Genomic DNA, 72,089 nt, shown 5'->3' with positions numbered 1-72,089 from the left:
TATGCTCAACTATTGTACAGTTTTCCTCAGTTGTTTTCATGCATAAGTGCAATTTATCTCTTTAGTGTGTTCTCAATTCCAGCCAGGTCAAATTTTACCCACTGCATTATTATTTTGTATATTCTAAAGTTTGATCTCTCTCTCTCTCTCTCTCTCTCTCTCTCTCTCTCTCTCTCTCTCTGTGTGTGTGTGTGTGTGTGTGTGTGTGCATGAGAGAGAGAGAGAGAGAGAGAGAGAGAGAGAGAGAGAGAGAGAGAGAGAGAGAGAGAGAGTTTTATATGTTTTTACTTGCTATTTTGAACAGGTTGATTGCAAGTGCTATGCCTTTAGCATATGCCAATAATTCCATCACCTGTTTGGGTTTCACACTCCATTTTGTTGTTTGTCCTTTTCCTAACAGGGTTATATTCTTGGTTATTGGCAAGTCTAGTTATAGCTACAATATTTCAGATATGAATTTCACTTAACTGAATGCTACATGCTTCTTTACCTCTACACATATTCTTGGTTTTTGCTCTTGGAAAAGTGGTGAAACAATTTAGAAGTTATTGTTATCATTTCACGTCATGCTGTAAGGATCCATTAGGTAGCACTAGAGCAGAGTTAGAGGAAATAGTTTACCACTATCAAGCACAACTTAACATATCCTTTAGCCAGGGTATGTGGGCATCATAATATTTTGGAATCTGATTGATGAAACTGGGCATTGTTCCTAGTGCTTTTGAGTATTACATCTCTGGTAATTATCTCAACTATCCCTTCACATGATGTTTGATTGGTATTCAATAGAATGTTGCACAAGGGTTTCTTCAGCACCAGATTTCATTTTGTGCATGGCTTTCTCATCTGCATTTCTTTCTTCCATGACGGCTAGACACCTTACCCTGGATCAGTTCGAACTCCACAGATCACTGAACCCATCATGTGGCACTGGTGTTCCTCACCTTTTTTTTTGTTTTGTTTTGTTTTTTCCTCATGGTTTATTTTTTTATATTTAAAAAATTTCCATCTCCTTCCCTCCTCCTCCCTCCCCCCTCCCCCCCTCCTCCCCCTTCCCTCCCCTCCTTCTCCCCCTTCCCTCCCCTCCCCTCCACCCATACCTCCCCTCCCTCCCTCTCAGGGCCAAGGAGCCATCAGGGTTCCCCACTCTATGCTAAGACCAAGGTCCTCCCAACTCCCCCCAGGTCGAGGAAGGTGATCGACCAAGCTGAGAAGGCTCCCGCAGAGCCCGTCCATGAAGAACAATCAGAGCCCAGAGCCATTGTCCTTTGCTTCTCAGTCAGCCCCCACTGTTGGCCACATTCAGAGAGACGGGTTTGGTCGCATGATCCATCAGTCCCATTCCAACTGGAGTTGGTGATCTCCCATTAGTTCTGTCCCACCGTCTCCATGAGTGAACGCACCCCTCTCGTTCCTGACTTTCTCCCTCATGTTCTCGCTCCTTCTGCTCCTCATCAGGACCTTGGGAGCTCAGTCCAGTGCTCCAATGTGGGGCTCAGTCACCTTCCCCATCTGTCGCCAGCTGGAGGTTCCCTCACGGTCCTGACTTCCTTTCTCATGTTCTCTCTCCTTCTGCTCCTCATCAGGACCTTGGGAGCTCAGTCCGGTGCTCCAATGTGGGGCTCTGTCATTTTCTTCATCTATCGTCAGGTGGAGGTTCTTCTTATTATCTTCTCAAGGATCCCAAATTTATAGGCTCGATGTCCTTTAATTATGGCTAGAAACTGAATATGAGTGAGTACATTCCATGTTCATCTTTATGGGTCTGGGTTACCTCACTCAGAATAGTGTTTTCTATTTCCATCCATTTGCCTGCAAAATTCAAGATGTCATTGTTTTTTACCGCTGAGTAGTATTCTAGCATGTATATATTCCACAGTTTCTTCATCCATTCTTCCACTGAAGGGCATCTAGGTTGTTTCCAGGATCTGGCTATTACAAATAATGCTGCTATGAACATAGATGAGCATATGCTTTTGTTGTATGATTGGGCATCTCTTGGGTAGATTCCCAATAGTGGAATTGCTGGGTCCTGGGGTAGGTTGATCCCGAATTTCCTGAGAAACCTCCACACTGCTTTCCAAAGTGGTTGCACAAGTTTGCATTCCCACCAGCAATGGATGAGTGTACCACTTACCCCACAACCTCTCCAGCAAAGGTTATTATTGGTATTTTGGATTTTAGCCAATCTGACAGGTGTAAGATGATATCTCAAAGTTGTTTTGATTTGCATTTCCCTGATAGCTAGGGAGGTTGAGCATGACCTTAAGTGTCTTTTGGCCATTCGAACTTCTTCTGTTGAGAATTCTCTGTTCAGTTCAGCGCCCCATTTTTTAATTGGGTTAATTGGCATTTTACCGTGTAGTCTCTTGAGTTCCTTATATATTTTAGAGATCAGACCTTTGTCAGTTGCAGGGTTGGTGAAGATCTTTTCCCAGTCAGTAGGCTGCCTTTGTGTCTTAGTGACAATGTCCTTTGCTTTACAGAAGCTGCTCAACTTCAGGAGGTCCCATTTATTCAATGTTGCCCTTAATGTCTGTGCAGCTGGGGTTATGCGCAGGAAACGGTTCCCTGTGCCCATTTGTTGTAGAGTACTTCCCACTTTCTCCTCTATCAAGCTCAATGTGTTCAGATTAATATTGAAGTCTTTAATCCATTTCGACTTGAGTTTTGTGCATGGTGATAGATATGGATCTACTTTCATTCTTCTACAGGTTGACATCCAGTTATGCCAGCACCATTTGTTGAAGATGCCCTCTTTCTTCCATTGTGTACTTTTGGCTCCTTTATCAAAAATCAGGTGTTCGTAGGTTTCTGGTTTAAAATCCGGGTCTTCTATATGATTCCATTGGTCAACTTCTCTGTTTTTATGCCAATACCAAGCTGTTTTCAATACTGTAGCTTTGTAATAGAGTTTGAAGTCAGGGATGGTAATGCCTCCAGAAGTACCTTTATTGTATAAGATGTTTTTGGCTATCCTGGGTTTCTTGTTTTTCCATATAAAGTTGATTATTGTCCTCTCAATCTCTGTGAAGAATTTTAATCTCTTGATTGGGATTGCATTGAATCTATAGATTGCTTTTGGTAGAATTGCCATTTTTACTATGTTGATCCTCCCAATCCACGAGCAGGGGAGATCCTACCATTTTCTGGTATCCTCTTCAATTTCTTTCTTCAAAGACTTAAAGTTCTTGTCAAATAAATCCTTCACTTCCTTGGTTAGAGATACTCCCAGATATCTTATGCTATTTGTGGCTATTGTGAAAGGTGATACTTCTCTGATTTCCCTCTCTGCTTCCTTATCCTTTGTGTATAGGAGGGCGACTGATTTTTTGGAGTTGATCTTGTAACCTGCCACGTTACTGAAGGAGTTTATCAGCTGTAGGAGTTCTTTGGTGGAGTTTTTGGGGTCGCTTATGCATACTATCATATCATCTGCAAATAATGAAAGTTTAACTTCTTCCTTTCCAAATTGAATCCCCTTGATTCCCTTATGTTGTCTTATTGCTATTGCTAGAACTTCAAGCACTATATTGAAGAGATAAGGAGAGAGTGGACAGCCTTGTCGTGTTCCTGAATTTAGTGGGATAGCCTTGAGTTTCTCTCCGTTTAATTTGATGTTAGCTGTCGGCTTGCTGTAAATAGCTTTTATTATATTTAGGAATGACCCTTGTATCCCTAATCTCTCCAAAACTTTTATCATAAAAGGGTGCTGAATTTTGTCAAATGCTTTTTCAGCATCTAATGAGATGACCATATGGTTTTTTTCCTTCAGTTTATTTATATGATGGATTACATTGATAGATTTTCGTATGTTGAACCAGCCCTGCATCTCTGGGATGAAGCCTACTTGATTGTAATGGATAATTTTTCTAATGTGTTCTTGGATTCGGTTTGCCAGTATTTTATTGAGAATTTTTGCGTCAATGTTCATGAGTGAGATTGGCCTGTAATTCTCTTTCTTGGTTGAGTCTTTGTGTGGTTTAGGTATCAGGGTAACTGTAGCTTCATAGAAGGAATTTGGCAGTGACTCTTGTGTTTCTATATTATGAAATACCTTAAGGAGTATAGGTATTAGGTCTTCTTGGAAGTTCTGGTAGAATTCCGCATTGAAACCATCTGGTCCTGGGCTCTTTTTGGTAGGGAGGTTTCTGATAACGGTTTCTAATTCTTCGCGACTAACAGGACGATTTAGAGCATTTACCTGGTTCTGGTTTAACTTTGGTATATGGTATTTATCTAAAAAACTGTCCATTTCTTTTACATTTTCCAATTTTGTGGCATACAGGCTTTTGTAGTAAGATCTAATGATTCTCTGAATTTCCTCTGTGTCTGTGGTTATGTCCCCCTTTTCATTTCTGATTATTAATTTGTGTGTTCTCCCTCTGCCGTTTGATTAGTTTGGCTAAGGGTTTGTCAATCTTGTTGATTTTCTCCAAGAACCAGCTTCTTGTTTCATTGATTCTTTGGATTGTTTTCTGTGTTTCTATTTTGTTGATTTCTGCCCTCAGTTTGATTATTTCCAGTCTTCTACTTCTCCTAGGTGAGTCTGATTCTTTTTATCCAGAGCTTTCAGGTGTGCTGTTAAGTCACCAATGAGTGCTTTCTCCGTTTTCTTTAAGTGGGCACTTAGTGCTATGAACTTTCCTCTTAGCACTGCTTTCATTGTGTCCCATAGGTTTGAGTATGTTGTGTCTTTGTTTTCATTAAATTCAAGAAAGACTTTAATTTCTTTCTTTATTTCTTCCTTGACCCAGGTGTGGGTCAGTAGTTGACTGTTCGGTTTCCATGAGTTTGTGGGCTTTCTGGGGGTAGCATTGTTGTTGAATTCTAATTTTAATCCATGGTGATCCGATAAGACACAGGTGGTTACTAATATTTTTTTGTAACTGTGGAAGTTTGCTTTGTTACCAAGTATATGGTCAATTTTCGAAAAGGTTCCATGAGCCGCAGAGAAGAAGGTATATTCTTTCCTATTTGGGTGGAATGTTCTATAGATGTCTGTTAAGTCCATTTGGTTCATTACCTCCATTAAGTCTTTCAATTCTCTGTTAGGTTTCTGTCTGATTGACCTGTCCATTGGTGAGAGAGGAGTGTTGAAGTCTCCAACTATTAGTGTGTGTGGTTTGTTGGCTGCCTTGAGTTCTAGAAGTGTTTCTTTTACATAAGTGGGAGCTTTTATATTAGGGGCATAGATATTCAGGATTGAGACTTCATTCTGATGGATTTTTCCTGTTATGAGTATAAAGTGTCCCTTTCCATCTCTTCTGATTGATTTTAGTTTGAAGTCAACTTTGTTGGAAATTAGTATGGCCACACCCGCTTGTTTCTTAGGGCCATTTGCTTGATAAACCTTTTCCCAACCCTTTACTCTGAGTAGGTGTCTGTCTTTGTGGTTGAGGTGTGTTTCTTGTAAACAGCAAAATGTTGGATTCTGTTTTCGTATCCAGTCTCTTAGCCTGTGCCTTTTTATAGGTGAATTGAGTCCATTGATATTAAGTGATATTAATGACCAGTGGTTGTTAACTTCAGTCATTTTTAGTAGTAGAGTTTGTGTGTTTCCCTTCTTCTAGTTGTGCTGGTGAAGGGTCGCTAGATGCCTGAGTTATTGTGGGCGTTGTTGGACTCCTTGGTTTGTGATTTTCCTTCTATTACTTTCTGAAAGGCTGGATTTGTGGCTGCGTATTGTTTAAATCTGTTTTTGTCCTGGAATATCTTGTTTTCTCCATCAATGGTGAATGCAAGCTTTGCTGGGTATAGTAGTCTAGGCTTGCATCCATGTTCCCTTAGTGTCTGTAGCACATCTATCCAAGCTCTTCTGGCTTTCATGGTTTCCATTGAGAAATCAGGTGTAATTCTGATAGGTTTCCCTTTATATGTTATTTGACCTTTTTCCTTTGCAGCTCTTAATATCTGTTCTTTATTCTGTATGTTTTGTGTTTTGATTATTATATGGCGTGGGGATGCTTTCTTTTGATCCAGTCTATTTGGTGTTCTGTAGGCTTCTTGTACCTTCATAGGAACATCCTTCTTTAGGTTGGGGAAGTTTTCTGCTATAATTTTGTTGAATATGTTTTCTGGGCCTTTGAGTTGTAATTCTTCTCCTTCTTCTACCCCAATTATTCTTAGGTTTGGTCTTTTCATGGTGTCCCAGATTTCCTGAATGTTTTGTGTTAAGAATTTGTTAGATTTGTTTAGTTCTTTAATCTGTGAGTTTATTTCCTCTATAGTATCTTCAGAGTCCGAGATTCTTTCTTCCATCTCTTGTATCCGGTTGGAAATACTTGCCTCTGAAGTTTCTGTTCGTTTACTCAGAGTTTCCATTTCCAGTCTTCCCTCAGATTGTGTTTTCTTCAATACCTCCATTTCATTTATCAGGTCTTGTACTGTTTCCCTTACCTGTTTGATTGCTTTTTCTTGTTTTTCTTGGGTATCTTTGAGAGATTTATTTATTTCGTCTACCTTTTTGTTGTCATCTCCATTTCTTTATGGCAGTTTTTTACCTCCTGTTTAAGGTCCTCTATTATTTTCATAAAGTACTGTTTAATGTCGGTTTCTTCTATATCTTCTGGGGTAGGGTGTTCAATTCTTGTTGTTTCGGGATGTCTGGCTTGTGGTGATGTCATGTTGCCTTTCCTGTTGTTGGAGGAGCTCCTGCATTGGCGCCTGCCCATCTCTTCCTTCAAAAGGAGCTGGGAGGCGCTTGGTGTCCTAGACCAATCTTTGCTGTGACTGAAACTGGTTGGATCTCCCCAGTGCCAGAGGAGGACCTATTCTTTGCGTCACAATCTGAAGAAGCCCACACTCCCTTGCAGGAATTCTCAGACCTGCCTGGAGGCCAGGGTCTGACTCCTCTGGGTGTATGGCCTTAGAACAGGAGCAGGACACCTGAGAACACAGGGAAGGGAGAAACCGACACATGCCTGCAGAGGGAAGTGGGGGTAGGGGGTCTGTGCTCTCTTCCAGGGCAGGTTGCCCCCGGGTGCGCATTCACTCACCAGTTCAGATGGAATGTCAGGGCACAGGATCAGGGATTCCAGGCAGCCCAGACAAAAGGGCCAAGGTAGGGGCAGGGTGGGATGGAATACCACACAGCGAACCTGGTAGCACAATCTGAAGGAGCCCGCACCCCTCCACAGGAATCCTCAGACCTGCCTGGAGGCCAGAGTCTAACCCCTGTGGGTGGATGGCCTTAGAAGTGGAGCAGGACACCCCAAAGAATGATGGATCCTCTGGCAGACTGTCAGGTCCCCTTGCAGGCCAGGCAGCTCTCAGACAAAGGCCTACCTTGCCCCGGGCAGTCAAATGAAGGAGGGGACCTCCCACCGGCCTGGGTGCACTCAATTCCAGGTCCCCAGAGCCCAAACAGGCTGAGCTGTGGGATTTTGTGGCTCCAAAGACAGGAGGATGAGGCAGGGGGAGGGGGGGAGGATTCTGGGTGCAAGCTGGGAAGGGACAGGGAGAGAGAGGTGGTATCTGGGGAGAATAACCCCTGCAGGAAGAGCAGGAAGTGTGCTGGTGCCAGGGGGAGTTGTGGAGAGTCGGTGGTCCCTCTCCGGGCAGCTGCCTCGGTTCGGGCACTCACTCCTCACTCACCCCAAAGAATGATGGATCCTCCGGCAGACTGTCAGGTCCCCTTGCAGGCCAAGCAGCTCTCAGACAAAGGCCTACCTTGCTCTGGGCAGTCAAATGAAGGAGGGGACCTCCCACCGGCCTGTGTGCACTCAATTCCAGGTCCCCAGAGCCCAAACAGGGTGAGCTGTGGGATTTTGTGGCCCCAAAGACGGGAGGATGAGGCAGGGGGAGGGGGGGAGGATTCTGGGTGCAAGCTGGGAAGGGACAGGAAGAGAGAGGCAGTATCCCAGGATGGTGTTCCTCACCTTTATGTCACAGCAAGTAAGGTAAATGAGAATATTCCTGAAAGCCCCTTGATAATGATTATTTTCTATTGAATGATGCTTGGGATCTTAAAATATTTATGTTGCTTTGTTAGGGGGGGTTGCAAGGGGGAAGACAAACTGCTTGACCTATTACTTCATTTTGATGAGTAATACAATTTAGAACAAAGACACTCAAAAATGTTAATTGCTCCTCTATTCATAATAGACAGAAACTGTAAACAAACTTGGTGTCATTCAATACACGAATGTTTAAAGAAAATGTTATACATTTATACACTGGAGTATTACTCAGCTGTTAAAAATGATATCATAAAAATTTCAGGCAAATAGATGAAACTAGAAAAACAAAACAAAACATACCTAACCGTGCACTCCAGGCCCAGAAAGACAAATATGATATGTATTCACTTACATGTAGCTGTCGAGTCAATGATAACCATGTTAAAATCCATAGAACCAGAGAGTAGGCATAGAGAAAGTGGAGAAAGAGAGTACAGACAGGACTTTTTAGGAAAGAGAAACAGAAGAGATGTTATGGCCGAATATGGAAAATGAATAGGAATCAAGGAAGGGGAGGAAATGAGGGAGGGAATAAAGGGAGAGACAGCAAAAATTATGTCCATTTTAGGAATAGTATGCAAACATGAAAGAGTAGAAGTACTTATATACATGAAGGAAAACTGAAGCAAATGAACAGATAATGAGGGAAGCAATGTCCCAACTGGCCATCTCTTGTCACCAAATGAAGCTTTCTCTCCCAGAATAGTGTTACATCTAGTTGAGTTGTTGACAAAAGGGATCCAATGGGAATCACCAAACAACCAGATTATTGCCAAGACAATATGTTGCTCTCCACAAATGAACAACCGAAAACAACACCTACAGGACTCATTGAACATGGAGAAGTTGAGCTGGTGTGTATCTAGAGCCTTCACCCCTATATTCTGGTGTCCTTGGTACAGAAAGGTACTCAGCACACTATCAAAAGAAAAATGTAAAAACCAAGCCAGTCCCAAGCCTTTCAGTCTACATTCGTGTCTTACATGTAAGGTGAGTTAGGGCAACGATGGCACAAACCTTGTGAGAGTAACCAACTAATATCTGATTTGACATAAGACCCACTCTGTGAGATAGAATCCATACCTGACACTGCTTGGGTGACCAAGAACCGAAGACTGATAGCCCAGAGACCTAGGGTGGACCCATATAAGATAATTCTAAAAAATAACAGAAAGAAAAGTAGCAATAAAATGTCTCCTATGACATTCTGCTAAACCCCTAAATTAGGCCCTTGCTCAGGTATCATCAGACAAGCTTCCTACCACAGCAGATGGGAACAAATAGACAGACCACAGCCAGACATTATGTAGAGAGTGAGAGACCTTATAACACTCAGCCCTAAATGGGATGTTTCTATCAAACCCCTCCCCTCTCATCTCTGGGAACCTAACAGAAGAGGAGCTGGAACAAGTGTAAGAGCCATAGGGGATGGATAGCACCAAGGAAACAAGGTCTTCTAGACACAATACCAGCAACGTACATGTGAATCCCAGAATCTGAGGAAGACTTCATAGGGCCTGCAGGGATCTGTACCAGGTCCTCTGCTTATCTATTATGGTTTCCATTTTAATGTTTTAATGGGATTATTGAGTGTGTGAACTAGTGGATTTGATTCTTGTGCCTTCTCTTGGGCTCTCTTCCTCCTGTCCAACAACTGTGTGATAATTTCTGTTTTACTTTACTTTGTTATATTATATTATTAACCTTTAGAAGCTTGTTTTTTTTTCTTACTTAATGAGAGATAGAAAGGGAGAGGATATGGATGAGAGGGGAATAGTACAGTCAGAATATATCATCAGAAAACAATCTATTTTCAATATAAGGGAAAATAAAAGAAATGGATTTTAGAAGCAGGTAATTTAGTTAATAAAGAATTTTTGGAAACTTTCTGTGGTACTGTGTTATAAAAATCATCCGGTCTAATACATAAATTCTACAAGAAGGGAGAGAGGGAGGAAGAAAGAGAGAGAGGAGAGAGAAGATAGCAGATTCCTGGATTCTAGCACTTTGGTGAATTCCAAAGAATCTCAAATACATGGGGTGCTTGCCTTCAAAAATTGGGTGGCATGGAAAGGCAAAATAAGAGAACCATGAATAGTGGAAATCTGGATTTTAGAAGGTATCCAGACCAAAACAACTTTAAAAATACATTTTTATTTATTTGCACATATGTGTGCCTATATGTGTGTGTGTATGAAAGGTAGTAAGTGCCTGTAAAAAGCAGAAAAGATCTTCAGATTCATGTGGATCCAAATATACAGGAAATTAACCAAATGCCTGATGTTCGTGCTGGGAGCTGATCTTTGGTTCTCCGCAAAGGCAGCAAGTGATCTTAAGCAGTAAGCAACCTCTCCAGCCCCAACAGCTGTCTTTACATCTATGAAAGAAAGAACAGACTCAGACATGCATTAAGAGAAATGGAAGAGAAGGAGAAACTTCTGATCATGAATACAACAAAGAGAATAGGAAGTCTTAGAGAGGAGGATTGGGGAGGGGAGAAGGCAGCTTGAGAAATGGGGAGAAGGTGGGAATGGAGAAGAGAAGTGGCAGGAAAATTGGGGGAGTGAAGGAGGAGGGAGAGGAAGAGAGGGAGGAGAGCAAGCACAAGTTGGCCAAGTGGATTCTGCATATCCTAGCTCACACCACCAAGAGCCCTGTGACTTCTCTTATCAACTGCTTTATATTCACATGTGGAGAGCCAAGAAACTACTTGCAATGAAGTTACTATCAAAAGTATTACAGACTAAACCAACACAAGCAGAGGAAAAGAGGAAGTCTGATTGATGTGGATGTCAACTAAAGGTCCTCAGACTGAACTGGCAGAAGCAATTAGAAGTTCCCTCTTTGCATTCACAAATATGCACAGGGGAAATCTAGCAGAAATGAGAAGGGACCTAACCTTTTCAAACTTTGTACAGTTCTGTTTGAGAAAAATGGCTTAAGCCCACACCAAATATAGTGCAAAACATGCTAGGATGGGGGATAAAAAATATCATCTTCTTAGCAATGAAAAAATGTTGATATGGTTTTGACTATTTTGTGTTTCTCTGTGTTTGTTATATTCTCTCCTAATCTAATATCCCATATCTAGGCAGAAAGAATGATTCTAAAAGTATCACAATATCTGAATTAAATATATACTAATGGAGCTGGATAGATGGATGGCTTGCTTGTTGAGATCCCTGGTTGTTCAGTTCCCACCACCCACATGGCACCTACCAACTTTATATAACTCTAGTTTCAAGGGATCTAAAACTCATTTCTAGCATTTGTAAGGAACAGACATATAAACAGTGCCCAGACGTACTTGCCACCAAAATATTTAACCCCTAACCCATACACAAATAAAATAATAAAAATATCATACTCTAAAAACACAAGAAACAATAGTAGGAGAACAATGTGGTACTAGTACTAGTACAAAAGGATTCTGCAGATCAATGTAATATAACAGAGAACCCATAAATAAACTCAACGATGTCAAAAACATACTTTAAAAAATCAGTAAATATCACTGAAAAAAATACAGATTTGAAAATGTTGGAGAATGAAACTATAATCCATATCAGTAACTTTTGTAAGTCAATTTAAAATGAGTAAAAATCGTTGATATAATAGAAGGGTTAGCAAGTAGTTGAGGAAAACCCAGAGTGATTAATAAGAAACATTTGCCAGAGTAGAGTGATGGCTTATACCAAATATTTGCCTGCTATTCATCTGAACAGGGAGTAGCACCCATAACATACAAAAAGTCCAAACATAATTATCAAAAAACAAAAAACAAAAAAACAAATCAACCTATAAGCAAGTGGGTGAGCAAAAAAAATATTTCCCCAAAAGGATGGCAGGTGAAAATGTTCAACAACATCAGTCGTCAAGAGAGTATGAATTCAAACTACATCAAGATTCCATCTAATTTTAGTTAGAGGAGCTATCAGGAAATAGCCACCAGTGGATTCTGGGAGGGATGTACAGAGGAATATATACAACACTCTTACTACTCTTTAAGTACAAACTAGCAAAGTCACTACTGAAATCAGTATGGAGGGCTCATAAATACTAAAAATGCAATTATGTGGTGATAACATTTTGAATATATACCTGAAGGGTACCAGTCTTAAAAGAATCCAGATCATTATGCCGGGGAATGCTCACATTCATTTCTGTTGCAGTACTCCTAGCTATCGAACCAACCTAGGGGTCCATTGATAGATAAAGAGTGTCATACCACTATACTAGAGTTTTATTTAGAGTTTAAGAAGAATAAAAACATACCAGCCTTTTTTACTTTTCTGTGGTTGGGAAAACACACCATTAACAAAGTGTCCTTTAAAAGGAAGCTTTCAGTGGGAGGTTTGCTTACAGTTTCAGAGGGTGAGCCCATGACCTTTATGGCAGGGAGCATGATTGCAGGAAGGCAGGCATGGCATTTGAGAAAGACACTGAGAACTTACATCTGACCTACATGTAAGAAGCAGAGAGGGGGAGAGAGAACTGGAGAGAGAGTGAGAAAGAGAAGGAGAAAGAGTGGACAAGAGAGGGAAAAAGAGTAGACAAGAGAGGGAGAGAGGGAAAGAGAGTAGACAAGAGACGGAGAGAGAGAGAGAAAGAAAGAGAGGGAGGGAGGGAGAGAGAGAGAGGAGAACTGGGTATGCCACGGACTTTGGAAAGCTCTAAGCCTGTACCCTGTGCCATACCCCTCCAACAAGGTCATATCTTATAATCCTTCCCAAATAGTATCACCAACTGGGTACCAAGCATTCAAATATTTTAGCTCATAGGGGCCCTTCTTATTCAAACTACTACAATATCATTTCAAGAAAATTGTTACTGCAGATCATCATGTTAAGGACATTAAACCAGCTGTAGATAAATAAGTAACACATGTTATCTCTCAAATGTAGAATTTGGACTTATAAAGTATATGAAAGAGGAAGGACAGTTTTTGGAACATGTAGGGTCTGGGAAGTGAGACTTGAGAGATCAATCGGAGTTAAATAGAATCAAAGTACTTTATATACACATGTGACAATGTAATTAAATCTGTTTCTTACAACTACAAATTTACTCTTTAATTACTAGTTATTCTCCCATATTACAGGTGAAATAATTAAAGTGTTTTCAAGGTTAATTAAAAGATCAAGACTTCAAATCCAGCCAGAGTCCATTTACTTCACTTTTAGTTATTACCCAAGATACATATCATATCATAAGCCCATACATTGTCTAAACACAGAAAAACTGATGCAATGTAACAAAAATCTTCAACAAATTACCACAGAGGCACCTGTGAAAACACAGAAGGACCTACTATGAAAGTGGAGATGGTAATAACCCAGGCTCAGAAAGGCAGGTACTGCATTTTCTATGTCCTATGGATCCTAATTATCAGTGCTCATACAAATATTCACATTTTTTTAGTATGGGTGTGAATTCAGAACATGTGAGTAGAAAGAAGACCATGAGTCAAGAAAGGAGAACTGAATGGAGGATGTCATAGAACCATGTGACATATAAGCCATAGAAAGGGGAATGGACATCAAAGAGGACAGGGGTAAGGGATAAGACGAAAGGGTAGCAAAGGGGGTCAACTAAAATGTATTTGAACATGCTGTGGTAAAACCAAATGGTTTGTTGGTCAAAACAATATTCAAAAATAAAAATATGAAAAGTTCAAATGAAGTTAGGAATGGAATGGCAGGGTAGAGGAAGAAGTACCCTGAAAGATGAGTAACATCATAGGCCTTCTGAAGAAATCATCTGAAAGCCTACTACTATTGAATACGCATGCATGCGTACTTGTGTGCACACATTCATGTGCAAGGTGTGTGCATGTATGTGTGTATATAAAGGAGTTTATGGAATAATAATATTATGGGTTGCAATACCCCAACTGCACATAGTATAATACTAAATAATTACTCTCTAGTACCAAGAATGGATTTTATGTTTCTGGGTTTTTGCCTAGTAGAGTCCAAACATTACATGTTATTGACAATTTTATTAGTTACACCCTCGAATTAACAATAAGATTCTATCACTGAAGATACTACAGATTTATGTCATAGAAACTAGAATGGCATATAAGACAAGGAATTGTAAACCAATGGCCTAACATGAAGCAAAGCATCAGAGAGTTATAGAGTTTAATGGGGACAAAGCTTAGCTTTTGTTTTTGCTGTTGTCTATGTAGGTTTTTGTTTGTTTGTTTGTTTGTTTTTATTTTTTCTATGATCTAGTAAACCTAAGAAATACTAGGACTTCTTATACTACCAAATATGTGGATATGATTCAATATTTATTGTAGGGTATAACTTTCCTGTGGGTCAGCATCCCATTGCTGTGAGAAAGTACATCAGATAACCAACTTAAAAGGTGGAACTCTTTACTTTGCCTCATGGTATAAGAAATTTTGGTTCGTGGTCAGTTCACTCTACTGCTTTTGTGCTGTGTCAAATCAGAAAACATGGAGAAATCATGATTAAATAAAGCTATTAGGAATTTTCCTAATGCAAAAATCCCAATCAAGCCAAATCACAACAAGCCAAATTAAAAGTTTCCAGGTTTAATGGGATTCCTGTGCTCTTGGGTAGTCCCGAGAGGGAACCACTGATGGGATGGGGAGGAGGAAAGAGACCACGAGGAAACTTTCTGGGGAAGCAGTTTAAATAGACTGGGGGAGCAGTCAAGATTTTGGCAAGCTCTCTTGACCCTCCTCTGGGGAAAGGTCAAGGCTTGGTGGTCACAGGGATCAGTCCTCCAAAGATGGAGGTCAGAGACCTGGACTTAAAAAAAACTGCATGTCTTTGGTTTGCATGGGAAGCAAGGAGAATAATGGAGGCCTGGGACCCAAAATCTCATTCAAGGGAACACTCCAAATGAATAACATCCTTTAACTAAGTGCTACCTTGTAACATCCATCTTTTCCTTAGAGAGCAGCAAGCTGAGACTCAGTATTTACTCACAGATCATTGAAAGTGATCCAAACTGTAGCAATAATTAGTCTAGTCTAAGCATCTCACTAAATATTTTACTGAAGTCACTGAAGGACCAGGAAGAGTAGAGCCAAAAATCTGTTAGTGGTTCAGTGACTCTGTTCCAGGAACTAGCTGACCATAAAGTCAGATTATAATCTTGAGAATAATCTTGAGAAACGGGGAGTTACCCCCTTGTCATTATCACTGGTATTTTTGGAATTTTCCAATGAAACCCTCCCTAACCTCTTTGGGTTGTGGTTTCTTCCCCTAAATATCTCCTCTCCCAGCTACTGGGGTCGAACTCCTCTACCCCTGTGTGGGAAATGTGTTTTAGCCTAAGCGTGCTGCTTCCTGTCAATAAACGTCCTGTGATTGCAACAAGGACAGTTTCTCATGAGTTCCTGGGGAGTCATGTTATCCCGAGACTTGAGTGAGAGTCTCCCCACTCAGGGGGTCTTTCATCACCACACCTAAAAGTTCCTCTCTCAGTCAAGTAGCACAAATTAAATCCATAGAAGCAATTTTCAATATATGCAGTTTCTGAACTGTGGGTACATTTTGGAAATTGTTAAAAGAGTATTTTCCGTAGACATTTTAATAGGAGCTATTAAATTTTATGTGATAAAATCACTGTTATTGTTAAAAAGTCATTACATTGCTAATATTAAATGACATTTTGACGACATTTTATATTTATATTTTCATGTCATGATGATGTAAAATATTTGTTATAAGGACACCATTCAGTCTCAAAGCTTCAGCTAATCTGTGATTAAATTTTTAAATTAAGTTATTGTTATTTATAATTATTTTCTAGTATGTTTTTAAAAGATTTCTGTACTAGAAGAGAAACGAGGTGGTACTCTGAACTTTTGAAATACATTGAAGCTACTGTTTTTTCTGACTGCCATAGGCACAAGGAATTTCAGTCACCCAGAGGCACCCTTCCCTAGGCAAATGGCTGCCACTGGGTGACAGAATTCCACAGTGCACCTCAATTTCAACCTAAGCACTAACTCTTAGCTCTAGATCTGCCACTTGAAGAAGGAAATCTCCTAGCAAACCATTTCCCTGTTTACTTAGCAATTTGTGGCTGTGAGAATTTCAATTAGTTCCCTGGCCACTGTTTTTAAATTAGAGAATTGTCAACCTAAGCAAAGAAAAGTGCACTTTTACTTAATTGATAAAAGATTAGCACACTCCTCACTGTGAACTAACTCCAGGGGCCTGGAGCTGACCGTGGGCTAATAGCAGTTGTTAAAACACACGACTTTTCCAGAATTTTCAATTTCCTTCGTAGGTTTTGCTATTTCAGTGCTTATTTTGAATTCCCTTTAGAGCATCTGGATTCCAGAGTACCTTAACAAATATTCCAAAAATGATAAATTGTCAATATTTTAATATATAAAAACTTTGTATTAACATATGTAGGACCCAGTCATGACAAGCTCAATAGATGGCCTGAGTCTCAGTAACTTACCCTGAGTCAATACCTGATTTTGATAAAGAACACAAACTGAGACTACCCAGGCACCATCCTGGAACAGACCACCCAAAGGAAATTCCTAACGTTCCAACCCTTGTAGATAGAATCACCTGCCAGCACATACCCATCACTTCTCAACAGGATATGCCTAGACAAATGTTAGTCAATCAGGGGTCCTGAACCTTAGAAATCCCTCACCCCCAACTTTGCTACTACAAAAGCCCAAACTCAGCTGAGCTTCTGGCTCTCTGAACACTCCAATACATTGGACACACACGGAGAGACCAAGTTTGCAAACTTGTGTAAGAATAAAGGCTCTTTGATTTTACATACAGGAATCAGTCTCCTAGTTGGTTTTAGGGGGGACTCTGTGAGCTGGTTATAGCATATAGGCATATGTAGCCTCCTTGGAAAATCTCAGGCAGTCTGCACACTGTGTAATACTTCACAGGGAGGTGGTCATCTGAACTGAGGGCAGCCAGTCCTTTCACAGAGATACAGACTGTCCATCCCTTACCTGAGGCTCTTCCCTCATGCTGTCCTAACACTGAGAGGCCAGGGTTTATTTTCATATTTTACTCTTTTTAAGAGTTGTTTGCTTGTCACTGGAGAAGAAAATAGATCATATGTGTCCTGAAACATTTCCCTGTGAGTTCAAAGTACTCAAGGACTGGCTCTGTTCAGAAGATATTGTGATGCCCCTTTCTGAAAGGAGAAGATGGAGATGGAGTGTATATGGGGAGTAGATGGGAGGTGGGAGGAGGAAATTGAAGAGAGAGAGAAATGTGGTCAGTAGGTAAAACAAATGAAAAAAATCAGCTTAAGAGTGACTCTTCATATTTTTATGTTCTTGAATGAAATATTCTGATTCATCACCTTTGACCTCAGGGCTTCGATTCCACAGCTAGAAAAACACAACTTCCTTCCTTCCTCTCCTACCTCTGGAGAATTGTACTGACTTTAACAGCATAAATGTACCTTGTCCATACTACCTTAGGAATGCTTTGCTTGAGAAACAACTGCCTTTTCAAGATGGTTGTTCAGCATTGTCATCCATGGGATCAGTGACCTTGGAGGAGAAAAATATTTACCTGGCTGCTCTTCCAGCCATCATTTCTACTGACTGAGGTTCCTTTGTGACTTGGAGTAACTTGGTGTGGGACCATGGGGCAGAGGCTATTCTCAAGGCAGCCAGGAAATAGGAGCAATAAAGGAAGTCCTACTGTCATGCTTCCAGCAGTCAGGACAGTTTCCTACAAACAGCCTCTTATGCCCAGTTTCTGCATCTCTCAATATTCTCTTCAAAGTTTGAGTTCTTCAATGGCTATAGTGTAAAGTTTTTACAGCTCAATAAGCCTCTCCACTGATGCAATAATCCAAATCAGATCAAATAAAACCGAATTAGAAAATGCCCAGATATAATGGATGCCAGCACTCCCTGGTTGCCCTCCAGGAAAACACGGAGAAGACCTTGGGTTCGGTTGGTGGAGGGGGCAGTTTCAATAGCCTGTGGGAGTGGTCTTGATTCTCCCTGAGGAGGGGTCACAACTGGCAAGCTTTTTTGGAGGTGGAGTTGGATTGCTGCAACTCCCAGGAAAGGGGGACCCAGAATGGAAAGTTCCACTCAAACATTTTAGAGTGGTTGCCAGGGGCTGGGGCGAAGCCTCCAACCAAACATATGAACCCTGCAATTTAATTCTGTCTTAGAAAACACAGGTGCACCCTTCCTGCACTTTATTAATCCCCTAGACACTTAAGTAATGCATATAAAATTGACTATCAGGATCTTGCATATAAATTATATTTCCCCAAATCTCAGGAATGCAACCCCGTGCTTTGTAAGTATATAGAGGACTTGGCAAGTCTTTGATGTATATGATTACTTTATTATCATTGCTTTCATTAAAAAGAGTAAAAAAAACAATTCCAATAAACCTGAAAACTACATTTTCAGTGTTAATTGGAATTGTTTTTATTCTCCTTAGATTACTTTTCATTTTCTAGAGATAATAAGCATTTTACTAACTGTTATTGTAGGGGAGATAGCTTAGTAAATTTTAGTTTTGTAAACAAAACCTCAAAATAGATCTCATCTTTGCCCGATCCCTATATAATTCTAAAACTGTTCTTGAACATTCCCATTTTCATGACAACATTAATATTCACTTACTGAGGTGAGGAGCTGCGGGTAGGCCTTCTTTTTGTCCTGCTCGGCTTCCGCACAGCTAGCTTTGCACCCAAAATAACACAGAAATTGTATTCATTTAAACACTGCCTGGCCCATTGGCTCTAGCCTCTTACTGGCTAACTCTTACATCTTGACTAACCCATTTCTATTAATGAGTGTAGCACCACGAGGTGGTGGCTTACTGGAAAGATTCTAACCAACATCAATCTTGGGTCAGAGCTTCATGGCGACTGCCTGACTCTGCTTTCTTTCTACCAGCATTCTGTTCTGTCTACTCCACCCACCTATGTTCTGACCTATCAGGCCAAGCAGTTTCTTTATTAATTAACCAATGAAAGCAACACATAGAAAGAAGACCCACCTACATCAACTTACCAGCAACAGGAAAGAATAAGAACCATATTACCAATCATTTGACTAGAATATCCTGTTTGAGCATAGTTCACCAAATCAGATATGGCCCATGTTAAAGTTGGGAATCACAGAGTCAAAGTTTACAAAACCCTTTTGGAAAATCTTGCCTAAGTCCTGCTCACACAGTTTCAGGCCTATAAATGGGAGGCTGTAACTGGCAAGACAGCCATGAAACCATAAGGTATCTTGGTAAACTTAAGTAAAGAAGAATTCCTGAATTATGTAAGGACTTCAGAGGGCAGAGCTGGTAGCATAATTGGTGTGCGTATGAGTATATGAAATTTTTAAAGAGTGAGTCTGCAAAGTGAATGGTCTGATGCAATCTGAGACCTTTTCTAGTCTGAATGCCAAAAACCAAGAGCTTCCAAGCATGTGCTCTTTTGAACAAGTTAATTTCTGTTTATATAAATTTATATCACACATATTCAGTTATATCATATATATCAGTTTATATCAGGTATATCAGTTTTTATAATGTATATCAGTTTATATCATATATGTATTTTAGCAAGTATACCAGTTTATATCATGAATATTAGTTTATATTTAACCAGTTTATATCATTTATATCAGTTTTATCATGTTTATCATGTTTGTCAGTATATTTCATATGTAATTTATTTCCCCATCTACATTGAGATGTTTAGTTTTTTTTAATTTGTTTTATTGAAAATGATTTCTTTATGCAAAATACTTAGATTATAATTTTTCATCCCCTGACTCCTCTTCACCACCCATCCTGATCCATGCCCCCTTTGTCTCTCTCTCTAGCAAGCAGACATCTAAGAGATAATAATAGAATAAAATAAAATAAGGCAAAAGAAAATCAATCAGAATAATAAGCAAAGAAATAGAAGATAAAAGGCCCAATGAAATGATAAGGAACACATATAGATTCAGAGACATACATTAATACATATAGAAATCCTGTAAAAGCACAAAACAGGAAGTCATATACTCAAAGGACCTGTAAGGTTAAAAAAAATCCCAATACAACATTATTAGATAAAGACCTCCAAATATGCCACTGAGTTAATGTGCTGGTGGTCATGGGGCCTAACCTTAAGAGTAATTTGTTTCTAGAGTGAGACTCCATTGGAGAAAACTAGGTTTCACATTGCAAGTGGTTATCAATTGGAGATAGCTTCGGGGTTAGGGATGGGGGCAAGTGTCCACTCTTCGTTTCAGGTATAGGCCCCCATCTGATGTGCTTGTTGTGAGTTCATATGTGGGTACATCCTGTGTATTTAGAAGGCCTTGTTTCTTGGTATCCTTTATTCACTTTGGCCCTTAAACCCTTTCTTCTACTTCTTTCTCACAGTACCCCTGAAATCTGAGGGAAGAGATTTGATAGTGACATTATTTAGGGCTGAATGTTCCAAGGTCTCTCCTTCTCTCTCATTTGACTGTGGGTCCTGTCCGGTGTTGGAGAAAGCTTTACTGGTGAGGGCTGAGCCGGACACTGGTCTTTGAATACAGTGGAGTGACATGAGGAGTCATTTTCTGGCTACGTTAATAGAAGCACAATTCCTTATTATACTCTAGTTCTACAGAAGAAGATGACACATAAAGTTCAGTTTTATAAATCAAAGTAAAATGGGAAATAAAATGCAACAAAAAATGTCTAACTTTGAAGCCAGTGCCTTCCCAAAGTATCATTATCATTGTCCAAACTTACTGATATTTTTCTGGGACACAGAATGCATCTGAGACTAGATCTGAAGAGTAGTGTGAGGAAGATATTGTAAGGAAGTTCACAGACATGTGTCAATGATAGATCATAAAGTCTGACCATCTGTGAACTCTAGAAATCAGCAGAAAAATAACTAAGAAATTACCCAGCATCAAAAAATAAAATGCAGACTTACTTGAACATCTGTTCTTCTTTCTATCTACCCCCCCATACTTACTCTATAATCCTCTTTTCTCTGTTTTTCTTCTTTTTTTTTTAATTGTTAGTTTTTCTTTGCTTTGGACAGCTTCTTTGTACAGATCATGATGCTCCTATCACTTCCCATAGAAGTGAGAGGCAAGAAACTGACTCAGTATCGGTTTTTATCCCTGACCATAGAGATTAATTTATAAATTAACAAATAACAGATTTGAATCAGAGTTGATTGTCTTTCCTCTGTCTATTTTTGTTGTTGATAAAACCTTTTAGATTCGTTACTTTCTGTTCAGGAATCGTTATCGTGAACCACTCGACATCTGGCCTTTGAACCATGTTTTAACTACTTGGAATAAAGAAAGATAAAACAACTGAGAGAAAGAAACGGATAGGAGAATGAGAACCTTGAAGCCCTCATTCTCCTGGTACCAGCACCTCTCAAGTTGATTTTACTCATTCTTTTCATGTGCTCTGCTTTTTTTTTTTTTTTTTAAAAACAAATAAAGCCTATTTCTATCCACAACAATGTGATCAGATTGCATTATATTTTGGTCACCAATAATTTTGGAAAATTATGTCAAAGATTATCTAGTGGAAATAGAAGATGTTAGTTTAAGAATATGAAAGCTATTAAGACATTATTAAGACAAGATTTAAAATTCATTCAGGAAAAGAATATTCACTTAGCTTTATGACATTTATTAAAACAATAGTCCTGAGGCCAAGAGAGCTCTGCAATAGAAGGTTTATGAAGCTGCTCCAGGTACTGGTCAGGGAGATAATGACTTTTTCGGAGCAATTCCCTGCTGCCATTAATAGAAGAATAAACATCAGTTGGAAACAAAGAAGAAGTTCACTGGGCCAGAACTCAGAATATTATTATAATAAGAAACTTAAGAATTTAAGAAAGGAAGGCATAATTGTTTACATTAAACCTATGCTACCACTAGATAAGAGCACTGGAATTATATGAAAGGAAGAAGCTTTGGTTGAGATCGACAGCAGTCCAAAGTAAGAAGTGGTTGTTCCTGAATTGTTTGGGGTTTGTGAGCATGGTAGGCTAGCACCTGAAAATGGGTTTGAAATAAGGATTTCAAATACATTCAAAAATGTGAAAGGGTTTTACGGCTGATTCCCAGCTTATTGACTGTATATCCTCTGCCATTTCTCCTCATTGCCATCCTCTGACCCCAATAATTAAATTTAGGCTTTCTCACAGTTTTTTTTTCCTGTTATGTAGCAAAGATAGATTTTAGAGTTAGTGACTGGGTGAAAAATTGAAATAGATGTACAAAAGTAGCATTTTGAAACAAAAAATTAACCTCCTAGAAAATGAGATGTATTTTTTCAGGAGTTTAGAGATATAAAATGCATAAAATTTAATACTTATCACAAACGCTACCTACCACAATGATTTGAAAGGAAAAATACCTTAAGTTATGCACATACTTAAGATTGAAAAATATCTTCTGAATATATACAAAGGATATTTTTCTCATGCTTATCATAATTCTATTCCCACTCATTTGAATGCAATTTACCATGGTCATAACATTCCAAGAGGAACCTACAGAGATTGTGTTGTGATGTCAAATTGTGATATGAAAACAATTTTGATAAGCCCACGGACACCACATTATAATGACAAATTATAATGACAAAATGGTTTCATGTTTCCATGGAGACCAAATTACAATGTCAAATTGATGGCAAAATGAGGTCAATACAAATCTACATGGGCCAGATTGTGATGCTAAAGCAGTGTGAAGCAATGTCACCACAAGTATGGGGAGGCTGTGTTATGATGTCAGGACAATGGGAACGAATAGTTAGGATGATGTCAAAATTGTAAAAGAAAAAATCAGTGGAAATTCAAGCAGCATCTTTCACAATGACAACACTATTATTAATGCAGATTTCATCAGTGTGAACAGAAATATAGTAAAGCCAAGCAAATGGTTATCTCGTACATTGAATACTTTGATTTCAAACATTGCTAACATTTCAAGTTTTCAAGAGTGAATGCTTAGTCATGAAAGTTAGTTCCAAAATCCAAGCTGTGTTGTAAACTGGTGAAAAGGATCTGTTAAAGAATCTGTTTAGATGTAAATGACTCTCCTCATTTACAATAGGAGTGGGAAAGTACCCAGGGGGAGACAGTCTGATTAATTCAGTCCTTTCTAAAAGGCTTCTCTGGCAGCCTTTTCTCTTGAAATGTCTTGGGGCATGCATTTCCTGAATTTGGTATGGGTGTCACACCTTTTAATTCTTCCTTCCTAAAGATGTTAAAATATTTACAGTTAAAATTTGTATCGTATAAATTATATACTAAGTCATTTAACGCTTCCTTACACCCACCATTGTCAGGAGTCTTGTGAAGCACCATATTATTTTCAGTGATGGCAATGTTCCCACTTGTTTTTAAATAATAAATTATATTGATGCAATTTATCTTGAATAAGGGCAATAAATATTTTAACCTAATGCTAATGCCAATCAGTAGGATTGGTACTTGTGAGTAGAGTAGACTGCATTTATCATGGCGTCTAGGTGCTAATAGTTTTGCCTTCCTTCCAATGGTAGCTTCAACTGCTTTAGGGGCAATATCAACATACTCCGAACCACAAGAAAAATGTGTTCTGATTAGTTTAAAACTATGAATTTCATCAAGTTAAGAAAAGAAATCCCAACTGTTAGACACACTAAAAAGAAGAAAAAGGAAAAAAAAAATCCAAGTGTGAAACATTCCATGACTGGATATTGACATTTTGTGGTATGATTAAGCCTGTGGCTTCATATTCAAAATCGTTATCTATGTTGTTAAATAAAATAATACATGTCTCCAATAAACATATTTTAGTTGAAGTCAGTGTACCAGCCAGTGTGTTAGTAGTATTAACCAAATGGTATTAAAGGTTTGTTTTGTATTATCTAAAAATTCCTTTTAAATAATCAAGTTAACCATTCCATCTGGTTATTAGAATGGAAGTCCTAGTTCCTTATGATTTAGCTGCTTCTTCTTCTTTGTTGTGCTTTTAAAGAAAAATGTAGGCAAAATGATATATAGCAAAAAAAAGAAGCAACAAAAAACCAGCTCCTCAGAGTCCTTGATAGAAGACGCACAAATTGTAGATAATACAGATTGTATTTTAGAAAAAATGAAATTATATTGTTTTTAGTTATTTGGGAAAGAATGCAGAGCCATGGGTCCTGAGAATCGTAAGTATCCACCTGAAAGCAGTTAAAATTAAACATGTAGAAAACAAAAGAAAGGTGCTTAGAAAGAAAACGGAAGGAGGAAGATGGAAAGAGGAGGAAGTAAAGGAGGAGGAGAAGCAGGAGGAAATGGCAGCTCCAGTGTTCTTCCTGATGCAGTGGACTCTTAACTCTTGCTATGTTTTGAAGTTTGGCAAATATTTTCCATTTCTGAATCTTACTTTTTCTTTATATAAGATATAAGCAGGAATTTTATTTCTCCTTTAAGACATGTGAGGGGAAGCCTTTCCTCTAACAGATTGGCTTAGCAAGATGAACATAGATGGAATGGAAAAGTATTTAACTTTGTGGCACTTGAGCATTTGCTTGCTAAAGGCATTAGGGGATAGCATGACTTTACCCAATATTGAGTTTTAAGACATAATCTTTTTTCCCAAAACTCATCCCATCAGTTTGATAATTTTATCTCTTATTCAAAAAATGAAGGTGTTCTTTTGTTTTACTTTTATTATATACTTAATTACTAAAAAATTTCATAATTTATTTAAAATTATGTATAATAATTCTGCATGAGACAAATCTTGGCAGCGGGTGAGGAACAGACAAATATGCCATACAGACAGAGCTTATATGAGGAGTTTACTGAGAGAAAGGGAAAGGGGAAGAAAGAGAGAGGCCTTTGGGAACAGGACTGGCAGGAGAGAGAGAGAGAGAGAGAGAGAGAGAGAGAGAGAGAGAGAGAGAGAGAGAGAGAGAGAGAGAGAGAGAGAAACAGTGGAAAATTCCGGGACAAGCTTCATGCTCAGGCTTAGCTAAACAACATATATTGGATTCCACAGTTTTGTTTTTATGGGTTTTATTATTTGTTTGTTTCTACATGCTTTTGTTTAGATACAGATTGGTTGTTTGGGTTTATTTTTTGGTTTCTCTTTGGGTGCTGTTTAATTTTGTTTTTCTTGGTTTTCAGAGTTTTGTTGTTGCATTTGTTTGTTTGCTTACTTTGAGTGGGTAGGGAGGGGGAGACATTGTGGAAGGATTTGCAGAAAGAGAAGAATATTATCATGATATATTTAAATTTCAAAACACTTTTAAATAATAAATAATAATAAAATGAACAAACCAAGTAAATAACAACACCAAAAACAAATCAGGAACAACATACACCCTAGTATGGCTCAAGGTCCCAGGTAAGCAAAAACTCTGAGGAACCAAGACATACCAAATGTTAAAATGCAACAAAATACAATATAATAAAATAAAACAAGAACCATCACAGCTAAGTTAGATAAGGTAGACCAACAGAAAGAAAAGAACCTAAGAAAAGGTACCAGAACCAGAGACTCATTTGTTCACACACTGAGGAATCCCATGACAACATTAAACCAGGAGTCAAAATACAAATTGAAAGGACATGGTGCAGACCACTGCAGGCCAAGGGCATGCTGCTTTACTTATTGTTAGTCATATAAACTAAGGACAGATTGATTTAGGCAATGTTTCTCAACCTGTGGGTCACTACCCCCATAGGAGTCACATATCAAATATCCTGCATTGTTGGCAGAGGCCACTCGCTTGTTTCTGACTGCCCAGACACAAAATAATCACACAGAAACTTTACTATTTGCAATAGTGTTTGGTCAATAGATTAAGTGTGTTTCTAGTTTACTCTTATATCATAAATTAAGCCATTTCTATTAATCTGTATATTGCCATGTGGCTGTGGCTTACTGGTAAGTTTCCAAGTAGTCTGTCTCTGGTGGAGGCTAAGTGACCTCTCCCTCTCTGTGTATATTCCACCATTATATGGCTTATTTTGCTTTATTCTTATTACTTTTTTGTAAGTTTACTATATCTTTTTAAAGACTTTGTTTTATTTTTTAAAAAACCATTTACTTTTTTTTATAATTGTCTATATTCTTTTTCTGCTCTCTCTCAAGTACACGTGCTTTTAGAGGTATTGTTTATTTGTTATATGAATCTCTCTTTATTATATACTGTAATTATTTCTTACCAGAAGTGTTTTTTTCAAATGCTAAGTGGCCATGGCTAGGACCAATTCCATGGCGCTGCCTGTTGGTTCTGGCCAGTCCATCATAGTGGCAGAGGCATATTCACTACCTCCGAGAGCTATTGTCTCTGCCCCAGATCCCGAGTTGGGTCACTGCAGGTCTGTGTTGCCATTAAGCCAGTCATAGGACTCTGCTCACAAACCTCATTTAAATACTCCATGGCCAGACCTTCTGAAAGAACCAGAGCCATTTGTTTTTGCAAACCAGGAAGACTTATTAAAGGAGCCGCACAGTTTTTGCTGCTACCCTGAGTCAGAAAGCCTTCTCTTAAAAGAAATATGCCTCTGCTTGCTTCTAGTAAACAAAGCCTGAAATGCCATGCTTAACTCTGTTCTTTTGTATTTAGAATTCCTTTCCAAGCTTTCTTGGGTTTTATATGGATTTAGTGAGCCCTACGCTGGTGCACCAAATTGTTGGCAGAGGCCACGTGTTCATTTCCAGCTGCCTAGACATGAAATAATCACTCAGAAACTATATTATTTGCAATACTGTTTGGCCAATAGCTTATGTGTATATATAGCTTACTCTTATACATTATATTTAAATTAAACCATTTCTATTAATCTCTGTAGCTCCATGTGGCTATGTCTTACCAGTAAGGTTTCTAGGAGTGTCTCTGGCAGAGGCTGTATGACTTCTCCCTGATTTCACCTTTTTCCCCCAGCATTCAATTTAGCTTTCCTGCCTAGGTCTACTCTGTCCTATCATTGGTCAAAGCACTTTCTTTATTCATTAACCAATAAAAGCAACATATACAGATGGACTTCACACACCATTGCATATCAGCTATTTACATCACAGTTCATAACAGTAGCAAAATTACAGTTATTAAGAAGCAATTTTATGGTTGGGGTCAGCACATCCTGGGGGATTTTATTAAAGGATCAAAACATTTAGAAGCATGAGAACAACTGATTTAGCGAGTCTTATTTTCTTGGGGTTCTCCATCCCTCTTACTCTCTTACAGCTTCTCTTCTGTGGGGTTCCGAGAGTTCTGAGGGGTGGGATTTGATGGAGACATTCTGTTTAGAGCAAAGTGTTTCAAGGTCTCTTGTAATGTCTAGTTGTGGGTCTCTATGTTTGTTCCTATCTATTACAAGACAAAACTTCTCTGATGATGACTGAGCAAGGCATTGATCTATGAGGATAGCAGACTTTTATTAGAATTCGTTTTATGATTACATTTTTTTCTTCTTTTAGATCAGTATGATTTGATTGTACCCTAGGTCCTCGTGCTATCTAGTCTCAGGTTCTTAATCATCCAAGCAAGGTCAGGTATGGGTTCCCTCTAGTGGAATAGGCCTTAAGTCAAATAAGATATAAGACAACTATTTCCACAAACATAATACCACCACTACCCTAGCATGTCTCACAGGTAGTACACCATTGTTTATAAAGGATTTGTAGATGTCTTGATGTTTATGTTTCTTATTTGGTAACATGTAGAGTACCTCCCTATAAGAATGATACTAGAATATAGGAATGAAGATCCAATATAGACACCAGCTTGACATCTTCATGTTCAGTGAGTTGTGTAGATTTTGCCTTCAGCAATGCTTAGTTTGTGGAGAGCAATCTACAATATTGACAACAGCCTGGGTAGTTTTAGGATTCTCATGGAACTTCTTTGGTCAACAATTCAATTAAATATAAGCCAAATCCCAGTACTACAACCTCATTTGGTGGCAAAAGATTGCTATTTGAGACTCTGTCTCTTCACCATTAGTTGGTAATTTGCTTTATATTTCCTTCATATATATAAATTATATATATAGGAAGTTTCTTTTGTATTAGGTTTCTATGCTATCCATTAATATTCCCTCAACAAAACCCTCTTTCCTCCTCTTCTTCACTTTATCCTACTATTCCAGCACTGCCTTATCTATCCAATCTATCTATTCTATTTTTCTTGCCTAATTCTATTTTTCTTCCCTATAGTACCTTACTTTATATGTACTTTGTGTTATATGCTTTGTGTGATTCTATGGATTGTAGCTTGGTTAACATTGACTGATCAGCTAATATCCAAATGTAAGTGAATACTTACAATTTTTGTCTTTCTATGACTGTGATACTTCTTTCAGGATGAATTTTTCTAGTTCTAATTATTTTATTGCATATTTTATGATGCCTGTATTTTCATGCCTGAGTCTGTGTCTGACCACCTCTCTGCCTTTCCTCTTCTCAGAATTCTCCTAGTCTATTTACCCAACCTATACTTCTTGCCTGGTTACTGACCAATCACTGTTTTATTAAACCAATATGAATGACAAATCTTTTTGGTATAGAAGAGCATTATCCCACAGCAAATAGTGGTATAACTTGATCTTGAGGTATATAGATGGATTCCTGTCTTCTTAATTCTAATTTGTTAGGCACCATGTGACTTGCTATAGTTTAAACACTGAAGCTGCTGTAGCTGAGGGTCTTGCACGCCTGTCTGACTAGCAAAATCTCTTTGTACTGGTGCTCCTCTGAGCTTCTCTGGTTAGTAACACTCTTTGTCATACCACATGTTGTGTGGAGAAGAAAGTGAGGAGTCTCTCTTCAAAAGGATACAGTGTATGGTTTTCCTTGCCTGACACCAATCAAACAGTTTTAATCTAATCCTGTATGGAAATGTTGCCCTATCCAGTCCAGGCTGCTGTCCAACTATTGCTTGTAGCACCAGAAGGAAGCTGTGTTCCTTCGCATGTGCCTTTTCTGTGCCCTAAGGCATTATTTCTATGTCACTTAATCTGAAGATTCCTACCAAGTTCATTGCAGGAGCTTCTCTCTATGCCATCCTTTTGCAAAAAGGGAAAAATAAACCTGTAACACAGTTGACACAGTTTATAGTTTGAAGATATATGTATATAATATATATATGTGTGTGTGTGTGTGTATGCATATTTATAGTATATAGTTTAAAGCTTATGCTTCCACACTTGCCCCTTGTGCTTATCCTAACACAATAGATGATGAAAGAACTTTGACTTTGGCCTTGTTATGTTTCTTCATTTGTGTGGTTTTAACTGACATTATGGCACCTGGAAGCTTAGTACTATCATTTTCTTAGCTCACACGAGGTCATAGTGGCTCAACCACACAAATTTCCTGGAGACAAAAATTGAAAGTTCAGAATCTAGACTATCCTGGATCTGCTAACCTATGCCTTTTTCTAGTTTTTTTTTTTTAATGGTTTTCTACTCTCTATAGAGAATTGTTTTGGAGAAAAAGACCTTTGCTGAGTTCTGAGAGTCATTCTATAGAATTGGTAAACTCAAGTGTGATCTTGGCAAACAGATGAGCCTCTGTGCATTTAGAATTATATGACCAAGCCGCCCTGCCCCCACCTTGGCCCTTTTGTCTGGGCGGCATCCCTGGGCTGCCTGGAATCCCTGAAACTGTGCCCTGACATTCCATCTGAACTGGTGAGTGAATGCGAACCCTGGGGGAACCTGTCCTGGAAGAGAGCACAGACCCCCTTCCCCCAGCTCCCTCTGCAGGCTTGTCTCTGTTTCTCCCTTACCTGCCTCTCCCAAGCCTTCCCTAGTGTTCTCAGGTGTCCTGCTCCTGTCCTAAGGCCATCCACCCAAAGGGGTCAGACTCTAGCTTCCAGGCAGGCCTGAGGATTTCTGCAGAGGGGTGCAGCCTCCTTCAGATTGTGCTGCCAGGTTCGCTGTGTGATATTCCATCCTGCCCTGCCCCCACCTTGGCCCTTTTGTCCGGGCGGCATCCCTGGGCTGCCAGGAATCCCTGAAACTGTGCCCTGACCTTCCATCTGAACTGGTGAGGGAATGCACACCCGGGGGCAACCTGTCCTGGAAGAGAGCACAGACACCCTTCTCCCAGCTCCCTCTGCAGGCTTGTCTCTGTTTCTCAAGACCTTATCTCTCCCAAGCCTTCCCTAGTGTTTTCAGGTGTCCTGCTCCTGTCCTAAGAACATCCACCCAAAGGGGTCAGACTCTGGCCTCCAGGCAGTTCTGAGGATTCCTGCAAGGGAGTGCGGGCTTCTTCAGATTGTGACGCAAGGAATAGGTCCTCCTTTGGCACTGAGGAGATCCAACCAGTTTCAGTCACAGCAAAGATTGGTCTAGGACACCAAGCACCTCCAAGCTCCTTTTGAAGGAAGAGATGGGCAGGCACCAATGCAGGAGCTCCTCCAACAACAGGAAAGGCAACATGACATCACCACAATCCAGACATCCCGAAACAACAAGAATTGAATACCCTACCCCAGAAGATATAGAAGAAACCGACCTTAAACAGTACTTTATGAAAATAATAGAAGACCTTAAACAGGAGGTAAAAAACTGCCATAAAGAAATGGAGATGACAAACAAAAAGGTAGACGAAATAAATAAATCTCTCAAAGATACCCAAGAAAAACAAGAAAAACAAGAAAAAGCAATCAAACAGGTAAGGGAAACAGTACAAGACCTGATAAATGAAATGGAGGTATTGAAGAAAACACAATCTGAGGGAAGACTGGAAATGGAAACTCTGAGTAAACGAACAGAAACTTCAGAGACAAGTATTTCCAACTGAATACAAGAGATGGAAGAAAGAATCTCGGACTCTGAAGATACTATAGAGGAAATAAATTCACAGATTAAAGAACTAAACAAATCTAACAAATTCTTAACACAAAACATTCAGGAAATCTGGGACACCATGAAAAGACCAAACCTAAGAATAATTGGGGTAGAAGAAGGAGAAGAATTACAACTCAAAGGCCCAGAAAACATATTCAACAAAATTATAGCAGAAAACTTCCCCAACCTAAAGAAGGATGTTCCTATGAAGGTACAAGAAGCCTACAGAACACCAAATAGACTGGATCAAAAGAAAGCATCCCCACGCCATATATTAATCAAAACACAAAACATACAGAATAAAGAACAGATATTAAGAGCTGCAAAGGAAAAAGGTCAAGTAACATATAAAGAGAAACCTATCAGAATTACACCTGATTTCTCAATGGAAACCATGAAAGCCAGAAGAGCTTGGATAGATGTGCTACAGACACTAAGGGAACATGGATGCAAGCCTAGACTACTATACCCAACAAAGCTTGCATTCACCATTGATGGAGAAAACAAGATATTCCAGGACAAAAACAGATTTAAACAATACGTAGCCACAAATCCAGCCTTGCAGAAAGTAATAGAAGGAAAATCACAAACCAAGTAGCCTAACAACGCCCACAATAACTCAGGCATCTAGCGACCCTTCACCAGCACAACTTGAAGAAGGGAAACAAACAAACTCTACTACAAAAAATTACTGAAGTTAACAACCACTGGTCATTAATATCACTTAATATCAATGGACTCAATTCACCTATAAAAAGGCACAGGCTAAGAGACTGGATACGAAAACAGGATCCAACATTTTGCTGTTTACAAGAAACACACCTCAACCACAAAGACAGACACCTACTCAGAGTAAAGGGTTGGGAAAAGGTTTATCAAGCAAATGGCCCTAAGAAACAAGCGGGTGTGGCCATACAAATTTCCAACAAAGTTGACTTCAAACTAAAATCAATCAGAAGAGATGGAAAGGGACACTTTATACTCATAACAGGAAAAATCCATCAGAATGAAGTCTCAATCCTGAATATCAATGCCCCAAATATAAAAGATCCCACTTATGTAAAAGAAACACTTCTAGAACTCAAGGCAGCCATCAAACCACACACACTAATAGTTGGAGACTTCAACACTCCTCTCTCACCAATGGACAGGTCAATCAGACAGAAACCTAACAGAGAATTGAAAGACTTAATGGAGGTAATGAACCAAATGGACTTAGCAGACATCTATAGAACATTCCACCCAAATAGGAAAGAATATACCTTCTTCTCTGCGGCTCATGGAACCTTTTCGAAAATTGACCATATACTTGGTAACAAAGCAAACTTCCACAGTTACAAAAAAATATTAGTAACCACCTGTGTCTTATCGGATCATCATGGATTAAAATTAGAATTCAACAAAAATGCTACCCCCAGAAAGCCCACAAACTCATGGAAACTGAACAGTCAACTACTGACCCACACCTGGGTCAAGGAAGAAATAAAGAAAGAAATTAAAGTCTTTCTTGAATTTAATGAAAACAAAGACACAACATACTCAAACCTATGGGACACAATGAAAGCAGTGCTAAGAAGAAAGTTCATAGCACTAAGTGCCCACTTAAAGAAAACGGAGAAAGCACTCATTGGTGACTGAACAGCACACCTGAAAGCTCTGGAAAAAAAGAAGCAGACTCACCTAGGAGAAGTAGAAGACTGGAAATAATCAAACTGAGGGCAGAAATCAACAAAATAGAAACACAGAAAACAATCCAAAGAATCAATGAAACAAGAAGCTGGTTCTTGGAGAAAATCAACAAGATTGACAAACCCTTAGCCAAACTAATCAAACGGCAGAGGGAGAACACACAAATTAATAAGATCAGAAATGAAAAGGGGGACATAATCACAGACACAGAGGAAATTCAGAGAATCATTAGATCTTACTACAAAAGCCTGTATGCCACAAAATTGGAAAATGTAAAAGAAATGGACAGTTTTTTAGATAAATAACATATACCAAAGTTAAACCAGGACCAGATAAATGCTCTAAATTGTCCTGTTAGTCGCGAAGAATTAGAAACTGTTATCAGAAACCTCCCTACCAAAAAGAGCCCAGGACCAGATGGTTTCAATGCGGAAGTCTACCAGAACTTCCAAGAAGACCTAATACCTATACTCCTTAAGGTATTTCATAATATAGAAACACAAGAGTCACTGCCAAATTCCTTCTATGAAGCTACAGTTACCCTGATACCTAAACCACACAAAGACTCAACCAAGAAAGAGAATTACAGGCCAATCTCACTCATGAACATTGACTCAAAATTTCTCAATAAAATACTGGCAAACCGAATCCAAGAACACATTAGAAAAATTATCCATTACAATCAAGTAGGCTTCATCCCAGAGATGCAGGGCTGGTTCAACATACGAAAATCTATCAATGTAATCCATCATATAAATAAACTGAAGGAAAAAAACCATATGGTCATCTCATTAGATGCTGAAAAAGCATTTGACAAAATTCAGCACCCCTTTATGATAAAGGTCTTGGAGAGATTAGGGATACAAGGGTCATTCCTAAATATAATAAAAGCTATTTACAGCAAGCCGACAGCTAACATCAAATTAAACGGAGAGAAACTCAAGGCTATCCCACTAAATTCAGGAACACGACAAGGCTGTCCACTCTATCCTTATCTCTTCAATATAGTGCTTCAAGTTCTAGCACTAGCAATAAGACAACATAAGGGAATCAAGGGGATTTAATTTGGAAAGGAAGAAGTTAAACTTTCATTATTTGCAGATGATATGATAGTGTACATAAGCGACCCCAAAAACTCCACCAAAGAACTCCTACAGCTGATAAACTCCTTCAGTAACGTGGCAGGTTACAAGATCAACTCCAAAAAATCAGTCGCCCTCCTATACACAAAGGATAAGGAAGCAGAGAGGGATATCAGAGAAGTATCACCTTTCACAATAGCCACAAATAGCATAAGATATCTGGGAGTATCTCTAACCAAGGAAGTGAAGGATTTATTTGACAAGAACTTTAAGTCTTTGAAGAAAGAAATTGAAGAGGATACCAGAAAATGGAAGGATCTCCCCTGCTTGTGGATTGGGAGGATTAACATAGTAAAAATGGCAATTCTACCGAAAGCAATCTATAGATTCAATGCAATCCCAATCAAGGTCCCATTAAAATTCTTCACAGAGATTGAGAGGACAATAATCAACTTTATATGGAAAAACAAGAAACCCAGGATAGCCAAAAACATCTTATACAATAAAGGTACTTCTGGAGGCATTACCATCCCTGACTTCAAACTCTATTACAGAGCTACAGTATTGAAAACAGTTTGGTATTGGCATAAAAACAGAGAAGTTGACCAATGGAATTGTATAGAAGACCCGGATCTTAAACCACAAAACTACGAACACCTGATTTTTGATAAAGGAGCCAAAATTACACAATGGAAGAAAGAGGGCATCTTCAACAAATGGTGCTGGCATAACTGGATGTCAACCTGTAGAAGAATGAAAGTAGATCCATATCTATCACCATGCACAAAACTCAAGTCCAAATGGATTAAAGACCTCAATATTAATCTGAACACATTGAGCTTGATAGAGGAGAAAGTGGGAAGTACTCTACAACAAATGGGCACAGGTAACCGTTTCCTGCGCATAACCCCAGCTGCACAGACATTAAGGGCAACATTGAATAAATGGGACCTCCTGAAGTTGAGCAGCTTCTGTAAAGCAAGGGACATTGTCACTAAGACACAAAGGCAGCCTACTGACTGGGAAAAGATCTTCACCAACCCTGCAACTGACAAAGGTCTGATCTCTAAAATATATAAGGAACTCAAGAGACTAGACGGCAAAATGCCAATTAACCCAATTAAAAAATGGGGCGCTGAACTGAACAGAGAATTCTCAACAGAAGAAGTTCAAATGGCCAAAAGACACTTAAGGTCATGCTCAACCTCCCTAGCTATCAGGGAAATGCAAATCAAAACAACTTTGAGATATCATCTTACACCTGTCAGATTGGCTAAAATCCAAAATACCAATAATAACCTTTGCTGGAGAGGTTGTGTGGTAAGGGATACACTCATCCATTGCTGGTGGGAATGCACACTTGTGCAACCACTTTGGAAAGCAGTGTGGCGGTTTCTCAGGAAATTTGGGATCAACCTACCCCAGGACCCAGCAATTCCACTATTGGGACTCTACCCAAGAGATGCCCAATCATACTACAAAAGCATTTCCTCATCTATGTTCATAGCAGCATTATTTGTAATAGCCAGATCCTGGAAACGACCTAGATGCCCTTCAGTGGAAGAATGGATGAAGAAACTGTGGAATATATACATGCTAGAATACTACTCAGCGGTAAAAAAACAATGACATCTTGAATTTTGCATGCAAATGGATGGAAATAGAAAACACTATTCTGAGTGAGGTAACCCAGACCCAAAAAGATAAACATGGGATGTACTCACTCATAATCGGTTTCTAGCCATAATAAAGGAAATCGAGCCTATAATTTGGGATCCTTGGAAAGATAATAAGAAAGTGAACTCCCAAAAGAAGATATAGTAATCCTCCTGGATATTGGAAGTAGACACGATCGCCAGGCAAAAACTGGGAACTTGAGGGTTGGGCTAGACGCGGCCAAGGGAAGATGGGGAGAGAAAAGCGTGAAGGGGAGAATGGGGGGAGCTCGGAGGAATGGGATGCTTGGGATACAGGAAGGGTGGATATGGGAGCAGGGAAGCATATATCTTAATTTAGGGAGCCACCTGAGGGTTGTCAAGAGACTTGACCCTAGAGGGGTTCCCAGGTTTCCAGGGAGACGCCCCGCAGTTAGTTCCTTGGGCAGCTGAGGAGAGGGAGCCTGAAAAGGCCAGTTCCTATAGCCATACTGATGAATTTCTTTCATATCACCATAGAACCTCCACCTGGCGACAGATGAAGAAAATGACAGAGCCCCACATTGGAGCACCGGACTGAGCTCCCAAGGTCCTGATGAGGAGCAGAAGGAGAGAGAACATGAGAAAGAAAGTCAGGACCGTGAGGGAACCTCCACCTGCCAATAGATGAAGAAAATGACTGAGCCCCACATTGGAGAACTGGACTGAGCTCCCAAGGTCCTGATGAGGAGCAGAAGGAGAGAGAACATGAGAAAGAAAGTCAGGAACGTGAGGGGTGCGTTCACTCATGGAGACGGTGGGACAGAACTAATGGGAGATCACCAACTCCAGTTGGAATGGGATTGATGGATCATGCGACCAAACCCATCTCTCTGAATGTGACCAACAGTGGGGGCTGACTGAGAAGCAAAGGACAATGGCGCTGGGCTCTGATTCTTCTGCATGGACGGGCTCTGTGGTAGCCTTCTCAGCTTGGTTGATCACCTTCCTGGACCTGGGGGGATTTGGGAGGACCTTGGTCTTAGCATAGAGTAGGGAACCCTGATGGCTCCTTGGCCTTGAGAGGGAGGGAGGGGAGGTATGGGTGGAGGGGAGGGGAGGGAAGGGAGAGAAGAAGGGGGGAAAGGGGGAGGAGGAGGGGAGGGAAGGGGGAGAAGAAGGGGAGGAGATGGAAATTTTTAAATATAAAAAAATAAACCATGAAAAAAAAAGAATTATATGACCAAGATTAAAGAGCATGAAAAACATTGTGCTTTTAGTAGATTTCTGTGTTTTCTTCACTCTGACACAAGAAACTTTAAAAACTAATAAATGATAAGATTTTATCCATTTCTATGTATTGTAACATGTGCATGTGTTTACTTCTATAAATTAAACTGAGAAAAACTTGGCAGGTATCAACCAGTTTGAGAGTCGACGATCTACACAGGAAAGTTATATTTAGCTATAATCATGCTAAAATATAAGGACAAAGCAGTAAAATCATTGCATATTACTTAAAAGTTCAAACCTAATTTTCTCTTTTGAAACAATTTTGGTATTCATCATATTTACTTACAATGTAACAATAATCACAGTTGATATTTTAGAGATGAAAGGAATATAGTCAGGAAACTTAATTTACAATTTTTTTGTTTGCAAAAGCATAGGCTTGTGGTGTTTAAGGCAAGGGCAGCATTTCAGATAAGGATAATGCCAGAGAGAATAGTTCTAGCTAATAAGAACCTGTATGCCAGAGATCTTGTGTCATACTGGATTCTCATTTTAAAATGCATGCATAATCCCAGTTCTTTACACACTTCTGGGAGAGAGCAGCTGGAGACTCACTGCCCTAGTTCATGTGAAGTCACTCATTTCTGTAAAGAATGCTGGCAAATGAAGAGAACATTTCCATTTAGGGTTTGAGAATACCACATTTCACTTAGAAATCAAGGAAGAAAAAAGCATTGCAAACAATTAATTTAGATACCAATGACAGAGAAGAAAACTTTCTTTAGTGAGACTTTGGGTCAGTGGGTCTAAGCTAAAAGGAACTTACAATGATTGTACTGTCTTTTTAGGTTTCGTAAGAAACGTGTTTATGGGCTTTTTAGTAATTAGAATGAAAGAGCTACATGTAAAAATACATTTATAGCTAAGGAAAAACGAGGGTTCTGCTAGGGATAAACAAAAAACAAGAAGTTAATGAAGAACTCTGTGATGATTAGTTTTGTCAACTTGATACTGGGAAGAAGGGATCACAACTGAGGCTATGACTGATATGGAAATCACTGACATGATGTCTATGACATGAAAGATGTGATATGTTTTACCAAACAAGAATGCAGGCCTTGTGGTTAATCATATATGTAGTTCATCCTTCATGATAGTAAAAGGTCAACAGTGAGGGCATTTTTGTACTGATATCTTCTCAAGAGACTCCCTAGACTTACTGGAAGAAAATAAAAGTAAATAAGTTAACATGTAAACTCTAAATGGAGACATAGACTTGACATGGGTGAGGGAAAAAAGTAGGTAAGAGAAAGAATCTTGTCTTTTGGCCACAACACACCATACTTTTTTAGGACTAAACTAGTATTTTATATTCTCACCAGCCACCACCAGAATGAAAATAATAGCTTTCACAGTGATATCAGCAGCAGTAACCAGTGCAATGCGCTCTCATCCACTCACCATGCAAACCTTTTCCTCTTTCCTATTGCAGATTGAAGAAAAATATGTTTTATTCTTCTGATGCTGTGATTAAACAGCCCTCCTAAAATCAACCATAAGGGAGAAAGAGCTTTCTTCAGCTTACAGCGCTCTAGGGATGAAGAACACCATGAAAAGGAACAACATGGCCATGGGAGTGGCATGGTAGCAGAAACAGGTTGATTGCATTTCTTCAGTACTCAAGCAAGAGAAGACAGGATGCTGGGTGCACAAAAGTCCTTGTAAACACAGATGAGCACTAGGAAAACCAGTAATGTTAAACTTGCATGGTAATCTCTTCAAAGAAAGAGATGCACAACTTGTTTTCCAACCAGAATGCCAGAAATGGAGATGGCTAAGAGTCAAGGAGCCCTCTGTGCTATCTGTATGGCTAGGGTCTTCTCCAGACTCCCAGAAACAGGACAAGAGGTGGTTGATAGCCTCTGGGCTATCTGTATGACTGAAAACACACAAGATCCTTCTATAAGCCCTTAAGATAATATATATAGCCTATCTATAGACCCCTTCTCTGTGGAAGAAATGACAGGTACTTTGAGTTTCCATGCAACTATGTCTCATTGTGCAAATGGGATTGTGTTATAACAGGAAACTTTTCTAAATTGTACTGTACCTAAATATTCTTAAAATAAACTTCTCATGTCAGACTCAATTTAAACCAGCATCAGCTAGTGAGACATATTGAAATGGACTTCCTTCTAGCCTCATGTGGATCCTTATTCTGCCAGCCCTGGTTTACTTGAAGAGACTCCCACATTAGCAACAAATAGGACCAGTTATATATTTTCTTAGATGGCATACTAAGACATACTCTCTCCAGAAAGACAATTCTTCCTAAAGGACGAAAATCTTTCCAATTCATGCCTTCATGGGGCTCGACAGATAACTCAAGGATAAAGAGAACAAGCATATGGCCTCAAAGTAATCTGTAACTCGAGTTCCAGGGGAATCTGATACCCCACAAGGTATGACCTGGCAGGACATGTACACATATAAAAGGCTGGTACAAATGCCATAGAATAACCAATGACTTAAAGTCTACCCATGCCATGGTTTGAATAAGAATTGCTCCATACATTTGAAATTTGGTTTCTAATTGGTGGACTGTTTAGGAAGGATTAATGGTGTGGTCTTGTTGGAAGACATGTATTAGTGAGGGTGAACATTGAGATTTTAAAAGCCTATGTAAGTCCCTGTCTCATGATCTTTCTTTGTTTCTATCTGGTAAGTTATAAGCTCTCAATCTGTGTTTCAATGCCACATATGCCTGCCTGCCACCATGCTTCCTACAATGACTATCATGGACTAACCATCTGAAACTTTAAGTGAGTCCCCAATTATGTGTTGTTATTTTATAAGTTGCCTTGATGATGGTATCTCTTCACAACAACAGGACTACAACTAAGTTAATTCTACAAATATACACTGGTTGAAACCTATACCTGGCATCATTTTCAGGCCCCAAAACTTATGCCTAGACTAGTCATAGGCCCTGCCACTATTACTTTGTGAATTGTACATATTCCACCAACTTCAAATTGATGTGTCTTTATATACATACATTATTTAATTAGCCAATTCTATCAGAAAACTTTTCTTTGAAGTAGATGTTAATTACCACCTATACTTACAATTTGTCAAGGAGTAGCAAATGTGAGCTAGGGAAATATTTAACCTTTAATGGGACATCTGTAACATATCCCTCCTTCCAAGTCTCTGATATGGTTGGAGAAAAGGGGACAGAAAGATCATGTGAGCCATAGGTGGTAGATAAAAATAAGGAAACAGCATTTTTTTGACATGACAGAGAAGCTGTATATATGAATTTTGTAGCAGTTGTGACAGCAGGCACATCTGTGAAGACTCAAGCCAGATAAAACTGCAGCATGGAGAAGGGAGTGCTGACAGAGGCTGCTCGTTCATTCCTGGCAAACCAGGCTAGAAATAATCACACAGAAACTATATTATTACAACACTGCTTAGTCTATTAGCTCATGCTTCTTATTGGCTAGCTCTTATATCTTAAATTAACCCGTTTCTACTAATCTGTGTATCACTATGTGCTTGTGACTTACCAATAAGGTTCCATCCAGTGTCTGGTGTCTGTCTCCTATGGTGGCTACATAGCTTCTCTCTTACCCTGCCTACTCTCTCCTCCTCTATCTGCTTGGAACTCATGCCTTGCCCTATTCTGCACTGCAATAGGCCCAAATCAGTTTATTTATTAACCATTGGCATTCACAGCATACAGAGGGGAATCCCCCATCAAGAGACAATTGCATAAAATCTTGCCCATAACTATAGAGTTTTAGCAAATGATAAGCACTTGGAGAGGTAGAAGCACTTTTTTTTTTTTTTTTTTTTGACTGTTGGTTAGTTAACTATACTCCAGTGAAGGCAATGCATCCAAGAGTTTATGGATAGCCAAAATTGTATTATAACTAATTGGTTAAAAACTGACTCACAGTTGGGCAGGCAGGAAAGGGGTTATGGATCATGCAGGACTTAGAGGAAGTATAAATATGTTCAAACTTTATTGTACAAAATTCTCAGAGTCTATGCCTGAGATCATCCAATGTCATTTCATTTTGACAAATATAGTTTAGATGATTTATATGCTAAGGACTACAGGCAAAACTAAATCAACTCACTTTAAATTTTGTTTTAAAATAATTTATATATCTGTGAAGAGAAGAGGAAGAGGTTTGATTTTAAGGTTATTTGTAGCTAGAACAATATATGACTTTAAAGTTGTGGAGTCACAACTTCATGTCTTTTTCTTTTTTGTAGTTTTAGAGTTTAGTTTTTTTTCTAGTAGAAAGCATAAATAAATACTCAGGACTTGGAGAAAACAGGGTTAAGTTATGCTGGGAGCCCCTCCTGGTGAAATCACAGCTGCCCACATGTTCTAAGAACAATTTTAAATAGGAAACTTAATTTTAAGATGCTTAACCTCCTTGTAGGCACACAGTAGTATTTTTATAATATTTTTGAAATTATAATTACATTTCCCTTTCTCTTCCTTCCCTCCAACTCTATGTACCTCCTTGCTTTCTCTCAAATTCATGATTTCTTTGTTATCACAATCACACACACAAGTGCATACACACAAATACACATACACACATGCATACATACTCCTAAATTACATAAATGTAACCTGTTCAGCCTGTATATAATGTTACCTGTATGTATATAGTTTAAATGAAATTCTCCCACCTGGGCATGGCAATGCTTTCCCATGGACCATAGATTAACAAAACCCCTTGCATCAGGCATGAGAAACTTCCTTTGAGTTGTTGGTCAGGGTTGTCTAAGAGATATCTAAAACATGATGGACTGTTTCTATTGCTCTTAGTTTTTCCCAGAGTTAGAGGTTAAGACCCTTTTGCTGAAGACATCATATACTTTGGATACAAGGCCCAACAAACCCGAGCTAGACATAAACTGAAGAATCTCTTCTTCTTGAAGACTTTCTTGGTTCCAGAAAGTATAAGGCAGTTTCCAAGAGAGAGAAGCAACCCATACTCCTATGGATGCAATGACCAGCATAACATGATAACCTTAATAGTGAAATAGTGGCATGCATACTTTGACAGTAACCAATAACTTACTAATTGGATTTAATGCCTCCTTACTCAGGGGAAGAGCCTGGTGCTGGAAAACTAGTCAACTACACAGAGCTAGTAAGTCACTGATCTTGGAAGATAATCTGTAACTACCACTTAATAAACCAACATAATTCCTTACTACATTCTAATTATTCATGCTTATATCTTCAGATAAGTGTAGTTTTCCCACCCCATCAAAGAAACTTATTTCAGCAGACAGACCAAAAAAATTGTAAACAATCAAAATGTAGAAATCAAGAAACCTTCTGGTTCACAGTCCAAAGGAATACATCTACAACACAATTGCTCTACCCCAGGTTCATTGTGGAAGAGAAAGTAAAAAGACTTTAAGAATCAGAGGACAGGAAGTTTGCTATAAATCTTGACTCCTAGAACTGCCAGAGGGGCTACACCTATGAATCCTTACAGTCATGGCTGCCTAAATAAGACTTGAACAAAACACCACTAATGAAAATTTTCACTTTCTAAGCTTTATACTTTATTATTCTTAAACATAAATATAACTTATATTTGTTATTAAAGTACAGACTTTGAAGAGTCTACTATTACCGAGCTTACTAAATAGGATGGACAGAGGAAAATCAAGAGGAATCAATATTTATTATACCCACGTTCATTGAAGAAGGTATTACTTCTAGAATAATTTCTCTGTTTCTGTTTTTTTTTTTTGTCACAACAGACAAAATCATATGCTAACTGTCCTACACTGGGGGACAGAACGCAAGAACTGCAGTGGACTGATTGTCCCAAATGCAGTGACAAAAGATGTGCTCTAGCTTCAAGTCTTGACCAAACACCCCTGCTCATTCATCACTGCTATGTCTTAGTGGCTTTGCATCACTTTGACCAAAGTACACAACAGACACAAGGAATAGGGAGGAAAGGTTCACTTTGTCACATTTTTTCAGAGGGGTTTTGTTCATTGTTGCAGGAAGGCCTAGTGTAGCTCATGATAGTGGCACCGTATGACTGAGGCTGTTCACGTTCCGTTGAGCCCATGAGAAGACATTAAGACAGGAAGCGTGTACATGGAAAAACTTCAAAAGACTACCCCTATTGGCTAGCTTCATTAAGTCTGAATCCATTTTCTGAAAGTCCCACAGCCTTCACCAGCAGTTCCAGCAGCCAAGGAATGAGCATTCAAACAAAAGCCTGTGGGAGGTTACTTCAGATGCAAATCCTAAAGGTTAGCTTTCTCTAAATTAACTACAGCACTCCCACAGAGTTGCCAGCAAGTCATGGGCCTGTATCATTGTGCAGAGGTTTGATTTGAAAGCTTCCAAAATATACCCAGATTTCAATTTCTTTGAGATTCACTATGACCCAGTTGTAATGGTCAGGGTAATTCAATGTGATAATTTTCTTTGGCCAGAGAACCTCTCTAGACAGCATGTAAAAGTCGGGTACTTGCAGTTTCTAAAGCATCTCCAGAAACTAAAACCTGGGTTCAATTATATTGGTTTTTTTAACATCAGTTGTCATTATTCCTCTGTATTTCAGCATTTTTGGATATTTTTCTTCCCTAAAATGCTAGCTAAATTGCTGTTATCAAAATCATTATCAAACTCACTGTTTACTCTCATCTTAGTTTGATATGAAGTATTTTTAGGATTCTGCAAATATTGATCACTCCAGTCGAACTGTATCATTTTTCAATATTCAGGAGAATATACTTTGCTCTATGTAGCATAAGCATCTCTCGCCAATATATGAAATATTTTGATTTGATTTTCTCAATGCTCAGCACAGATAGCTGATCACTTTGAGGTCCAGGGAATGGTACAGCAGCGAGTTCTAGTCTGTTTTGGTTTATAGTGATGTTAAAAACTTACGGTGGCAAGTCACCACTAAGAGTCATATAGTTTCCACTGATCCCAATAAAGTCCCATGAACTCTATGGAAACTGATGCACAATGACCATAGATTGAAGAACCAAATTTCCTCCATTTTGTCCTCTGCCTCCATTTTGTGTCTTGTATAAGTTATTTTTCATAAAGCACTCCAGTCCTCAGAAATGGCTAAAGGCAAAAGCAACAAAGTAGTCCTCTGGAAAGTACAGATAACCATAGAATGTCCCCACCCAAAGTTCATTCAATATGAAAACTTGACAAAGAACAGGTGAAGGTGAGGCTCAAAAATAAAAATTTGTGAAAAGTCCCTAGGCACAAGCCAAATCAGGACTGAATCAGTTACCCCAAACCTTGCTAATGTCACTTTCCTGGGTTTTGACTTTAAATAATGCTCTCTAGAAGGGTGACAAGGTCCATGCCAGCCTGCAATTACAATAATAAACCTTGTTATGCACTTTGGTGAATCAGTCTCTCTGGTGCTCTTTTGGGGTCCCACAGACTGGGCACAACAAGATGAGACTCCTCCATTTTAAAGACTGCAGAGTAATCCTATTTGAACTGATGTAAAGATAAGAAAATAGAGGAAGAGAGTAAAGGTCTTAGTTTGTACTTCTGTCCCAAAGTATCCGAAAATAATATATAAAAAAGGGATTATGAAATCCTCACATTCCTGTGCCTGGAAATCTAGATGAAAGCATTGTAATTCAGGGGCTAATTTCTCAGCTTCCACAAAGGCACCTTGTTTCTCGGCCTTCATAACGCAAACATTACAGCATCACAAGACTTTCTTAGTTTCCAGGTCTGTTACTGGGTGATAATCTCTTCAACAAGGGTTCACCTTCATGACTTAAACACTCCCAATAGACTCAATCTCTTAAGAGTGTGGCATTACCTTGACTAAATTTCCCCCGGGACTTTGGAGGAACACATTTGGCCATAGCACTTGGCCACCTAAAAAAACACCATCTCAAACTACCCTAAAGTAGTAGTTTGGCTTTGAAATAGCAGTATGTTATACTGAAAAGAAAGTGTTTATTCCAGTAGGAACTGACATATTAATAAGTGACCCGTCCTTCATTTGATGATTCTAGGAATTTTATTATGTAAAGTAACTTCATGCTTCTAGATTCATAGGTAGCAATTTTGACTTGTTTTTACCAGCCCCGACCCAGAATGATTTAACTGGGCAGAAGCATACTGTAGAAGGAGTTAGTATGGAAAATAAAAGCAAAGTAAAAAAGCCCTGAACGCACAATCCAGACTCTCCAGGGATATGATCTCTTGGGAACTTCTATGGATTTATGAAGAGTATGTTAGAAAACTAACCATTGAAGGGATGTAAAACAGTAATGAGTACTCCCTCTCACCCACCGTCATTCTCAAATGTTAAATTTCTTATACTCCCACATCTTCACAAGCATGGTAACCTGCCAGCTCGCTGCAGGTTGTCCATGCTGTAGAACCAAGAAACAAAAGGGAAAAAGGAGACAACAAAAAGATAAAACCACCTTCATGTTATTATACCTGTGTGAAAGGTGAACTGAATGGGACAGAGGGTGAAGTACAAGGGGAACACATTCTCATTACATTCACCCATTTCTGAAAAGGACCTAGAGCGGAGTTTGTGGTTAATAATGGGAGCTATTTCTACTACCTGACATATATCCTATGAGTTATATACGCTCTAATATCCCATTAGATACAAAGTACCCAGCAGAATAGGAAATGTATCTAAAGAAATTACTTAGATGAATGAATAAATACAGACACGTGAGATGTAAATCATGGCCTTCAGTAAGCTAATAGTCTTGTAAAAATGAAACTTTGAAAATAATTATAATGGTGGTCATGATGTTACCAAAATTTTTTAATGGATAGTAGATTCTTGCAAAAATTATACTTAACTTAACCCCAAGGACAAAGAAAGTAGAGAGAGACAGGAGAAAACATTGTGCAACTTGGTTTGTGTATCTACTTCTGCAGAGGGAGGGGTCTCATGAATTTAGACTGTTTCATGGACATCCTGAAGCTATTTTGAATTGTTTATTATTGTCTTATGGTGTGTCTTTGCAATATTTCATGTCCCTCTGGAGCATCATATTGTTTCATATTCCTATAAACATTCTGTCTTAAGCTGTTTCCCTCTAAAATGAAAGGTATTAACCTCTGAGGAAAGTACTACACAATACCAATATGAAATGATCAGCCATTAAATCAAGTACACACCAGTCACACTAAAGGGACTAAGCAGATTGTACATATCTATAATGCACACACACACAAATAATCAAAGAAATAAAGGCCATCAATTTGAGGATATAAGTTAAGTATATGAAGGGTTGATAAGAAAGGACATGGGAGGGGTTGCAGGGAGAAAAGGAAGAGGATCAAATGCTATAATTATATTATTTATTTATTTATTAAAAATTTCCACCTCCTCCACTCCTCCCATTTCCTTCCCTTTCCCCCACTTCTTCTCCCCCTCCCTCTCCAGTCCTAAGAGCAATCTAGGTTCCCTGCCCTGTGGGAAGTCCAAGGTCCTCCCCCTTCCATCCAGGTCTAGGAAGGTGAGCAACCAAACAGATGAGGCTCCTACAAGGTCAGTCCATGAAGTAGAATCAAAACTCAGTGCCATTGTCCTTGGCTTCTCAGTCAGCCCTCATTGTCAGCCACATTCAGAGAGTCAGTTTGATCACATGCTCCATCAGCCCCAGTCCAGCTGGCCTTGGTGAGCTCCCATTAAATCAGTCCCACCGTCTCAGTGGGTGGACGCACCCCTCATGGTCCTGACTTCCTTGCTCATGTTCTCCCTCCTTCTGCTCCTCATTTGGACCTTGGGAGCTCAGTTCAGTGCTCCAATGTGGGTCTCTGTCTCTATCTCCATCCATCGCCGGATGAAGGTTCTATAGTGATATCAGTGTGGCTATAGGATAAGGCCAGTTCAGGCACCATCTCCTCTTCTGCCCACGGAACTAGTTGGGGAAATCGCCTTAGACACCTGGGAACCCCTCTAGAGCCAAGACTCTAGCCAACCCTAAGGCACTCTACTTTTGAAAATAAACAAATAATAAAATCACTGATAAATAGTAGGTTACTGAACCTTCCAAGTACATATCTAATAAAGATATTCTATCCAGAAGATACAAAGCATCTTTATAACTGAAAAGGCAGACAAGAAGGAAACTGAGATGTGACTAGGTCCTGCATCAAAGGTGACATGCCAGTTGCTGATAAGTATATGGACTTTTTTTCAATGTGACTATTTTATCATAGAAATCTGAGACAGAAATGAGGTGAGATAGTACAAATATATTTTTACAGTGGCTTTGATCTTAAATATTTATAACATCAAGTTGGATGATGAGGGAAATTTTAACTGATCTTTTAATAACAAGAACATAAAGCATAAATCCTTTTAAAAAATAATAATCCCCCATTATCTATTGTCAAGGACTCTATAATACACACACTTGTGTCTATTCCACAGAAAACACAAGCGCTGTCTGTGAGTGTCCATTCTTCATAGTTATCAAAAATAGTGACATTAATAAAATGCGCACATAGATAAAGAGATGTGCTCTACTACCTGGTGGAATGCCACGCAGAAAGAGAACAATATCTACTGATGGTTGAACTTGAAAAGCATCTTCAAGGAAGAAGCAAGGCACAAACGATGGATAATTTGATTTTCTTAGAATTTTTCAGAGTTAAAAATATACACAAAAGATATAGATCAATGTCCTTGGATCTGGTTGAGTTTTCCCACTTTTCATAGGACTAGAAATATTCTAAAAGCATGATTTGTGATATTGTGTAAATATAAACTTATCAAAAATAACTCAATGTTCTTCAATATAAATTTTATTGCAGCTGTTAAGAGTAGTTTTAGATAGTATTAAATAGTTAAATATATGCAATTGATCATTACTTTTTAAGACAGAATATAATTATGTAAACCTTACTGGGATCAAATGTGCTTCTTCTGTCTCAACATTTCTAGAACTGGAGTTACTGACCACACCATAACTTCTGGTTAAATATTTATATGTTCATACACAGAATCACAGCTGGCAATATTTATTCATATATATATACTATATATATATATATATAATATATATATATATGTCCATCCCATGGCAATATTAACTTTCATGCATTTTCCATGTTGTTATCATAAGCTAAATTTCAGAATATAAAATGCAGTCTTTTTATCTTCTATTCACGCTCAACCTCCTGTTCTGTTATAGTCTACTGTCGTGTGACTCTATGACCTGTCTTTTAACTAGAAAAGCAGAAGAGAACACCTTTACTACTCCTTTACTATTGACATGAAGTGCATTTGCACACATTTCCTTCCAGAACATGGCTATCCACACACAGTCTACACAGAGAGAAATTTTTCATGGCAGAGAAGGTTTGCTGAGCCAGAAATATCTAGGCTCTTTGTTCTGCACAGCATCGTGACAGGAAATGTAAGTCTGACTTTCTCTTCTATCAGGTTCAGTGTGTTCAGATTGATATTGAGATCTTTAATCCATTTGGACTTGAGTTTTGTGCATGGTGATAGATATGGATCTATTTTCATTCTTCTACAGGTTAATAACCAGTTCTGCCAGCACCGTTTGTTGAAGATACTTTCTTTTTTCTATTGTATAATTTTAGCTCCTCTGTCAAAAATCAGGTATTCATATGTTTGTGTGGGAAATAGTCTACAACATATGGGTACAGGAGACTACTTCCTACGTATAACCCCTGTAGCACAGACAATAAGGGCAACATTGAATAAATGGGACCTCCTAAAACTGAGAAGCTTCTGTAATGCAAAGGACAATGTCATTAAGATAAAAAGGTAACATACTGATTGGGAGAAGATCTTCACCAACCCCACAACAAAGGTCTGATCTCCAAAATATATAAAGAACTCAAGAAACTAGACTTCAAAATGCTAATTAACCCAATTTAAAAAATGGGGTACTAATCTGAACAGAGAATTCTCAACTGAAGAAGTTCAAATGGCCCAAAGACACTTAAGGTCATGCTCAACCTCTTTAGCGATCAGGGAAATGCAAATCAAAACAACTCTAAGATACCATCTTACACCTGTCAGAATGGCTAAAATCAAAAACACCAATGATAACCTTTGCTGGAGAGGATGCGAAGTAAGGGGAACACTCATCCATTGCTGGTGGGAATGGAAACTTGTGCAACCACTTTGAAAATCAGTGTGGCAGTTTCTCAGGAAATTCAGGACCACTCCTGGGAATATACCCAAGAGATGCCCAATCATATATAAAAGCATTTGTTCAACTATGTTCATAGCAGCATTATTTGTAATATCCAGAACCTGGAAACAACCTAGATGCCCCTCAATGGAAGAATGGATAAAGAAAGTGTGGAATATATACGCATTAGAGTACTACTCAGTGGTAAAAAACAATGACATCTTGAAATTTGCATGCAAATGATGGAAATAGAGAACACTATCCTGAGTGAGGTAACCCAGACCCAAAAAGATGAATATGGTATGTACTCACTTATTAGTGGATTCTAGCTATAAATGAAGGACATTGAATCTATAATTCATGATCCTAGAGAAGTTAAATAGGAAGGTGAACCCCCCCCCAAAAAAAAACAACCATGTAGTTATCCTCCTGGATATTGGAAGTAGACAAGATTTCCAGGCAAAAATGGAGAGCTTGAGGGTGGAGGTAAGATGGGAGTAAGGGGAGATGGGGAGAGAGAAGTGAGAAGGGGAGGATGGGGAGAACTTGGGGGAATGAGATAGTTGGGATGGAGGAGGTGTGGATATGGGAGCAGGGAATTATATATCTTAATTAAGGGACCCATTTGAGGGTTGGCAAGAGACCGGACTCTAGAGGGGTTCCCAGGTGTCCAAGGAGATGTTCCCAGCTAGTTCCTTGGGCAGCTGAGGAGATGGCACCTGAACTGGCCCTATACTATAACCACTCTGATGAATATCTTGTATACCACCATGGAACCTGCATCTGGCGATGGATGGAGATAGAGACAGAGACCCACATTGGAGCAATGGACTGAGCTCCCAAGGTTCAAATAAGGAGCAGGAGAGAGAACATGAGCAAGAAAGTCAGGTCTGTGAGGGGTGTGCCCCCTCACTGTGACGGTGGGGCCAATCTAATGGAAACTCACCAAGGCCAGCTGGACTAGGTCTGATGGAGCATGTGATCAAACTGGACTCTCTGAACATGGCTGACAAGGAGGGCTGACTGAGAAGCCAAGGACAATGGCATTGGGTTTTGATTCTACTCTATGTCCTGGCTTTTGGGAACCTAGTTTGTTTGGATGCTCACCTTCCTAGACCTGGATGGAGGGGTGAGGACCTTGGACTTCCCACAGGGCAGGGAAGGAGAAAGGGGAGTGGAGGGAGGGGGAGGGAAATGGGAGGAGGGGAAGAGGTGAAAATTTGTAATAATAATAATAATAGAAACAAACAAAAAAAGAAATGTAAGTCTGTCCTAGGACTACAACTTCTAACCCTACTTGAAGTTTTAATAATGTTGTGTGAAAGGTATGAGATTTGCATCACTTCTAGGCCACAATGTTTAACATGGTGCATCTTTTCTCACCTTTCTTTATGTGCTGGTTGGCATCATTTCTGGACAACTGAAAATTTAAATACTGATGGAGCCTTTAGCAGCCTGGGCTTAGTTCTATCTTTGGGTAACAAAACACACCCTACTTTCTCTTGCAAAAGAAGCATGCTCATATTGGAGAGTTATTTGTATAAATTAAATATATGCTACTGCATTAAGTTATACACTTAGGGCTTAATTATCCAAGACAGTTATTGGTAATTAGCTATGTTAGCACCATAGAACATTTGTTTATATCTAAGATACTTGTCTGCTTTGTGATTTTGCTTGTTTGTGAACATGCTTTTTTATTTCTTCCTTACATCACAGAATTCTGTTCTCTCTCAGAGACAGTTTAGGAGAATGCAGTTCTTATGTAGAAAGAACCATGTATCTTAGATGTAATCCAAGTTTTTTATTTGTCTTATATATTTCCATTCAGATAACCAGTTTTTCAAAATGTCTTTCAAGAAATATTTGTACTTCTTACTTTCTTATTCTCAGAACCCATGAAACAAATGCCTTTTCCTTACTTATGCATGCATTCATATTTCACCAGAAATATCAAAATAATATTTTATTAAAGACGACAAATTTAAATAAGACACACTTCACAGGTTTGGTCGGACAACACTTTGTATTTCATCTGAACTGAGAGGCCTATTTCTTTCAGGGCTATAATTTACTTACTTACTTAATTAATTAATTAAAATATACAATTATATAATATATTTACTTAATTAAATATAGCATAACTGGATATCTTGAGGATTTATTAAATATCCTTGGTAGAATTTCTCTCTTCCCAGCCCCATCTCCTGCCTCCTTCTTTATTAATCTTATTCCTTGGTCATCCCCAACTGGTGCTTCCTTATTGTTTTACCCATTTCTCCTTCTCCATTATTTCTTGTGTGTGTGTCTGTGTATGAATATGTGTGTATGGTTTTATGGTGTGTACCTCTGTGTGTATGTATGTATTGTGTGGTGTGTAGTGCACACTCTTGTGTGTGCAAGTGGTACACTTGTGTACATGTATGTGAAAGCCAAAAAAGAATGTGAGGTGTCTTCCTCTATTGCTCATCTCCTTATTATTTTGAGACAGGTTCTATGAGGAAGCTTAAGCTTCCCATTTTGTTGGACTACCTGGCCAATAAGCTACCTGGATTCACAAACATCATCATCATTTTAGTGGTTAGAGAGAACAGCAACAGTTCTGATGTAATGAAGTACATGTATTTTGTTCTTGCCTCTGATGACCACACTGAAAGTGTGATACATATGAAATATTTGCCTCAGTTGAAGTACACACAAATTCTTCACATTTTTCAGAATGTTTTGCTTGTCTCTTATACTTAGCTAGATAATATGCTGATAAAACTTTAAAAATTTTCATAATTATAAATTATTTAGTGAGGAAAATTACATTTATCCTTGAAAATAATAAAATCCACAAATCTCTATAATCAGTTTATTCATAGGTAAGAGTCAAAATCATGCAGTATTGCATCAGTGTTTTGATAAGAAAACCAAGAAGAATTTTTACACTTTGTAAAGAACAAATTTCTAAAAATTACTCCTAATGATTTATGGAACTATAGCTTTTAAAATATAAATTCTCATTTTGATACTGTGATATTTAAGATTTTGTAGTATTGGTTAGGATAAAACATGGCCTAATTGAGATGAAATAGAAAATTCATAAGCAGTCTCTCTTTTAGCCACTTACTATCTGATGAAAAGCCTATTCCAGATTAATCAGATGAGAGATTCGCTAGTAAGGAGCACTGAGTAACTACTAATCCACATGGAAAGCTGGGCTCAAATTCCTAGTACTCACTACATGAAGAGAACCAAGGAACTGGAGTACCCGGCAGTACCTTCAAATGGTGGAAACAAACACAGTACTGTTGTATTCTCAAGATTAACCATATTTCAAAAAGAAATATTTAAAATCTCTAAAAACAAATAATATGCCAAAAATTTTTGTCACAAAAAAACCCCACCATGTGTAGAAGGAGCAGCGGGGCTGCGTCCCGCCACCGGGCTAGCTTTACACACAAAATAGTTACACGGAAACTGTATTCTTTTAAACACTGCCTGGCCCATTAGTTTCAGCCTCTTATTGGCTAATTAACCAATATTTAGTAATCCGTGTAGCACCATGTGGTGGTCGCTTACCAGGAGAGATCTTAAACTGCATTCATTTGGGAGAGGAGAGGTATGGCGACTCTTTGAGCCATCTACCTCACTTTCTTCTTTCTGTTTTGTCTATTTCATCCACCTAAGGGCAGGCCTATAAAATGGGCCAAGGCAGTTTCTTTATTAATGAATGAAATCAACACAAACAGAAGAATCTTCCACATCAACCATGAAGAGTATGAAAATAACAGCTATGGACTGACAGAGTAATTACATTTCTAAATTTCGGGTAGTTTTCTTCTGGCTCATGCCCTAAACTTCCCAGGCGCTTTGTCAGTCCTGTTTCCTAACTCTTGATGGTACGAGTTTTCACTTGACTGTTGCATGTCAACTTTGTGTCTAAACTTACGAGGTATATTTGTTACGTTGCTTGGATTTTTTGGTCTTCGTTTATCATTTTCAGAAGATGACAATTTAATTTTTTTCTAGTTCACAATCCTTTTATTTTTTAATTGTCTTATTTTACTGTTTAGACCTTCTCCTATCACGTTGAGAAGCAATAATGAAAAGTGACATTTCCTATTCCTTTCCCAGACCCAAATGAAAATTCTCAATATTTCACCATTAAGCGTGAATATGATGTCAGGATTTTATTATTATTCTTTTATTACGCTAAAGAAATTGCTCTTTAATTTTCTTTAAAATCCTTATATTTTTGGTTGTGAGCCTAGACTTTAATGACTAGCCATCAATCCTAACCTGAATGATGTAGAACTTAGCAATTATTTCCCAGTGCATTATAAATACTGGATTTTCTTTTCTTTTTTTGTAAGATGATGTTTTTGTAAAATGTTCAATCAAATTTATGGCCTTCATTTTATATAAAGTATAATTATGATGAATTATGATTATCATAATTATAGATTATCCCTCTTATGTTTATATTGCTAGGCAATAAAAATTGTTTTTTCTGAATGTGGTGATTATGTCTTGCAAATTTCTTTCTTATAATGTCTTTTTTATGTTTTGTGTCAAGATCATGATGATGTCATCAACTAGGTTGGAAAATCCTTACTGTCTAATCCTTGACAACCACATATCACACTACTGTTATGATTTCCCTTAGGAACATTGGGAGTTTTGTTTGGCAAAATAATTTTTGCCTATATTTTCTTTTATAGATTTAAAAAATTAACATTTTAAAACTATTTATTTTAACTTAATTATTAATACTTTATGAATAATGGCATTATGCAACAAAGTTTCTTTAACAATGCTTGATATTGATAATTTATAAATCATTCCTGAGTGGATCTACAGTTGTTTTTTATTTCTCTTTATTATGAATCACTTTCCTGTTTCATTAGTTCTGGCTTATTTGTACTTTTCTTTTCCATATTATTTTTGTTCAATATGCTTAGCTTTTATTTGCTGTTTAAGAAGATGCCCAGATTCCAGATTCGTATTATTTAGGCTTTTTTCTCATATATGCACTTGCTACTCCACTGTTGATATGTATTGGTATTCTAGCATTCACATGCACCTAGTATTCCAGCATTCTTCCTAAGTGTTTAGCTGAATGTCATAAAGTTTTCTATAAATTGCTATTGCTATTATTATTTGAAGTAAAGTATTTCATATACATTCTATAATGGCTTTTTCATCGATTTAGGTACTATTTAGAAGCATAATTCTAAAAGTTCAAATTGTTACAATTTTCATAGTTTTTATTATTTTTCTTTAAAATTTAAGCAAATTTTTACTTTAAGTGAATTGATAAAAATTTTACAGGCAGAACCTAGTATACAGGCCTTTAAGATTGATGAGACAGAGGCAGGCAGATCTCTGAGTTTGAGGCTGTTCTCATCAACATAGTAAGTTTTAGGTCAACCAGTGTAATATAGTGAGACCTTATACAATTTCTTTTAGAAACTGCAGATATATTTATGAATTATTGTGAGATTTTTCTATGGGTATACATTGGGTAATTTTGTTGTTGTTGTTTGTTCGTTTTTGTCCAATTGGCTGCAAACGTCCAGCCATTTAATAATAAGAGCTTCCTTCCCTTCTTCCAAGACAGCATCCTGAGAATTATGGGCACAGCTGTGTAGGAGAATGTGGAAAGTCTAGCAAAGTGAGGATGTTGGTCAGACTCCTGGAGAAAGAACTGGGCCAGGTAGAGGCCTCTTTGTCCAGACACTGGCATGAACTTAAAGGGAGGCTGGGGCTGCCGACACACCACCAAAAGTGTGAGGTATTGGGCTGGTGCTGAGTGTGTGTTTGTGCATACGTTCAATAGCTCACTTCTTGCATGCCCAACTCCTAGTGAAGGATGTCTGGCTCCCATATAGTCCTTGTCCTCTTGACCGGTTTCTCAGACCTCATGGCGTCATCGTGGGCTTTCCTTTTGTCTGCCAGTTTTGTGCCTCGCAGATTTTGTGCCACTTGCCCGACATGATCTTTTGGTAAAGGCACTTCTCCCGCTTTTTCATTGTTGTGGTGGCCAGGCCTTTGGCCTTGTTTTCTTCCTCCTGGGCCAGTTGCTGCTTGTTTTCCAGTTTCACCGTGCCAGCCACCACCTGGTGCTTCTTCCCTTCTTCTGCTCCTCAAAGACCAATAGGTTCGACTCCTCCTCTGAATCAACTTCCACATCTTCCTTCTCTTCTTTTCACCCCCACACAACAGTCACTATCACCTTCATTGTCATCATCTTCATCATCCTCATCCTCATCTTCCTCTTTCAAGGCTCCTAGGTCTTCTTCTCCCTGCAGATCCAGTACCTTCATCTCCTCAGGGAGAATGTAATTTTCTTCCTTCTCAGATAGAAGGGTGAAGGGTGTGATGACATCTGCACCCCAGGGAAGTTCTCTGCCACAGGGAGTTGAAACTGGGCATTCATACAAGCAAACACTCATGCGGGCTGTACATAGTACCTGCCAATGATGAAAGTTTATTCTCCTAGCTGGCCGGCAATCTGGTGGGTGATGGAGGAATCTGTGATGTCACAGGTGGCATAAAGGCACAAAAACTTGTTGCAGGATACATCCTCGGAGAAACTGCTGATGAAGGTCAATGTTTCACAGGACACCTCCTGGTTCAGAAGAACTTCAGGTCTTTGAAGACTTTCTTGTGTTTTCCTGTGCCTCTAGCTCTTTCCCGTGACCTTCCTCAGACGCTGAAATCCCCCATCAGTAGGAAACTCAACGGCCTCAGCCTCCTCTATAGTAAGCATCACCACCTAGACCAGACTGACACTGAGTGATGCTAGTTTCTCCACAGAGCTCTCAGAGTACAACACTTATGTGTCCTCATTGATCGTTGTCTCTGGCTGGGATTGACCTTCAATCTTGGGTGGGTAGTGAAAGTTGAGTTACTGGTAGAAGCAGATGTTGACAAAGTCCAGGAAAGTGGTATAGAACTCAGTAAAGCTGGCTATGACCTTGTAGTCCACATCTGTTGGATGATCATGGGAGAAAGCATAAGGTTCAATCCATATGATGGGCTGCCCCAGCACCTCAGCCTGGGAGTGATTCCTTTGATGGACAGGAAGACCTTGTGCAGGGATCAGTCAGTAATTATGTAGTGCAGAAACTCCACAGTGAATCGACGACACAGCTTGATGGTCTGTACATGGCATTTGTATGTCCAAGTGTCCAGGGGAAGGCGAAGAAGAGGAAGCACGTTTTTAGGGCATCATCAAGGTCTCTCAGAGCATTGATAAATGTGGGGGACTGCTCCTGGACAATGTGGTCCAGTTTGTAGCCGGGTTTCATGTTCTTCAGGCACTCTTCAACACTCCAGTCGCTCCTCCAATAGGCTTTGTGGAGTTTCAGAACCAGCACCTTGTACTCTCAGAACGTGTTGATGATGGGCTCATGGAGGAGGAATTTAATATCTTAGATAAGATAAAGTGTTCGGGCTGCTGGGGAACCCTTTCTTTCTTCTTATGCTTGGGCTCATGTGGATAAATGCCTTTCAGGATGCACAGCCGCCTGAAATCAGGCAAGCTCAGCAGCAGTATTTTCCGGGTTTTGTCTTAGGTGATGTAATTGGTGGCAGAGCGTCACTCATAGTTCTCCACACCTCCCATAGCTCTACGTTAGAAACCCCTGAGGGCTGCCCCACTGGCTAATGTTAAAAATCATGTTCAGTATTTATGTCTTCTCAGACGTTTCATCTATTTAAAGTCAAACGGTGGTTATTACAAAGGGAATCAATATGGATAGGACACTAGTGTCCAGAGTCTCAGTTTGGGGTAATGAAAGAGCCTTGATAGTTGTGATAGCTACAGAACAGTGTACTTATTTAGTGTGCTTCGTAGGTGAGAAAATTATAAGAATGGGAAATGTATGTCAAATGCCAAAATTATTGCTTTGGCCTTCTGGTTTTGCAAACCCTTACTCTATACAATATTGAGTATTCTTACAATATTCAACTTTTATTTTATTTATTATTACTGATATTATTTTGTGCAAAGCTAGTTATCCATCCTCAGAAATGCATCTTCCCTTTGACTTCCCTTTAACTCAAGAACAGACACTGTAAGCTATAACTTATCCTAATTCTTGTCTGTTCTTTCCTCTACTCTAGCAAAGTCCTTCCTCCTCATCTGTTATTTCCTATCTTAGTTGAGGTGGCATTTATCAAACCCTACAGGACCTTCCTTGCAACTTTATTTAAGCTGCAAGCTGAGCATGACTGGGTTAGAAGAAATTCCACCGCATTTCTTGTGTGCTTTCTTATCATAATTCTGCTCAAGGTTTCCTGCCTGAGCTCTTTTGGAGCCTTGCCAGATATCTGTGAGCTCTGTGTTTGTAAGGAGTCACCCATGACGTTGTCTATTAGCTTACTAAGAAGCAGATATTTTGAATATGAATGGATTGTAAACAGCACGAAAGGTCAAAGTGTCTTTGATTCAGATACTTTGAAACTGGTCTTCTACTGGGAGTTGTCAAAATATAACGACAAGTTATCCTTTCCTTCTTAGCTTGCAGTTTCTTCTTTTTCTATTGTTTGTAATTATATTTTTGCAAAGCAGGTGAAGTAACATTTATGTATCTAATATTATAGTTATTTGGGGGTAAATAAGTATTACATTGTGGATATTTTAGAACTCTAGACATTTTTTCTAAGAATAATATGTATTTCTAAGAATAATATGTGTGTGTGTAATACACGCACACACACACACACGAATCATGAAGTTATCACTGATAAAATTTTGAAAAACTTCTATTATTGTTCAAGAACAATTCTTTTTTTTTCTTTCACTCTTCAAACATATGAACTAAAAGTTACCTGAGTGGCTATTTTTAAAATCTTTTTTGGTGTGTTTTGTTAACTGTATGATTATTTTTGAGATAGACTTTTTATTTAATTTTTACTTTTAGAAGCTGTTTTGTCTGGCCTTCTCATCAGACTATAGAAGTGGGTGAGGGGGTCACTGAAGCTATTACATATACCTAGTATAGTTTTGTATTTAGATTTGTTAATCTGTAATGCTTTCACATACTCACTTTAAACTGTAAGATAGACTCAAGGCAAATTTGTTAGATCTTATAGTTACAAACCTTTATGTGAACTAGTTGCTTTCATGGTTATTCAGCACACAGGGTTTACTGTAATGCAGAACTAATGTTCAATAATTATCAACATATTCAAAAGTCTTTTCATTTCTTCAATTGTGCCTTCCTTGATAATGACTGGGAGTTACTTCGTACATGTTTACAGCAGGTCCCTGGACAGGTAATGGTTGTTGTTTTTAAGAGCTCCTTTGTTCCCTTTTTCAACTGTCCATCGTCTCTGAAGTGACTCAGGTTTGGAAGTGAATAAATCCTCGTTCTTAACGACATAATTCAAGATGACCCTTAACTTAGCAGGCCTAAATTTAGTCTTAATTTTTCACAATTGTGCTGTACTGCCCGTCTTAGAGTTTAATAATGCATAGCTGTCATTGTTACTAACTCTCAGATTTTGCTCTCTATCTTGAGATACCTCAACGTATCACTTGCCTCAAAAGGTAAAGCTGTGGACTGCCATTGTAGCACCCCAGTGTCATGCTGAAACCTGAAATCCCAGTGCAGTGATCGCATGAGTCATCCCGTCCTTTATCCACTGTCTACCACCAGAAGAAAGAACCGATGGCAACTGTAAGGAATATTGGAGGTCTTTCTAACTATGTGTTTTTAAACATCTTGGTGTCTTTTGTATTTTTAGGGATGTAATTAGAGGATAGGTAGGGAAATAAACATTTTTAATTAATATTTTTCATGTCACTTATTTTCCTTTTAGTAGTTTTACTAAGGGATTTCCAAAAGTTCAATCTTATCCCATGGAGCTCACTATTGTTTACATACCATTCAGCCTTCAAACTAACAGTGAGGGCAATTTCCAAGATCCTATTATAATAATTATGATTTTCACATGAATAATCCATTTTGAGAATTTCAGTTTTGTCTAAAATTTTGTTTCTCTTTAGCTTGATTCAATTTGAATCTTATAACTTCTATTATACAGTTCATACACGCTCATGCGTGCGCACACACACACACACACACACACACACCATGTTCATTTGTTTGTGTGTGTGCAGGTGTGTGCATGTATGTGGGTAAGCGCATATGCATATGTGTATGCACGTGTGTAAGAATCTGAAGTTAAGTCTGGATTTTGTTCCTCCTGTACCATTTCCATTTTTTTTTTTTTTTTTTTTTTTTTTTTTTTTTTTGGTTTTTCGAGACTGGGTCTCTCTGCAGCTTTTTTAGAGCCTGTCCTGGAACTAGCTCTTGTAGACCAGGCTGGCCTCGAACTCACAGAGATCCGCCTGCCTCTGCCTCCCGAGTGCTGCGATTAAAGGCATTCACCACCTGGCTCCTCCATTTTCATTTTGAGATAGTTTCTTTTACCACCCAGGAGCTCACTTATTAGACTAGGTTGGGTGGTCAGTGAGTTCTGGGATCAGTTTCTCACTGCAGTCCCAACACTAGGATCATAATCATGCTCTCACATATGGATGTTTAGGTGGGTTCCAGGGGAAAATTAAGGTTTTCATGTTTGTAAGACAAGTAGTTTACCAACTGAATTAACCTCCCTCATATGTCCATCTAAATGTGTATTTTTGTCATAAAATATTGACAGTATTTTAGTATATTTTTTCTTCTCTGGGAATAATTTTTCATTTGCCTCTGAGGATCTGAGAAGCTTGGGTTAAATATGTAGGGAAACAATAAGGAGTGGATCGGGAAACAGGCAAAGGAATTGGAACATTTTAAATAAAGGAAATGTGTCTAGTTATTTTTCTACAAATAGAAAGGTTATATTATTGTCAATTATTCAGGAAGATCCTATAAAATGAATGAAGAATAGTGATAGATTATAGCAATACTAGGTTGTATCTTAGATATAACTTAACCACAGTAGCATATGCTGGTGTTTTTAGGGTAGTGAAAAGTACTATTCTGTAACTGGATTAATTAAAGTGTATAAATGTTAATATTCTGTAGCATGTATCCTTTCAGATAAATTTATTTATTTGGATTAGGTTTTCAATTTTTAGAATGTACCTGTTTTCTCTTTTATTTTTTTTTCTCATTTTTTTTATTAAAAATTTCCATCTCCTTCCCTCCTCCTCCCCCTTCCCTCCCCTCCCTTCCACCCATACCCCCACTCCGCCCCTCTCCAAGTCAAAGAGCCATCAGGGTTCCCTTCACTATGTTAAGTCCAAGGTTCTCCCAGCTCCCCCTAAGTCCAGGAAGGTGAGCAACCAAACTGACAAGGCTCACAGTGAGCCCGTCCATGCTGTAGAGTTCATGCTCATCGCCGTTGTCCTTGGTTTCTCAGTCCTCCTCCACCGTCAGCCACATTCAGAGAGTCCGGTTTGGTCCCCTGTTCCATCAGTCCCATTCCAACTGGACTTGGTGGTCTCCCGTTAGATCTATGTGTGGGTGTTTTGCTTACATGTATGCCAGTGTACCTTGTACATGCAATATTCTCAGAGGCCAGAGGAGGATGTTAGAACCCTTGGGATTGTAGGTATAGATGAATATGAACTTCCATGTGGGTCCTGGGAATCGAACCTGGGTCCTCTGGATTAGCAGTCGATGCTCTTAATCACCGATTCAGCTATTCAGTCCCAGAATGGAGCAGTTTTCAAATACAGTATATCATTTTGGTCACCAAACTTTGGGGAATACCAGAAAATTTCCCAAAATAGCCTGAAACAAGAAAAAATTGCTAGTTTAGCTAAAATCTGATCTTTGTGTTGGGTGTTTAGACAAGTGTTGTTTCGAGATCAAGCTATCAGTCAGGATATTGGTGACATAAAGAGAATTGAAACAAATGGCTGCTGATGCATCCGTTGTGGAAAGAATCCTGCATTGGACCTGGTGTGTCTCACTCCCACCTCGCTTTGTGTTACCCACATATATAATATAAATAATCTTATAAGCTGCTGTTTTTACTATGATATATTTTATATGCACTAAGATTATAAATATAAAAACAAATGAGAATTAAGGTGACTTGATAATTTTTAGTTATGAATCAAGTAACATATTTAGAAAAATAGAGTGTTCATGTATTATTAATTTGCTAATCCCTGGTTTAAATGGTACAAAACATTTTACCATTGCATCTAGGTTCCTCAGTTGCTAACTGAAAACGGGATAAAATAACCAGTCCCACATTACAAGGTATTATTGTTTTAGTCTCCCATTAGGAACAACTGTACTATGATTTTTCTGAAGTTCTTACTCAAATGTCTTTTGGTCAAATAATACTTTGAGTATTAATGAATTGTGAAATAAACTCTTAAACTCAGAATATCAATATTAGCATTAAGTCCCAGGTCTCCAACATAGTGACTCAGAGGAAAATATTTATCTTTACTTGGTCTGTTTTCCATAAACAAACTAAAAACGAGGTCAATACAGATGCATCTCAGGCTTGTGCTAAATCTAAAGTACCATCTGTCTATAAGATAGTCAGAAAAATGCATGCTTTCCCAGGTTGTTTACATGCCATTGCAGCTAGCAAAACTGATCTGTCTCTTTCTGTCTCTCTCACTCTGTCTATATCATCTACCTATCTGTCGTCCATCTGTCTGTCTCTCTAGCTCGCTATCTAGTCATCTGCCTACCTACCTATCTTCTATTAGTCTATACTGAGGGAAGGAAAATCTCCAAAAGGTAAACACTAAAATGTGTAGAAATTTTAATACAATATGAGACAGTAGAAATCTTTTTTATGCAAGACATAGATCCTGTCATATAAATGGAAAACATAAATAAATTTGACTAAGGAATACAGAACTAGACAGCCTCAAGGACATAGAAGCAGCCTTCAGATTGTTCATTTTTAAAGTTGAAAATATGTATTAGTGATGATAGGGAATGTAATTCTAATGCAGAGAATGCAAGTCCTGAAGGGAGGAAATCATATAAAATTATATCAAATTTAAATGTGTATATATGTAGATATGCTGGCAAACATACACAGAAGCATGCAAGCCATTTCTCCCAGTAGTGTTCAAGCAAAGCAATTTGAATGTGTAGCGTGGAGAAAAGACATATAAGAATTGGAAAAGGTTGTAGTTTATATATTTAGGACACAAAGACACACATACAAACACACACACACACACACAAACAATTATTTTTTAAAAAAATTAAGGTAATGGATTCTAAAGAGAGAAGAGGAGGGAGGGATGGAAGGAAGGAAAAGCAATGATTTTATAATCTCAAAAAATAAAGGTAGTTTAAAAAACAAATTGATGGAGACGAGACAGACAGCACAGAGGTTAAGAGCACAGGCTGTTCTTGCAGAGGACCCAGCAACCGTATGGTGGCTCCATCTGTAATAAGATGGGATATTCACTTCTGGCAAGCGGCAAAGACAGAGACAGTACACTGTAAACAGAGTAAATAAAGTAAATCTTAAAAAAATTGCTGGAAACTAGAAATTTTGCAGTGGAGGCATGCTATCTAATCAAGTAGATATAGCGAAATACACTATAATTCCACATTCATAAATGATAGAAACAAAATATATTTGTGTAAATGGGCAGATATCCTAGATGGACTATTTAATTCACTTTTAAAAAGCAATTTAAAGTTATTCTTGTATCAGACATCTAGATGATTAAGTTGGCTATGATGTCATTTTGTTGCCTACACAACAAAACACTGTCTCAGCCATGTGGAATGGTCATCATGTGCCTAGAGGAAAAACCCCCAGGAAAACCATGTGGTTTTGATGGCTTGGAAGAGTGTGCCTTGGTCTCTTAGGGTCAGCTGGTGAATTTGGCATGTCTTGGAAGATGCAGGAAATGGGTCAACGGCTTTCCATATTTTTTTAAGTCTTCCTTTAAGAATATCTAAACCACTTAACCATTTGATAGAGAAAACAGCAATGCACTGGGAGGGAAATGCTGGCCACAGACACTCCAGCTTGAAATGTACTTATGAGAATTTGGTTTTTGAATATGAAATTATAGTTTATATTAATGTATATTTACTTGAATTTTCCTTTTTAATGAATGTGCAGAGAATGACTACTTTATAAAACAATCAATTTAAACTAAAAGGACACATCTGTTATGTTTAAAATAAACACTAAATGATAAAGAGTATTGTATTATAGTTTAACTGGTAATGTTTTTATTCTTGGCAGATTGTAAAATAAAAGTATATCTTTCAACAGATGGTGTTTCAGCTTGGATGAATTATGGCATTGTTACATGAAACAAAAGGAAGACATAATAAAAGGAAATCATATTCTTATTTGTGTGGGAAAAAATATAGGAGGTGATTTATGTTTCTCTGCATGAAAAGTATCTGGAAATATATAGAAAACCAAAATTGCTGAATAGTTACCAATACGGAGTGGGAGGGAAAAAACAAAATAATAAATAGAAATGGTTCTTTTAAATTTTTTACCACATACAGTTTTCCCATCAATAAAATTAGATTATCTTCAGTATCCTACAGTAGTTGTTAAAAGTTTAATAAATTATCAGTAAGATTATCTAAATGATTCTGGTTATAAAATCACATATCCTTTCTTAAAGTCTCAACACATTTATGTCTTTACCTTTTTTCCGATACCAGAAAATGACCATCAATATTTATATGATATTATAAATTTTAATATCTCTCTATTTTTCTGTTTTCTCACTGATATTATATGATCTTTGATGTAAGTGATTTCTTCTTTATATAGTGAAAATTATATTAAATTTTCAAGCAGCCTTTTATTATTTTAAAGACTAGTACATTTATATGAAGTACATTGACAATCTCATTCACCACTATTGAGCTCTGTGTCCTCTGTGATTTTAATAAGAATGTACACTTGATGTGGTAAGTCCTTCTGTATTTGTGTTTCTTTTATTTGTTAATGAATAAGGAACCTGCTTTGTCCTGTGATAGGGCAGAATATAGCTAGGTGGGAAAATTAAACTGAATGCTGGAAGAAAGTAGGTGGAGTCAGTGAGACACATGTAGCCACTGCAGGAGACACCTCCCTGGAGCCCGCTGGAACTTTGTTAGTAAGCCACAACCTCCTGGTGATTCATAGTTTAATGGAGATGGGTTAGTTTAGGTTACAAGAGCTAGCTAGAAATACTTTTAAGCTACCGGCCAAACAGTATTGCAAATAATACAGTTTCTGTGAGATTATTTTTGGGTCTGGGCTGCCGGGAACAAACGAAGAGCCTCTGACCATATCCTCTCATGTTGAAATACTTGGTCTCAGCTGATGGAACCTTTTGGATAGGATCAGAAGATATTGCCATGTTGAAGGAGATTTCAAAAGACTAAACTGGTTCCTGGAGTTTGTACTCTGCCTCCTGCTTACTGTCTGAGACGTGAACTCTTAGCTGTTTCTGCACATCCACCCTCACAGACTCTAACCCTCTGGAACTATAAGCCCAATGAAACACTTTTTTTAAAAAACAATATCTTGTTAATAGTGTTTTATCACAGCTAGAAAAAGGTAATGAATTCACATTTATATTGTTATTATTATTAACCATCAGAGTATAATTAGTGATGACCAAATGTACATGGAGTGCGTGGTTGTCTACAAAGGTATGATCAATCTACCCATAATCACATCTCCAAAGGAGAATGATTCTCTTTTAAGCAACAATAAATTTTCTCTAGCCGAGATAAGGCATTGTGTTCCCTCCAACACCCATGCTGGAATATGGGCTGTCTTGGTCTTGTAGAGCTCTTGGTCGGATAACCTCTGCTTTTGTGAATTAATGCATGCAACACCCACGGCATGTGTAGAAATTAGCATTTCTCAGCTCTCCTCATCTTTGGGCTCTTACATTTTTTCTGTTTCCTCTTCCATGGCATTCACTTAGTCTTAGATGACAGGAAGCTGATATACATCTCTTCTGTACAGCTACAAAATTGCAGCTATGACTTCTTTAAGTGCTAAGTCATGAACAAGGAAAATTTTTATCAGCACTCTTTTTCTCCTAACCCACATTAAATATGTTTAAATTTCAAAACAGGGCCAGCAATATTAGCCTATGAATATACACATATAATTGATAAAATTTCCAAAGTACATGGTGATAGGTATGGATGCATTTTCATTCTTCTATATGTTGATATCCAGTTATGCCAGCACCATTTGTTAAATATGCTTTTTTTTTCATTTAATATTTTTTGCTTCCTGTCAAAAATCAGGTGTTTGAAGGTCTGTGGATTGATATCCAGGTCTTTGATTTGGTTCCATTGGTCCTCCTGTCTGTTTTCATGTAAATACCAGGAGACCTCAACATAAAGCCAGCCACACTAAACCTCATAGAACAGAAAGTGGGAAGTACACTTGAGTGCATTGACACGGGAGACTACTTCCTAAATATAACCCCAGTAGCACAGACACTGAGAGAAACAATAAATGGGACCTCCTGAAACTGAAAAGCTTTTGTAAAGCAAAAGACACAGTCAACAAGACAAAACAAAAGCCTACAGAATGGAAAAAGATCTTCACTAACCCCACATCAGACAGAGGTCTGACCTTCAGAATATATAAAGAATTCAAGATATTTGACATCAAAAGAAAAAATAATCCATTTGAAAAATAAAGTACAGACCTAAACAGAGAACTTTCAACAGAGGAATCTAAAGTGGCTGAAAGACATTTATGGAAAAGTTCAACATCCTTAGTCATCAGAGAAATACAAATTAAAACAACTCTGAGATTCCATCTTACAACTGTAAAAATGGCCAAGATCAAAAACACTGATGAAAATTTATGATGGAGAGGTTGTGAGGTAAAGAAAACACTTCTGCATTGCTGGTGCGAATGCAAGCTGGTACGACTCCTTTGGATGTCAGTGTGGTGATTTCTAGAAAATTAGGAAACAACCTTTTTCAAGACCCAGTAATACAACATTTGGGTATATATCCAAATGATGCTCAATTATGCCACAAGAACATGTGCTCAACTATGTTCATAGCAGCATTGTCAGTCATAGCCAGAACCTGGAAACAACCTAAATGCCCCTATATCGAAGAATGGATAAAGAAAATGTGGTACATTTACACAATGGAGTACTACACAGCAGAAAAAAAAAAAAACGGCATCTTGAAATTTGCCGGCAAATGGATGGATGGTGTTAGTAAACATCATTTTGAGTAAGGTAACCCAGACCCAAAAAGACAATTATCATATGTACTCACCCATAAGTGGTTTGTAAACATTAAGCAAAAAAAAAAAAAAAAAAACAGCTCACAAATCACAATCCCAGAGAACCCAGACAACAATGAGGTCCCTAAGAGAGACATACATGGATCTAATCTACATGGGAAGTAGAAAAAGGCAAGATCTCCTGAGTAAATTGGGAGCATGGGGACCTTGGGAGAAGGTTGAAGAGGATGGAGAGGCAGGGATGGGAGCAGAGAAAATGTAGAGTTCAGTAAAAAAAATCAATAAAAAAAGGAAAAAATTCAGAAGTAAAGTGAATATTTGTGAAATTTTAGCTATCAGGGAAATGCAAATCAAAACAACTTTGAGATACGATCTTACACCTGTCAGATTGGCTAAAATCAAAAACACCAATAATAACCTTTGCTGGAGAGGTTGTGGGGTAAGGGGTACACTCATCCATTGCTGGTGGGAATGCACACTTGTGCAAACACTTAGGAAAGCAGTGTGGCGGTTTCTCAGGAAATTCAGGATCAACCTACCCCAGGACCCAGCAATTCCACTATTGGGAATCTACCCAAGAGATGCCCAATCATATTACAAAAGCATTTGCTCAACTATGTTCATAGCAGCATTATTTGTTTTTTTTCATGGTTTATTTTTTTATATATAAAAATTTCCATCTCCTGGATGAAGAAACTGTGGAATATATACATGTTAGAATACTACTCAGCAGTAAAAAACAATGACATCTTGAATTTTGCATGCAAATGGATGGAAATAGAAAACACTATTCTGAGTGAGGTAACCCAGACCCAAAAAGATGAACATGGGATGTACTCACTCATAATCGGTTTCTAGCCATAATTAAAGGATGTCGAGCCTATAATTCGGGATCCGTGAGAAGATAATAAGAAGGTGAACCCAAAGAAAAACATATAGTAATCCCCCTGGATATTGGAAGTAGACACGATCGCCGGGCAAAAATTGGGAACTTGAGGGTGGGGCTAGACAGGGCCAAGGGACGATGGGGAGAGAAAACCGTGAAGGGGAGAATGGGGGGAGCTCGGAGGAATGGGATGCTTGGGATACAGGAAGGGTGGATATGGGAGCAGGGAAGCATATACCTTAATTAAGGGAGCCATCTGAGGGTTGTCAAGAGACTTGACTCTAGAGGGGTTCCCGGGTTTCCAGGGAGATGCCCCCAGTTAGTTCCTTGGGCAGCTGAGGAGAGGGAGCCCGAAAAGACCAGTTCCTATATCCATACTGATGAATTTCTTGCATATCACCATAGAACCTCCACCTGGCGATAGATGAAGAAAATGACAGAGCCCCACATAGGAGCACCGGACTGAGCTCCCAAGGTCCTGATGAGGACCAGAAGGAGGGAGAACATGAGAAAGAAAGTCAGGAACGTGAGGGGTGCGTTCACTCATGGAGACGGTGGGACAGAACTAATGGGAGATCACCAACTCCAGTTGGAATGGGACTGATGGAACATGAGACCACACTGGACTCTCTGAATGTGGCCAACGGTGGAGGCTGACTGAGAAGCCAAGGACAAAGGCGCTGGGCTTTGATTCTTCTGCATGGACAGGCTCTGTGGGAGCCTTCTCAGCTTGGTTGATCACCTTCCTGTACCTGGGGGGAGTTGGGAGGACCTTGGTCTTAACATAGAGTAGGGAACCCCGATGGCTCCTTGGCCTGGAGAGGGAGGGAGGGAGGTGGGGTATGAGTGGAGGGGAGGGGAGGGAAAGGAGAGGAGGAGGGGAGGAGATGGAAATTTTTAAATATAAAAAAATAAACCATATTAAAAAATCATATCTGATAAGCCATGTTTTTGAGCTGCGTCACTTACACAAAAACGTTCAGCACAGCTTTGCTAATTCTAGAAAAAAATGTTGTATACCATAAAGTATATTTTGTTACCTCTTAATATTTATTTATGAGTGCATATTATGTTATTTTGTAAGATTTTAATTGCCTAACAGTAAAAAGTTGTCATTAGAGTTGCACCCATGTACGTATGGAAATTATTCCTGAATGAAATTGAGAAATATACATAAGATTAAGTCTTTTGAAACTTTTTAAAAGAAAATAAAAAAATGAATTGAGAAATGTATTCTAGAGTCTGTGTATCTTTATAAATCAGTATGTGGTATTCATTCCTTCAATTGCATGTTTCTTATTCTTTCATCAATGTTCCCTCATAATATGAAAGATGTTAACAGATAATGGTTTAATTGTGCAGTTACAATTTCTGGTATCTATGCGCAGTAGTTTGTTCAACATCATCATAGAGATGACAGCATTTTTAGTATTATATTCAAATATCAATAAAAGGGAATTAATTATAGCTATCAGAGAAAGTACATTATGATCAACAAGTTTATTGATTTGAAGATAACTCCAAAGAAAAACAAAATTAAAGTGGGAAGTGATAAACTGAAGCTTCTAAATCACTTAATTGGAGTCCTATCAATTCATTATCAAATTAAAATAATCAGTAAAGATAATGCCCTCTTCCTTACCATAAATAGGGCAGTTCCTGTGAATATCGCAGCTGTTATTACTATTTTAAACAAAATGTCCATCTGCTCGAGATCTATAATGAAATTAAACTCATTAGCACTCTCTTATCTGGGGATATTTTTCATGAGAAATTTGTCTCCTGGATGTTGTATAATGCCAGTAACACCGAATCTATTGATTAGCATAAACAAGTGTTCATCCTTAACTACCATTGAGCACTTTCATTTGGCAGCATTTGTGATAAACACATTTTCATATCCATTTTGAAGAACAAAAACTGGCTCCTTCTCTGAAGTAATAAACCTTCCAAATGGTAAGTCACACATTGTCAAACACAAACTTTCCAGATACTAGTTTTGTGATTAATGTCACAGAGAATATTGGACAACTTTAGCTTTCTTTTTTAGTGTTTTAAAAACAGTGTTTCCATAATTGTGATGACTGAACATTGGGCAGTACATTGGGTTTAAGTTCCATATATTTCTGCAAGAGAAACTTCATTTTGAGAAATCCTGCTCTTCCTCAATGAGGTGGCTAATGCAATAACCATTAAATTTGATTCTGGAAAAATAAGATCATTTTAATACAGGGTTTAGTAAATCATGTTCCCCTGAATACAGGTGTTAATCAGTATGACATAGTAAACCTACCCTGAACTAAAGGTTTATTTAATGTGTTTTGAGTTCTGCTTTTCTGGGTTACTCTTCAGAGCCCCTAAGGATGAGCTTAATTGTGCAAAACAACTCTGTGGAAAATTCAATTTCAGATATTTTCATCAGAACAGTTTTCTAAGACAGTAGTGTTGTGTCTAATTGAAGCACTAAACTTCTGCATGGTGTTTCTTTTACTTTTCGCCCATTATGCTAAGGATATATAATTTCTGCTGATTTAGGTATCTTGTGTCAGGGCAGTAAGTACGCAATTAGCTTTAGTTTAAGTGATAGCAGCATTCTATAAATAAGATTCTTAATTGTGTTTGCAAGATTAAAATTCAGCCTCATTGTTTGTTCCCTTTATTTCTTTGGTGGCATTGTGGTATATTCACATTGCTACCTCTAAATGAATGTCAACTTGTTTTACCTCGACTGCAGCCGATCGATACTTCATTAGACTGAATTGTCTTGTGCTCATGCAACCTTGAAGCTGTGGCTTAATTACCACCCATATTATGCAGTGGCTCAGAGAGCTGTGCTCAGCTGTGTCAGTTCTGAAAAAAAAATTTAAGCCATGGTGTTACCTATGTCTAGGAAAAATGGCTACTGTTTTTTTAATAGTAATATTTGGCATATTAAGCACTAATGATTTTTTTAATATACTGAAATGTACAAAGATAATATGATCATATTTTGAAACTTACTATTTTATAAAACTCTTGGAATGGAAATATAATTTCCATGATCAAACCATTGTGCAGTAAAGATAATTTAAAACTAATGACAAAATTGCATTCATACGAAAGAGAAGAGAGGGGCCAGTGCAGTCAAATGGCAATCATGACAAATGACATCTCTTGTCCGAGAGTCATTTTTCCTCACTAGACTGATTTGTCATCCTCACTTTTGACATTTTTCATCCTGCTATGAAATCACACTGACAGAATAAGATATTTCAAGACTTCACAGCAGGCCGCAGAAGATGGTTTGGTGTTTCTATTTATTTTTTGGTTGGCTGTTTCAATTTTTATTCTTATGCTTCAGAATTCTGGGCATACAAAACCTGAGTTATAACAAAATATTATTAGTTAAACAACGAGTGGAAGATGATTTCTCAAAATAAAATGTGAAATAATAGGGAATATTGCATACGAGACAATAAATCTCGCTACTGCTCATACCTAAAATGCCCCCAAATACCAAAAGTTTTGTTGGTCAAAACATTTAACAAATTATTTAACAGATTCTGCTGTTCATGGCAACATCCTGAAGTGGAAAGAGTTCTTAGAAAGATAAAAGAAATGAAAAGATTGTTTATTACCTCTCATAGCCATGAAATTGAGAGGGGATTTGGTTGGAGAGGTTGTGTCTGTATCCAATAGCAACCTAATGAAGGACCTCAAACTTAAGATTTAAATGAACAGAAATGGATAATTCTCATGGCTCTGAAGGCTCCATGCTTGAAACTGAGATTTCAGTAGGGTTATGCTGTTTCAGCCACCCTGGGAACAATGCTCTCTTTCGTCTTGCCAGGATGCAGTGTGAAGTTCACCATCCTTGGCATCCCTTGGTTTGTAACTGTCTGACTAATTTCTACACAGACCAACTGTATCAAGACAGCCTTGAGAATCTGAGTTCAAGAGGGGTCCTTCCTAATATCCAGTTGTACAATGTTCTTCTTTTTCTTTTTGTCTTCCAGAAATGATTACCACCATATGTAATGAAGTAATGTTATTACGTAAGGATATTTGAATCAGTAAAAGCATTCAAGAGACTCAAAAGTTCCTGTAGAGGTGTTTATTGTGGAAGCAAATAGCCATGTACTATATGAGGTACTGGGAAACATACTTCTCAAATTCTAGTACACAAAGCACACGAGGGTCTTTGAAAATGAAAATTCTGAGGTAGAAAATCTATAATAGGGCCCAGGATTTTTTACTTGACACACAAATGCAGGTGATGTTAAATATTACTCTTTTGTGGCAGTTAAGTAGTAAACTCCAAAAGACATAAGTAGAGAAGGACCATTCCCAGCTAAAGAGCCAGAAGACTCTTGAAGAGCATGGTTATATGTGATCCCTATTTAAGAAACTCAAGGAGGTGACCATACATAGACAGAGAAGAATGGCAAAAGAGAAAGAAATATGTAGGAGAAATGCTCTGAATCACAGCTTTATGGCAGTAAGGTGTTCTCAGCTCCTACCAAGAGGGCATATAAAGTGGACTTGTGTTGAGAGAAGATTGGAATTTTGCAGAAGAGGTTAAGGAGTGACAGCTTATTTCTAGTCAGTGAAGAACCACAGCGGTGTTAATCAGTGACCTTGTATCAAACCCTGCATCAAGAGACCTTGAGTTCATTAAGCAAATAGTCATTGAGTGCCTGATAGGTACTGAGCATTCCAACTCCATCATAAATTACTAGTGAAAAAGACAAAAATCTCCATTTTTTTCACGTGCTTAAGGGGATCTATACCAAGGCCCTAACTAAGTGGAATCTTATGCTGCACGTTACTAAGCTGGATGTGCAAATCTATGCCTACAAGTGACCTGAGTTACTGTAAAGTGCCAGAAACAGGTAGAATTATCCTGCACAACCTCAGAAAACCTCAAGAACTTAGAGGTGTTGGGAACTTTTGAATTCACACTCTATCTTCACGTTTTTCCTCCTATAGATGTTCTTTGCTTCCAAGGTGTTGAGATACTGTGTTTTATAGATTACATAAATAAGGAACAAAACAGACGAGCAGAGTCTCTTTGCCTCACCTCACCAGGTGATTGATTATACACTGTTATTAGAGTAGAAGATGGAGGCCAAAGGAGAAATTGGACTCTAGATTTGTAGATGCCAGGTACTGAAGAAAGACTATAGGGTTGGCAGAGACTTGACTCTAGAGGGGTTCCCAGGTGTCCAGGGAGATGCCCCCAGCTAGTTCCTTGGGCAGCTGAGGAGAGGGAGCTGGAAATGGCCAGATCCTATAGCCGTACTGATGAATATCTTGCATATCACCATAGAACCTTCATCTGGCGATGGATGGAGATAGAGACAGAGCCCCACATTGGAGCACTGGACTGAGCTCCCAAGGTCCAAATGAAGAG

The 72,089-nt window shown here is 38.4% G+C and overlaps 1 pseudogene; it reads right to left on the bottom strand.

The window, feature by feature from the left end:
* Nucleotides 1–54,468: 54,468 nt before the first annotated feature.
* Nucleotides 54,469–56,236, bottom strand: LOC119826092 (annotated as a pseudogene).
* Between the last annotated feature and the right edge of the window lie 15,853 nt (nucleotides 56,237–72,089).

Source organism: Arvicola amphibius, chromosome 11, assembly GCF_903992535.2.
Source record: "Arvicola amphibius chromosome 11, mArvAmp1.2, whole genome shotgun sequence".
NCBI classification, from domain to species: Eukaryota; Metazoa; Chordata; class Mammalia; order Rodentia; family Cricetidae; genus Arvicola; species Arvicola amphibius.
The sequence above is the reverse complement of the archived record's forward strand: the minus strand, read 5'-3'. Positions and strand labels throughout refer to the sequence as shown.